Source organism: Aegilops tauschii, chromosome 4 (assembly GCF_002575655.3).
Source record: "Aegilops tauschii subsp. strangulata cultivar AL8/78 chromosome 4, Aet v6.0, whole genome shotgun sequence".
Classification (NCBI taxonomy): domain Eukaryota; kingdom Viridiplantae; phylum Streptophyta; class Magnoliopsida; order Poales; family Poaceae; genus Aegilops; species Aegilops tauschii.
Window position 1 is genome coordinate 253,347,489 of NC_053038.3, and position 72,089 is coordinate 253,419,577.

Below are 72,089 nucleotides of genomic sequence, written 5' to 3' on the forward strand. Positions count from 1 at the left end.
TTCGTCCAAGGCTTCATGCACTCATTATGGTGGCTTCAAAGTCCTGAAATCATCACTTGTAACTCCGTTCTTGTTCCCCTTGCGCATGCCATCATCTCCATGCTTGGTCTTGCTCCAATGTTCATCCCTCTTATCCATGCCAGACCCTTCATTTGTAAGCAAAACAAATGTATCCAATTTAGGTAGCATCATATTCTCATGAACATTAGAATCATTATCAAGAAATGAAAGTACCTGATAATTTAATTGGCGTGCGCGAGCTCTAGTAATTGGTCCAGTATATGTAGCAGTAGGGGTTGTGTGTGTGACAATGGTATTGATGTCCTCATCATTTTCCACTTGCGAGGAGCCATCCACTGGAACTAGAGCACCCATCATCTCTTGCCCTCCTGCGCCGATGGATCTTGAGTTATGTGATAAGCTCTTCCTTACCGAAGGAACAATTTGTGTCATATTCACAGTGGTTTGTTTCTATAATTGCTCTGACAAGTTGTTTTATGACTTGTTCACTCGATCAAAGGCTGCATTAAATCTCCATCTCCACTCAGGGTCGTAGGTAGGATACCCTCTATCATTCCTGAACCTTTCCTAATCCATCCCTTCTCCTCTTCTAGCGCCTCTCCCAGATCATGCATCACCATGTCCTGTTCCATTACTTCCTCCTGAGCCACGATCATCTCCCTTGTTTCTACATTGATCAGGCAATATAACCCCCCCCCACTCAAATGTATAATCGCTGTGTTCTCTAGTTCCACACTCTTCATACCAATGACCTGACCTACCGCAATTGTTGTGGAACGTCGGTAACTTCTCATACTTCACTTGATACCAATCTTTGTTCCCCGCCTTGGTGATCGAAACAAATCTTTCAATATTCTATTAACATCAAGGTTCACCTTGACACTAACAAAGGATCCCACATAACCGGGCGGGAGTTGATTTTGAGCTTCGGGGATCTTGCACATCTTCCTACACATGCCCTATAACCGGCTAGTTCATATAATGGTCTGGCAACTTCAAAAAACTCCGCCCATACAACAGTAGAAACACCGCCGAAGGACCAAGAAACCCTAGCCAAGACAGGATTAATGAAGCGGGAAATTCCCAAAAGATCAAAATAGCAACTAGATAAAACTATAATATTACAAAGGCACTTGTTTTCCATTTTGTAGAAGTTTAAAACTATATCTTCTCTTTATTATACAAAACTGGGTGAGATTAGGTTTCCGTTCTTTTTTTTGTCTTTTACTTTTCTATTACATTATTCCGACGAATAATTTTTTTAGTCTTGTGATATACTAGCTATAATAGCGCCTAAGGGCCCAAAAATATCTCAAATGGGAACTCTAGGATTCCATTCTTTTATCGCATTGGGATGTTTTGAATTCTTGAATAAGCCAAGAACAGTTGGATGCCAACAACGGTAGTAGATACAAAGATACAAGCAACATAAATAAGATGACGGGTACCGAAAATTGCATGCAAACACGCTTCTGATTTTAACTTCTATTCCTCCCCCTTGTGCACGTGCATTGGACTAAGCTGGAATCTGCAGGCATTCAATAAACAGGAGAAGACAAGGCAATACGGGATCTTGGTTAAATCAACAGTAATGCATATGAGAGCCACTTCAACATTTTCATTGTGGTCTTCTCCTCTCGACCCCCAAAGAAAAGAAAAGAAATAAAACTATTTACACGGGAAAGCTCCCAACAAGCAATAGAAGAGCAGGAAATATTTTTGGGTTTTCTTTTAATTACTACTACTATAGGCATGAAAAGTAAACTAGCTAGAATCTACAACTAATTTTTTTTGTTTTTCTTAAGGTTTTTCAAACACACAAGAAGAAAGCATAAAAAGGAAAATAAACTAGCATGGATAGTACAATGAAAAAGTATGAGCACCGACAACTAGCATGTGTGTGTGTGGACATAAATGTAATGTCGCTGGGAAATACGTACTCCCCCAAGCTTAGGCTTTTGGCCTAAGTTGGTCTATGGCCACGGCTGGCCTGGCGGATATCCAAATTTGTAGTTGGGGTTGTACTGAGATGCAGCGGCTATTGCATCGTGGGCTGCAGCTTGGAGGCGAGCTGTCTCACCCCTCATCTCGTACTCGTTCGCCTCCTCCCTGGTTATGACATACCTCCCCTTTGCCTGAAAGTCAAAGAAAGTAGGAGCAGGGAGAACGACGTGATAGGTGCGTCATCTGTCAAAGATTAGTCGGTACTGGAGGAACTGATCGTTCCTCTCAACAAACTGATGACAAACCATAGCCTCATAATCGAAATAAACAGGAGGCAACTCAATATCATACTCACGTATGGGTATATCAAGAAAATTAGCTAAACGGCTTGCATAAATTCCACCAAAGAAATCTCCATTAATTCTATTATTATGCAACCTACGTGTAACAATGGCTCCCAAATTATAATGTTTATCTCCTAATACAGCACTCCTGAGAACACTGAGGTCAGGGACACACATGTGGCATGCTTCATCCTTACCATTTATGCTCCTACCTATGAAGAGAGCAAAATAATGTATAGCAGGAAAATGAATGCTCCCTATGGTAGCTTGTGTTATATCTCTAGACTCCCCCACAGTTAAACTAGCAAGAAAATCTCTAAACTCAGATTTGCGAGGCTCACTAGTGCTACCCCATTGTGGAAGTTTACAAGCAGTGCTAAAATCCTCTAAGTCCATAGTATAAGAATTTTCATAGAGATCAAACAGGACAGTTTGAGAATTTCGTGATGATGAAAATTCAAACCTTCTCACAAAGGAATCAGTGAGATAGTGGTACTGACGGCACTTATCTTCCTCGAAGCTCACAAGATCAGCGTTACGCACATATGCGTCAAATTCCTCCTTGATTCCTGCTCGATTCATAAAGTCCTCTGACGGCCATTCACAAGCCCGCACTTGAGCTTCCCTCGGTGGTTCATCGTCCGCATCGCGTATTGCGAGCCTGGGTCCTTGCTTGCTTGAAGGACCACCTTGGTACATTTTCCTAAACATAATTCTTCCTCTGAAAAATTTCTGAAAATTTTAGTAACTTCAAATAAAAGTGAACCAAACTCAACAAAATTGATAACAACTACTCCCACAAGTGCCTAGAGACTATATCATGCATTAGAACTACTTGGAACCATATAAATTTGACATGCAAGCTCAAGAACATGGTCACCTAGGCAGCAAAAATTTGCAATGAATAAAGCACTAGAACAAAAACTAATTGGACCATTGGAGGAGTCACATACCGAAGAACAATCCCCCAAAGCAGTTTTGTGAGTGGAGCTTTGAGCAAGGAGATCAAAAATCACAGCAAAATGAGCTAGAACTCGTGCTTGAGCTGGTTGATGATTTTTTTTGGGAGGAAGAAGGAGTGTGTGGGTGCTGGAATAAGTGGAGGGGAGCCACCATGGGCCCACGAGGCAGGGGGCGCGCCCTGGACCCTCGTGGCCAGGTGCTAGCTCCCCCTGCTGTGTTCTCAGTGCTAGATATTCTCAAATATTCCAGAAAAAATCATATTTCAATTTCGGGGCATTTGGAGAACTTTTATTCTCATGGTATTTTTTTATTGCACGGATAATTCAGAAAACAGACAGAAAATATTATTTTTGCTTTATTTCAACTAAATAACAGAAAGTAAAAGGATGGTACAGAAGGTTGTGCTTTCTAACTTCATCCATCTCATGCTCATCAAAAGGAATCCACTAACAAGGTTGATCAAGTCTTGTCAACAAACTCATTTCGAACCGCATGAAACCGGAGAATTTTCGACTAGCACTAGGTTACCTCAACGGGGATATGCACATCCCCAACAATAAGAATATCATATCTCTTCTTGGCAGTAGGTAGAGGAAATTCAAAACCTCCAAAAATAATCGATGGAATTTTTCCAATAGAGTTTATACTATGAACTTGAGGTTGTTTCCTTGGAAAGTGTATCGTATGCTCATTGCCATTAACATGAAAAGTGACATTGCCTTTGTTGCAATCAATAACAGCCCCTGCAGTGTTCAAAAAGGGTCTTCCAAGAATAATAGACATACTATCGTCCTCGGGAATATCAAGAATAACAAAGTCTGTTAAAATAGTAACATTTGCAACCACAACAGGCATGTCCTCACAAATACCGACAGGTATAGTAGTTGATTTATCAGCCATTTGTAAAGATATTTTAGTAGGTGTCAACTTATTCAAATCAAGTCTACGATATAAAGAGAGAGGCATAACACTAACACCGGCTCCAAGATCACATAAAGCAGTTCTATCATAATTTCTTTTAATGGAGCATGGTATAGTGGGTACTCTTGGATCTCCCAACTTCTTTGGTATTCCACCCTTAAAAGTATAATTAGCAAGCATGGTGGAAATTTCAGCTTCTGGTATCTTTCTTTTATTTGTAACAATTTCTTTCATATACTTAGCATAAGGATTCATTTTGAGCATATCAGTCACGCATACGCAAGAAGATAGGTCTAATCATTTCAGCAAAGTGCTCAAAATCCTCATCGTCCTTTTTCTTGGATGGTTTAGGAGGAAAAGGCATGGGTTTCTGAACCCATGGCTCTCTTTCTTTACCATGCTTCCTAGCAACAAAGTCCCTCTTATCATAACGTTGATTCTTTGATTGTGGGTTATCAAGATCAACAGCAGGTTCAATTTCTACATCATTATCATTACTAGGTTGAGCATCAACATGAACATCATCATTAACAGTATCACTAGGTTCATGTTCATTTCCATATTGTGTTTCAGCATCAGAGATAGAAATATCATTGGGATTCTCATGTGTGTCAACAACAGGTTCACTAGAAGCATGCAAAGTCCTATCATTTTTCTTTTTCTTCCTCTTAGAAGGACTAGGTGCATCAACATTAGTTCTCTGAGAATCCTGCTCAATTCTCTTAGGGTGGCCCTCAGGATACAAAGGTTCCTGAGTCACTTTACCCCCTCTAGTTGCAACTCTAACAGCAAAGTCAATATTCTTACTATTCAATTCATTGAGCAAATCATTCTAAGCTTTAAGTACTTGTTCTACTTGAGTGGTAACCATAGAAGCATGTTTTCTAATGAGTTTAAGTTCACCTTTAACTCTAGACATATAATCACTCAAGTGTTCAATCATAAAAGCATTGCGTTTTAATTGTCTACCAAAATAAGCATTGAAGTCTTCTTGCTTAACCATAAAGTTATTAAACTCATCCAAACATTGGCTAGCAAACTTAGTAGGACGGATTTCAGCTTTATCATATCTATAGAGAGAATTTACCTTTACTACCTCTGTCGGGTTATCAAGACCATGTGTTTCTTCAACAGGCGGTAAATTAAGACCATGTATTTCTTCAGCAGGAGGTAAATTCTTAACATCTTCATCTTTAATACCTTTTTCTTTCATAGATTTCTTTGCCTCTTGCATATCTTCAGGACTGAGAAATAGAACACCCCTTTTCTTCGGAGTTGGCTTAGGAGTTGGTTCAGCAAGTGTCCAATTATTTTCATTGGTCAACATATTATTCAATAGAATTTCAGCTTGATCAACAGTTCTTTCCCTGAAAACACAACCAGCACAACTATCCAGGTGGTCTCTGGAAGCATCGGTTAGTCCATTATAAAAGATATCAAGTATTTCATTTTTCTTGAGAGGATGATCAGGCAAAGCATTAAGTAATTGGAGAAGCCTCCCCCAAGCTTGTGGGAGACTCTCTTCTTCAATTTGCACAAAATTATATATATCCCTTAAGGCAGCTTGTTTCTTATGAGCAGGGAAATATTTAGCAGAGAAGTAATAAATCATATCCTGGGGACTACGCACACAACCAGGATCAAGAGATTAAACCATATTTTAGCATCACCCTTTAATGAGAACGGAAATATTTTAAGGATATAATAGTAGCGAGTTTTCTCATCGTTAGTGAACAGGGTGGCTATATCATTTAACTTAGTAAGATGTGCCCCGACAATGTCAGATTCATAGCCATAGAAAGGATCAGATTCAACCAAAGTAACTATATCAGGATCAACAGAGAAATCATAATCCTTATCAGTAAAAAAGATAGGTGAAGTAGCATAACCAGGTTCATATTTCATTCTAGCATTAAGAGATTTTTCCTTCAGCTTAACTAATAATTTCTTAAGATCATTTCTATCATTGCAAGCAAGAAAGTCTCTAGCAGTTTCTTCATCCATAACATAACCCTCAGGCACAACAGGCAATTCATATCTAGGGGGAGAATCTTCATCATCACGTCCATTAATATTATCAGTTTCAATAATTTCATTCTCTCTAGCCCTAGCAAGTTGTTCATCAAGAAATTCACCAAGTGGCACAGTAGTATCAAGCATAGAAGTAGTTTCATCATAAGTATCATGCATAGCAGAAGTGGCATCATCAATAACATGCGACATATCAGAATTAATAGCAGAAGCAGGTTTAGGTGTCGCAAGCTTACTCGAAACAGAAGGTGAATCAAGTGCAGAGCTAGATGGCAGTTCCTTACCTCCCCTCGTAGTTGAGGGATAAATCTTGGTTTTCTCGTCTTTCAAGTTCTTCATAGTGACCAGCAGATATAAATCCCAAGTGACTCAAAGAATAGAGCTATGCTCCTCGGCAACAGCGCCAGAAAATAGTCTTGATAACCCACAAGTATAGGGGATCGCAACAGTTTTCGAGGGTAGAGTATCCAACCCAAATTTATTGATTTGACACAAGGGGAGCCAAAGAATATTCACAAGTATTAGCAGTTGAGTTGTCAATTCAACCACACCTGGATAACTTAATATCTGCAGCAAAGTATTTAGTAGCAAAGTAGTATGATAGTAGTGATAACGGTAGCAAAAGTAATATTTTTGGGTTTTGTAGTGATTGTAACAGTGGCAGCGGAAAAGTAAATAAGCGAAGAACAATATGTGAAAAGCTCGTAGGCATTGGATCGGTGATGGAGAATTATGCCGGATGTGATTATTCATGCAACAGTATAACATAGGGTGACACAGACCTAGCTCCAATTCATCAATGTAATGTAGGCATGTATTCCGAATATAGTCATACATGCTTATGGAAAAGAACTTGCATGACATCTTTTGTCCTACCCTCCCATGGCAGCGGGGTCCTAATGGAAACTAAGGGATATTAAGGCCTCCTTTTAATAGAGTACCAGACCAAAGCATTAACACATAGTGAATACATGAACTCCTCAAACTACGGTCATCACCGGGAGTGGTCCCGATTATTGTCACTTCGGGGTTGTCGGATCATAACACATAGTAGGTGACTATAGACTTGCAAGATAGGAACAAGAACTTGCATATATTCATGAAAACATAATAGGTTCAGATCTGAAATCATGGCACTCGGGCCGTAGTGACAAGCATTAACCATAGCAAAGTCATAGCAACATCAATCTCAGAACATAGTGGATACTAGGGATCAAACCCTAACAAAACTAACTCAATTACATGATAAATCTCATCCAACCCATCACCGTCCAGCAAGCCTACGATGGAATTACTCACGCACGGCGGTGAGCATCATGAAATTGGTGATGGAGGATGGTTGATGATGACGATGGCGACGGATTCCCCTCTCCGGAGCCCCGATCGAACTCCAGATCAGCCCTCCCGAGAGAGTTTAGGGCTTGGCGGTGGCTCTGTATCGTAAAACGCGATGAATCCTTCTCTCTGATTTTTTTTCTCCCCGAACATGAATATATAGAGTTGGAGTTGAGGTCGGTGGAGCTCCAGGGGGCCCACGAGGCAGGGGGCGCCCAGGGGGGCAGGCGCGCCTCCCACCCTCGTGGACAGGGTGTGGGCCCCCTGGCCTTGATTCTTTCACCAGTATTTTTCATTATTTCCAAAAATAATCTCCGTTGATTTTCAGGTCATTCCGAGAACTTTTGTTTCTGCACAAAAATAACACCATGGCAATTCTGCTGAAAGCAGCGTCAGTCCGGGTTAGTTCCATTCAAATCATGCAAGTTAGAGTCCAAAACAAGGGCAAAAGTGTTTGGAAAGTAGATACGTTGGAGATGTATCAACTCCCCCAAGCTTAAACCTTTGCTTGTCCTCAAGCAATTTAGTTGATAAACTGAAAGTGATAAAGAAAAACTTTTACAAACTCTGTTTGCTCTTGTTGTTGTAAATATGTAAAGCCAGCATTCAAGTTTTCAGCAAAGATTATGACTAACCATATTCACAATAACACTTAGGTCTCATGTTTACTCATATCAATTGCATAATCAACTAGCGAGCAATAATAATGAATCTCGAATGACAACACTTTCTCAAAACAATCATGATATGATATAACAAGATGGTATCTCGCTAGCCCTTTCTGAGACCGCAAAACATAAATGCAGAGCACCTTTAAAGATCAAGGGCTGACGACTGACTAAACATTGTAATTCATGGTAAAAGAGATCCAGTCATAGTCATACCCAATATAAATTAATAGTAATGGATGCAAATGACAGCGGTGCTCTCCAGGTGGTGCTTTTTAATAAGAGGGTGATGACTCAACATAAAAGTAAATAGATAGGCCCTTCGCAGAGGGAAGCAGGGATTTGTAGAGGTGCCAGAGCTCGGTTTTGAAATAGAGATAAATAATATTTTGAGTGGCATACTTTCATTGTCAACATAACAACTGAGAGATCTCGATATCTTCCATGCTACACACATTATAGGCGGTTCCCAAATAGAATGGTAAAGTTTATACTCCCCCTCCGCCAACAAACATCAATCCATGGCTTGCTCGAAACAACGGGTGCCTCCAACTAACAAGAGTCCCGGGGGAGTTTTGTTTGCAATTATTTTGATTTGATTTGCATAAAGCATGGGACTGGGCATCCCGGTGACCAGCCATTTTCTCGTGAGTGAGGAGCGGAGTCCACTCCTCTTGAGAATAACCCGCCTAGCATGGAAGATACAGACAGCCCTAGTTGATACATGAGCTATTCGAGCATACAAAGCAGAGTTTCATTTGAAGGTTTAGAGTTTGGCACATACAAATTTACTTGGAACGGCAGGTAGATACCGCATATAGGAAGGTATAGTGGACTCATATGGAATAACTTTGGGGTTTAAGGATACATTAGAGAGGCTACCAAGAATAAACAACTAGGTTGTCGGATCCCACACATACCAAGCATTTCAAAATCATACACACAATATGCTCGATACGTGCAAATACAACATGGCATCACAACAAAACTCTACGACTCAAAGTATTTACCCATAAGGCTCCGAAGAGTCATACATAGTAAGAATTACAAACATGGGTTACCAAACCCAACATATAGAACATACATACAACGGAAGCACAAACATGTCTGGGTACAAACATCTGAAATGGAAGAAGGCTTTAGAGCCTGACTATCTACATGACCCTCCCAAGGGTTCAAGATCGTAGCTGAGGTAACAAGCTAAACGTCGAAGTCCACGCGGAACTACTAGTGAGACTGGAGTCTCTCTGCAAAAACATAAATTAAGAAAACGTGAGTACAAATGTACCCAGCAAGACTTACATTAGAACTAGCTACATATGCATCAGTATCAACAAAGGGGTGGTGGAGTTTAACTGTAGCAAGCCAGCTATGACTCAGTGGCTATCCTGAACTACGACTGCTGGTAACTCTTTTGAGGTGGCGCACACGAGTCCGCATATTCACCATATCAATACACCACTATGGATCCGTTCCCGTCTCCCTACGAGAAGGCCATCCATAGCACTCATGCTTATCTTGCGCATTTTAGAGTATCCACTTTCACTTGTCTATGAATTGTATAAGCAACCCAGTAGTCATTTACCGCGGACGCAGCTATTCGAATAGATCATGTTAACCCTGCAGGGGTGTACTTCTTCACACACGCTCTCGCCACTTACCGCCATGTACACATCATGTCTCTCGGCAACCTTCAAGAGGGATCCTGGCGAGGGTGTCGGCCACGACCTGACTAACCACGCAAGACTCTAGTCCAGGTTTATCGCCTATTCGGGTTCCATTCGCAAGGGAGTCCGGCCGAGGTTTCCATCACGGCCCCAAACAATGTGAGCAGGGGTTCCCAAGCCCACCATTCGGGTGCCACTTCGTACACTGTGCCACTGCACCTAGTCTGTCCCAAGCCCACCTGTACCGGGTGCCACTTGGTAGACTACTAGCACTACCTACAAACACTAGAAACTAGTTGCAACTCCTGGACAGAGATTGAGGCGGTTAATAAGTTGAGAGGGGCACTTAAGCATTCCAATGCGTGGTAGTAACTGTCTTGGATCACAGACACAGAACTCAGTTACTGAGGACAGTTTCAATGAGACAACCCACCATGTACTCCTACATGGCCTCTCACCGCTACCTTTACCAAATCGTGTTCACACACTTAGCTCTCAACAGTAGGACATGTTCACCACGTTCCAATTCATCCCCGATGAATCAGACCTGAGTCAACTCTAAGCAGTAGCAGGCATGACAAGCAAGCATGGATGAGTAGGCACATCATGGCTCAAACAACTCCTACTCATGCTAGTGGGTTTCAACTATTTATTGTGGCAAAGACAGGTCATGCAGAGGAAAAGGGGTTCAACTACCACAGCATGTAACAGTTGAATCGTTGTTGTCCTAATGCAGTAAAAGAGAGCAGAGCGAGAGAGTGGGATTGTATCGAAATGCTCAAATGAGGTTTGCTTGCCTGGCACTTCTGAAGATGATATAGCTCTTCATCAGTGTCATCATCACATTGTCGGAACAACGTCTACTGAGAGGGGACAAACACCGGCAAACAAGAAAGTACACATTCAATGAAAATGCGACAATATGATGCATGATCATGGCATGGCAAAATGCTGTTATTTGAGCTAATGTAGCTAGCAACAAGTTAAATGAAGTTGGTTTGAACTCAAGGTTCAAATTCAAACTCCATATGTTGAAATTCAAATGCCATTTAATTGATTTGGCTTGATCAGCAGGTTTAACTTGCTTTAACATGAATGAAATCAGTACCACTAGATAGATTGGATTTTTCTGATCATTTTTTATATATAAATTATTTCATTTGGAGTATGGTTAAATTTCTATGATTTTTCGAAGTTTTGAACATTTTCTAAAATTTCCTGGATTATTTTTAATCAAGAAAATTGTTAACTACATCAGCATGACGCCGGTGTGACGTCAGCAAGTCAACAAGGGCGGGTCCAAGTCAAACCTGATAGTGGGCCTAGTATGTCAGTGTCTAACTAACTAACCAAAGTTAAGTAGCACTAATCTAGATTAGTTAGCGAGGTGGCCCCCACACATCAGTGACTCAGGGCGGTCAAACCCGGGTCAAACGGGGTCAAACCCACTGGCGACTTGACGCCGGCGAGGCCAGAGACGGCGGGGGGGCTCGGGATTGCTCCTCCGGCGTCCAAATGGACGGCGGAGAGCGGCTACGGGGACCTGGAGCTCGCGCGCATCCACTTGTGGCGGCGGCTGGAGATGGGGTGGCCGGAAACGGTGGCGGCGACCTCAACGGCGGCGGCCGTAGCTTGGGCAACCACGGTTTAGCTGCTGCGGCATGCAAACGGGCGGGTTCTCGCGCTAGGCATGCTCTACTAGACGCTATGAACACGTTGGACTCGCCGGGGTGACCAAATGGTCACCGGAGCTGCGCCGACGGCGAGCTCGGGCGGCGGCGTGCTACAGCGAGCAAGGGAGTGACGTCTTCGGCAAGCAAACGAAGTGGGGAAGAGGGGTGTTCGACGCAGGAGCTCACAGCGGTTGCAGCAGGCGTCGAAGCGGGCTCGGGGAAGCATCGGAGCAGGCGAAGCAGCGAGGCGGATCTCCGGTGGCCGACGGTGAAGAATACGGTGGTGCCAATGAAGCAGGGCCTCTGGGCGTCATGTAGCTCATTGGAGAGGACGAGGAAGATGCGGCGGAGCTTCTTGGAGGGTCGGCGAGGCGTGTGGTGGCCTGTGGTCGCGGTGGCAGTGAGCGGCGGCGATGAGCGCGCTCGGGCGCGCTGCGGGGAGAGAGCGGAGGAGGGGAGAGGAGGAGTGGCTAGGCCAGAGTGGTTGGGGGATGCGTGGCGTCTCCAGCCAGCCTCTAGCGTCGGCGGAAGCATGAGGTGGCTCGGGCGCGTGTCGGGGCGCGGCGACCATGCGCGCGGCGTCCGACTGGCGGGAGCTGGACGACGACTGGCAGCGCCAGGTGATGCGCTGGGCCATGCTGGGCTAGGCCAGATGAGCGCCAGGTGAAAACCCTCTCTCTCTTGTTTCTTTTCTGTTTTCTGTTTTCTTTTGTTTGTTTGATTTGATTTGAAGCATCAAATCATTTAGAAACTTTCTGTAAATTTTTATGTGAGCTCAGGAAACTAGTCCAAGGTCACATCCAAACTTACAAAAGTATTTGAACTTTATTTCTTATATAACAGAAATAAATCCAACTCAAATATATTACTGATTTAATTCAAAGGCCCAAAATAAATATCTCTGAGACTATAAAACTAATGGTTTGAATTTTACCTCTTGCCAATATTTTTATAGCTTAACAGGAACATTTTCTTGGGTTTATTTGAAGCAATTTTTAATGTTGATCATTTTTAGAAATGATTTCTGAGGCTTTCCACTTTCCCCAATTCAAATTTAAATGGAATTTAAACATGATGCATGGATGCCACTCACTGATACAACTAATTACAAGCAGAATTCTAGGGCTGTCACAACTCACCCCCACTAAACAAGAATCTCGTCCCGAGATTCAAGACGTGAGGTAAGAAGACAGAGGGGACACAAAGCTAACACGATCTTCTTGATCCAATTTCCCTTCTCAAAGATGTTGATTCATTGCCTCAATTGATCTTGACGTCTTTGCTTTTGAGACATTCATGCCATCACTATGGTGACAAAAGGAAACTCTACAGGGATCGATCTTCTTGGAGATTGAGCAACTCATGATCAACTCACGGAATGAGGCATAATAACATCTCTTGAGATGAGGCACAAAACACACATCAAGAGGAATGGAAAGAAAGTGATAACAAAGGTTCAATTTGATAGGCAACAATTCCATGCTTAGATAATATGGCGCATGATTTCAAGATAGCGATGAAATAATTTCCATGATTCCATAACGGGGCACCTTAGAGGATGTGACTCGTAGAATTATTCCCTTAAGTGGCAAAAATAATTAATTTTGATACATAGATCATTGAAACTCTCTAAACCAGCCTAAGGAAATCACAAACAATCGTGTGAAGGAGTTCAGAGAAATGGCATACTCAGTTTGGAAAGAAGACTAGAGTTATAAGACAACTCAGCAAACGGGAAGCACATTCCAGATGATGCCGAGGATATAACCCAGTGACTGAGCGTGCTCTCAAGAACTTGAGCATTTCCCTACTCATCAAGGTCTTACCAACATCCGTGTCGAGGATCCTGGCAACACATCATACTACCATGATGAATAGTGATGGATGATGCAGATGCAAAGGAAGACAACACTTTCTCAGATTTGTCCTTTGCAATGCCAAGGAACAAAACCTGGATGATCGATCGAGAGACATTTAGCACTCCGCTTCTAATGTTCTCCTTGATGTTCTAGCCACCATGGTTATGCTTAAAACATCAACATGGCCATCAAGTAAAGGTCGGACTTCAGGAGCACAAAAATCCATAAGGAACAACTTGTGGAATCAGTCATACCAAATCCTCATGGAGAAAATGGTCAAGTGGCTTAATCAAGAAGCTACAATAATAGATCTTTCGGCTAGGTGTGTTTGCCAACATCAACCTTGCCAGAACCTACATCATAGATCTTGGGAGAATTCCAACCATCATATCTGCCTGAGATTCAGATCTGGTTGGTAACAGGATATTTCAGACAGCATGTCTGAAAAGGAAAGGTTGCAACACAAATCGACGAGATGACGTTGCGAGATTCTCGGGAAATGAACTACGATAGAAAGCTCCAAACATGAGCTGGTTCTGCTACACACATGTGAACACGCTGTCCTGGAAAAGCATGACCACATAGTAGTCTTACAGCTAAAACACTACCGAGTTCTGGCTGGGAACCATAATTAATGATATCGAAGTCTCCACGCAGAAGTCTAAAGGATTAACACTTTAGAACAGACTCATTTATCTTGAACAAATCAATCAGTGGCTTGGCGTGCTAGGGATACATATAGAATGAAGGCTGCAAGTCTCCAAACCATAGAATACTTCGCACATATGCATGACTGAGTTGGGATGGTTCTGGGGAAAGCAAAAACAAGCCTTCTTGAATTCACGGCGGCAACTTGCACCGATTGCACATGAACTAGAGGAAGTCACTTCGTACACCAAAGAAATACTTCATGAACGGGACATGAAGGTAATGCTTACAAAAGTTTCCAACACTAGCTTAATGTTCAACATGAATCATGGAGGAGATAAAATGTCGTTGATGGGATCAACAACAAGTCACCAGGGTTTCCATACAAATGGTATTCCATAACGATGTGAACAAGGTGATAGCATTGGTCAGACCCAAAAGATATAATGGTGTATGCTCGAGGAAACAACCATGAGTAAGACAACATTATGAACATCGTTGGTTCTGATTTGATTTGAGGATAGCCCACACTCAAATCAAAGTTTGGACAAGACAATAGATCAAATACCTAATCACGAGGACCAATTGACGAAGATATTATGTTTCTTCAACACAGACACACACACAGAAGATATCCCTTAGAGATGAACTAAGTCGGACAAAATTTTATCTTCTAACTCTCCAAGTTGTTGTTTAGCTTAACCAACGAGCTCAGGGGTATCCAACACAGATTCTTGGAGATGGGGTGGTTACAAGAAACCAACTTGATCAGGAGCTCAACATAATTGTCAGGGGACAATCTGGCGATACTTCCGAGAAGATATTCGCAAAAATCACAAACCACCGATATATTACTAAGCTCGAGAACAATCTTGCTTTTCAGGGCAAGACGATATGATCACAAGAGCAAGGGATTGACACGATCCTAACTCTTTGATCGAAGAGTGCACTAGGGAAAATGGACTAGGTAGCACGATCAATCCTAGTATGGTTATTTAATAACCAACACGCCAGAAGTGAGATTATTGTCCATTAACTACCAAGCAACGAAGTTGCTAAGAGTATTGATTTCACACATCACAATTCAGTTGTCTTCCGGTTACAATAACACGGGAACCGAGGAATGAATAATGATGGCAAGAAGTATTCACTGTGTCAAGAATTCATAAGAGGTGGTGCAATTCTCATGACAATCCCGACATAAAGGAGGTGACACTCCAAGGTAGAACAGAAAAAAGCTGGATTGGCATTTTGATCTGCGGAATACAACTGCTTTGACCCAATCCTAGAAATGGATGAGGTACTGGAGTTTGTTTCTCCTAGCCATTCTAGAATAGAACGGCTTGACGGACCACAAGAATAATAGGCATCGATGAACACGATTGCACACATACTCTTGACTATCAACTGATAGATGATGGTCGGAATACAACTGAAAATGGACAACTCAAGGAGCATATAACTTTCTGAGTTGTGGATGCATAGATTAGTATGTCAAACCAAGTTCAACAGGTTTCTTCCGGACAATCCATGCAGAGAGGTAGGACTGGCAGAGTCACAATATAGAATGTGGAACTCATCGAGAGCACTCTTGTTGTGATCTTTTGGTTCAAGAACTTCTGCCATAAGCAGTTCATGGTATTTGGAAGAAATAAATACCACGGACCTCGAGGACTATCGCAAAGGTTACTGATATCCTAAAGGAACTAGCAAACACTACCAACATGAATGAGTAGGGTGAATCTTGGGTTCAAAAACCCAGGAATGGAATGCATACTAACTAAATAACATCACGGGATGCTTTCGAGAATGGTGGCCAAAATTATCACACTAGGGATACAACACAAAGAATGAATCTCTGGGTGATTCTCTAAGATATCCTAGTTTCCTAATAACTCCAGCATATATGTCGAGGCAACGGAGTACCTCTACTCGGCGATTAGTGTGGTTAATCTGCCCCAAAGGAACATCGGGAACAGAAAGAAGGGATTTGCAAATGCATCAGACTATTTAGAATCCTGGGAGACTCGGACAGCATAACGGCTGTAGATGCTCAAAGATTTGAGACATCCAGCAAAATGGTGGCATAACTGAAGGAAATATGCCCTAGAGGCAATAATAAAGTTGTTATTTATATTTCCTTATATCATGATAAATGTTTATTCATCATGCTAGAATTGTATTAACCGGAAACTTAGTACATGTGTGAATACATACACAAACGGAGTGTCACTAGTATGCCTCTACTTGACTAGCTCCTTGGATCATGAGATTCTTAAGATCAAGGTCTTCAATCAACTACAAGGCTAACTTTCAAAATCATCTCAGCTACTTGCCACCCATTGAAGTCCTCAAACGACCTATTTCCTCATCTGATGAGAAGGGCAAGGCTGCGATTATTGATGAAGGCACTCGTCCATTGGATGGACAGTTTCGCAAAGCTGCATCCTACTCCACCAATGATGACTCTGCTACTCATGACTCTACCGCTAATGCTTCAAAGCAAAATCCTTTAGGCACAGCTCCAAGGGTGATGACTGATCGTGAGCTTCTCCTCAGCCTTCATCAGAAGGTCGATTGCAACCATAAATGGGTCAAGCGTCAGCTTGGTTCAATTCTTCAGAACATAACCATCACTCAGAATTCAGTGAAGAAGAACCATTGCTTCCTCCATGAAGTTTTTGATCGCACCCGGGTTGTACTATCTCATCTCTACGGTGAAGAAGATCTCAAGCAGATGGGCTTCAAGCAGGACTTTGACTGGTCTCGGCCTCCTTCGAAGAAATTCAAGAAGTTCAAAGTTCCTCACTTGGTGGCTAGCTCTTATTCTTCATCGCGCGAGACTAATGAATATGAAGACTTGGACGACACTGCGGTAGGCCCTACTTCAACAACCGACCCCAACAACGCTGGCGCTCCTCCATTGACTTTGTGATGATATTCTTCAGGGGCGTTAGTCCTCATTTTTTGTCCCTTTTGGTCATTCAATGACAAAGGGGTAGAAATTTGAGTTAGTCTTCAAGCAGGTCTATACATGGGCGTTTTTTTGCTAAGTTACAACTCTCGTTCTTTTGAAAAAATTGTTGGATCGAGTTGTAATCTTAACTCCGATGGTGGTCTGATACTTTTGCTATGTTCTTCTGCATGCTATTTCCTCATATATGTTAATGCAAGCATGATGAATTACATCAGTCACCATATTTCATCATGCATTTCAAATTCTTCATATCATATGTTAAATGCGTGTATGAATTACAAGATATAGGGGGAGATCTCCATGATTCTACTCTTTAATGTGCATTGCTTCAAAAGAAAATTACTCACATATGCACATCTTCAGGGGGGGGGGGGTTCTTCTATATCTTGCAATCAAATTCCTCAATATCAGTATTCACACTTCATATGTGTAATCCCCATTGAAAACTTAACCTATATTGTCATCAGTCACCAAAAAGGGGGAGATTGTAAGTGCATGTAGTGCCCCTTAGTGATTTTGGTGTATTGAAGACTTATAGGTTAAGGGACTAATATGTTTGTGAGTGTACACAGGTCTATAAGTCTGAGGAGTTTGATATTTACAGAGAAAGTCGGCCCTAAAAATGAATGTCTTCAACTGAAGACTTTGGCTTTCTGAAGACTTTGAAAGTGAAGAAATTGGTGTGACCGTGAAGACTTGATATTCATGCGAGGAAAATGAAGCGTGAAGACTTTTGTTTTTGTAGTTTCATTTCTCTTTCTTGAGTCATAGGAAACACTGTACTGTTAAAGGGGGTCGAGGAAAAACTAAGGAAAAGTTTCCAAGTGATGCTCATCTCAAAATCCTACACCTGCCAATCCCTTCGAATGAAGCCATTGGAAATCTCATACAGTTCAATCAATTTCTTCAGTGAAGGAGACGAAGTTCTTCTGGTCTCTGAGGAATTTGTTCTGACTGAGGAGTTAGGAATTCGCCAGTGCGGATTGCCTACTAGTGAGGAACATGATAGCCCTAAGGAATTTGAGAGCTCAAATTTCCGACCGTTGTTGCGCTATGTGCCAGCTGTCCCATGTGCCAGCTGTCCCAAAATATCTTACCCACCTAACGGTCATATCATTGAAGGGCATTTATGTCTTATCATGTCGGGCTACTCCCTAGGCTATAAATAGCCGCCCCCTACAACCACTAGCTGGTTGGATGCTCCGAGAGAAACTAACACTTGTCATTGAGAGCATCCCATCCTCCGAGGACTTTGATCGAAAATCATCAAGTGAGGAAAACCCAAACCCAAACCCAAACACCTACAAACCCAAAGTGATTGAGCATCACTAAAGAGATTGTTCCTGTGTGGATCCGAGGCTTGTTACCTTTGAAGACTGTGCATCTTCCCGACGGTTAGGCGTCATGGTCTAGTGAATCCAAGAGGAAATTGTGGATCGCCGAGTGACCGAGTTTGTGAAGGTTTGGAAGTCACCTGAAGACTTACCACAAGTGATTGGGCAAGGTCTGTGTGACCTTAGCTAGAGGAGAATACGGTGAGGACTGTGTGTCCGGGACTGTGTGTCCGGGACTGTGTGTCCTCGGGTTTAAATACCTAGCCGCTCCAACCAGACGTACAACTGTCACAGCAGTTGGAACTAGTCTACCAAATCACTGTCTTCACCGAGCTAACTGGTTCTATTTCCTCAACCCTTTCATTTCCTCATTACTGTGATGTGTACTTGATCATTACTGTTTGAAGACTTTGACTGAAGACTTTCTCAATTTCCTCAGTTCAATTTCTTCAGTTAGTTTGTCTTCAGCCTGCTTATCCTGTGTTTACGCTTTCTGTATTCTGTGCTTGTTTTCATTTCATCATGATGATTGTGCTTCTGTTCTGTTATGCTTGCATCTGAGTACTTATTCCACTTCTAGTCGTTCGTGACTTAGGAATTTCCTCACCCTGAAATTCCTCAATGACGAATTTGTAAAAATCGCCTATTCACCCCCCCTCTAGTCGACTTAACGCACTTTCAAAACAATGTCATGCTTTGGATATACAACTAGAAGTTCATGCACACACAAACCAGAGGTCATGACAGATTCACCAGTGGAATTAACCATTCCACCTAGGATTTAGGAAGAGGGATTACCCTAGGGTTTGCCCAGTAGCTGCTTATCAAACCTGTCAGTCTCGGCTTGCTTCTCTCTGAATTCCTCCATGTATCAATTGGTTTTGGTGAGTACTGCATTTGACTGTGTTATTTGTTTCCTCAAAATGCCAACGTCATCTTGGAGCGCAGGTGCACGCTCCATTTATGCCATTAGTTATGATGTCCTCTAGAACATCAGCTCTTGGCAATTCATGATGCGCAATCATACTATCCACAGCTACACCATCATACCCTTTTTGTTTCTTTTTATTCGCATTTTCCTGTGGTGTAGCATTAGGATCCAAGGAGGTGTTGTCGTTAAATAAATCAACAAAGTTTGCTGATATAGGCAAAGGTGTCTCGTCTTTCGATGAGAAGGTGATTATCATTTTGAAGGATTAGACTTTCATGATCGGACTACGAACGTGCGAGGACGCCGCGCCTTAGCAATCACTAAACCAGCTCCGAGAGGTTATTGACCATGCCGGAGCATGACCAACCTGACCACGAAGGTCTATTTCCTGCAAGCAAACAAAGAACAAGCAAGAAACTAAGATTGCAATCTCGATATTGTGAATATAAGATGAAAGCTTTATTGATCAAGGTGGGGTTCTGTGACGCCTTGGTCTGGTCGTTGAACACAAACGAAGTATGCGAAGTTGCATCTATGGCGAACTTTTAATCTAAACAAAACCCAAAGTCTAAACGACGCCCTAAGGGCTGTATATATGGAGGAAGAGGGGGGAATTTTGTGGCCCTTGGAGGAGGGGTCCGAAACCAACCCTAACTCTTGTTTCCCCACACATACGGACTCTAAAAATAGCCCATACTTAAGTATTTCAAAATTACATGGGCCTGGCCCAATAATAAGGTGACGTGGCACCTAGAATAGCCTCTGGACGAAATTTATAAAGTGGCATCTTGTATATTTCGTCCAAGGCTTCATGCACTCATTATGGTGGCTTCAAAGTCCTGAAATCATCACTTGTAACTCCGTTCTTGTTCCCCTTGCGCATGCCATCATCTCCATGCTTGGTCTTGCTCTAGTGTTCATCCCTCTTATCCATGTCAGGCCCTTCATTTGTAAGCAAAACAAATGTATCCAATTTAGCCAGCATCATATTCTCATGAACATTAGAATCATTACCAACAAACGAAAGTACCTAATAATTTAATTGGCGTGCGCGAGATCTAGTAATTGGTCCAGTATATGTAGCAGTAGGGGCTATGGGTGTAACAATCGTATTGATGTCCTCCCCTTCTTGAAATGAAGTCGTCCAAAACGGAAGCTCATCTTCCTCAGCCAAATAAGGCTTCAAATCTGCAATGTTAAAAGTGGGACTAACCCCAAAATCTGCGGGCAGCTCAAGTTTATATGCATTATCATTTATTTTCTCTAACACCTTAAATGGACCATCAAACATGGCATTAGCTTTGATTTGCGCAAATCAAGAAATCTATCCTTACGCAAATGTAACCAAACAAGATCTCCAGGTGCAAAGACAACACGTTTTCTACCCTTATCTCCAGCAAGTTTATATTTAGCATTCATACGCTCAATGTTCTCCTTCGTTAACTCATGCATTTTTAAGATCGATTCAGCATGTGGTTTAGCATCAAAATTAACCTTCTCCGAAGATGGAGGAGGCAAATCAATAGGTGCACGAGGAAGGAAACCATACACAATTTCAAAAGGGCACATCTTAGTAGTAGAATGCAATGAACGATTATAAGCAAACTCAATCTGAGGCAACCATTCTTCCTAAATTTTCTTATTATTCTTCAAAACAGCCCTAAGCATAGTACACAATGTTCTATTGACTACTTCAGTTTGTCCATCGGTTTGGGGGTGACATGTAGTACTAAAAAGCAGTTTAGTCCCCAACTTAGCCCATAAACATCTCCAAAAGTGGTTAAGAAACTTAGTATCACGATCTGAAAAAAATAGTATTTGGCACACCATGCAAGCAAATAATTTCACGAAAGAACAAATCAGCAACATTAACAGCATCATCGCTTTTATGACATGGTGTGCCATTTTCGAGAACCTATCCATGACAACGAATATGCTATCCCTCCCCTTCTTTGTTCGAGGTAAACCTAAAACAAAGTCCATAGATATATCCTCCCAAGGAACACTAGGTACAGGCAAAGGCATATATAAGCCATGAGGATTGAGTCGTGACTTAGCTTTTTGACATGTAGTGCAGCGAGCAACAAAACGCTCAACATCCCGTCTCGTCTTTGGTTGAAAGAAATGTGTAGCAAGTATATCCTCCGTCTTCTTCATGCCAAAGTGTCCCATTAATCCTCCTCCATGCGCCTCCTGCAACAACAAAAGGCGAACGGAGCTAGCTAGAATGCATAGCATGTTAGCACGAAACACAAATCCATCGTTAACGACGAACTTGTTCCATGTTCTCCTTTCCTTACTATTCTGCAATACATCTTTAAATTCAGCATCATGCACATATTGATCTTTGATGGTCTCCAAACCAAATATTTCAAAGTCAAGTTGTGAAAGCATACTATAACGATGAGACAATGCATCAGCAATAACATTTTCTTTACCCTTCTTGTGTTTAATGACATAAGGGAAAGTCTCAATGAATTCAACCCATTTAGCATGTCTACGGTTCAGTTTTGCTTGACTTTTAATGTGTTTCAAAGATTCATGATCAGAATGTATAACAAATTCTTTGGGCCATAAATAATGTTGCCATGTTTCTAAGGTCCGAACAAGAGCATATAATTCTTTATCATAAGTAGAATAGTTTAGACTAGGCCCACTCAATTTTTCAGAAAAGTATGCAACAGGTTTGCCATCTTGTAATAACACACCTCCTAATCCAATCCCACTAGCATCACATTCAAGCTCAAAGGTCTTATTAAAATCAGGAAGTTGGAGTAAAGGAGCATGTGCCAACTTATCTTTCAATACCGTGAAGGCTTCTTCCTGTGCGGTATCCCAAATAAAAAGCACATCCTTCTTTGTAAGCTCATTGAGAGGTGCAGCAATGGTGCTGAAATCTCTCACAAAACGCCTATAGAAACCAGCGAGGCCAAGAAAACTCCTCACTTGTGTGACCATTTTTGGCTGCGACCAACTCTCAATAGCTTCAATCTTGGCTTTATCAACTTCAACTCCCTGTGGAGTAACAACATAGCCAAGAAAAGATACTCGGTCGGTGCCAAAGGTGCACTTCCCAAGGTTAGCAAACAAACGTGCATCGCATAAAGTAATAAAAACAACACGTAAATGTTCCAAATGTTCCTCCAAAGATCTGATATAAATCAGTATATCATCAAAATAGACTACCACAAATCGTCCAATGAAAGCACGTAAAACTTCGTTCATTAATCTCATGAAAGTACTAGGTGCATTAGTTAACCCAAAAAGCATGACTAACCACTCATATAATCCAAACTTAGTTTTAAATGTTGTTTTCCATTCATCCCCCAATTTCATACGAATTTGATGGTATCCACTGCGCAAATCAACTTTGGAGAATATTGTAGAGCCACTCAATTCATCAAGCATATCATCTAGCCTAGGAATAGGATGACGATAATGAATAGTAATATTATTAATGTCTCTACAATGAACACACATACGCGATGTACCATCCTTTTTCGGCACTAGAATAATAGGAACAACACAAGGACTAAGGGATTCGCGTATATAACCTTTGTCGAGCAGCTCCTGGACTTGATGCATAATCTCCTTCGTCTCCTCTGGATTGGTACGGTATGGTGCATGGTTGGTTAGCGATGCACCGGGAATTAAGTCAATCTGATGCTCAATCCCTCAAATAGGTGGTAATCCTGGTGGCATGTCTTGTGGAAAGACGTCAGCGAACTCCTGCAAAATGTTAGTAACAGTAGGAGGCAAAGAGGAAGGCACGTCCTCGAATGAAAATAATGCCTCTTTGCACACAAAAGCATAGCAAATAGATTTGCTAAAATCTAGCTCATCAATATCAGATTTGGTGGCAAGTAAACATGCACTTTTCAATTTAATTTCAGAAACAACACTAGATGGTTTACTATTAGGCTTAATTTGTTGCTCAAATTCTTTTGCCACAATCTAATTTTCACTCTTATTTTTCTCCTGTTTGTCTTTATTGGCTCTATTAATATCATCTTTCAAAATGGAATCATGAGACATAGGAAGCAAAGTAATATGTTTATCCTTATGAACAAAAGTATACTGATTGTTTCTACCATGGTGTATAGAATTTTTATCAAATTGTCATGGTCTACCAAGTACTCCCTCCATAAATTAATATAAGAGTGTTTAGATCACTAAAGTAGTGATCTAAATGCTCTTATATTAGTTTACAGAGGGAGTAATAAGGAACATGCTTGCATGGGTACCACATCACAATCAACATAATCAGCATATGTAGAGATACTAAAATGCACACGAACAGTACATGTTACCTTAACCTTGCCGCTGTTATTGAACCATTGGATATAGTAAGGATGTGGATGTGGTCTTGTGGTGAGAGATAGCTTCTCCACCATCTACATGCTAGCCAAGTTGTTGCAGCTCCCTCCATCTATGATGACACGAGCAGAACGTTCCTTCACAACTCCCTTTGTATGGAACAAATTATGTCTCTGATTTTTCTCAGCTTGTGTGACCTGCACACTCAAAACACGTTGAGCAACTAAACATTCATACATGTCAGCATCTTCAGGAGCCATATGTATTGCTCTCGTGTTCAGAATCATCTCCACCGTGTTCTTCGTGTGTAATAAGAGCCAAAGTCTCCTCATCATAGTCACTAGCAGACTCATACCCACCAACCTCAGTAGCAATCATCACACGCTAAGATTTGTATTCTCTTGCATAATGACCTCTTCCGTAACAACGACGACAAATATCACTTGTGTTCCCTCTTGATGCCATGGAAGAACAAGAGCTCTGTGCAGGCCCGGCAGGTGTGCTCTTGGCATATAGTGGTGGTTGTGCCTGCTTTCTTGTATCACGGCTGGAGGTGGCAGCTGATGGAGGCGCCGGTGCAGTAGAATGTGTGCAAGTAGAGGATGCACGCGGTGTCCATGATGAAGGTCGACCTGTAGAAAAGGTAGTTCGCGCCAATGCCTATCGATCTTGCACTTCACATTCAGCTTTACAAGCAAGATGGAATAAACGAGTGATATTGTTATACTCCTTATACTCTAGAATGGTCTGAATATCTCTATTTAATCCACCCATAAAACGTGCAAGCATAGCTTCATTACCCTCAACAATACCACATCTAATCATGCAAGTTTGTAATTCCTGATAATATTCTTCTACCGAATTTTTTCCTTGTCTTAAACACTGCAATTTTTGTAATAACTCACATTGATAATATGGTGGAACCCAACGAGTATGCATAGCAGCTTTCAAAGCAGCCCAAGTAGTTGGAATATTATTAGGATATGATCTACGATGTTCAGACCACCACACACAAGCAAAACTAGTGAATGCACAAAGAGCAGCTGCAACACGTCTCTCCTCGGGATATTGTAAACATGTAAAACGTTGTTCAGTTTCTAACTCCCAAGTAAGATATATATCAGGAACATATCTACCCTCAAATGGTGGAATATTCAGTTTTAGTTTAGGGAGATGGTCAGGCTCTCGTACCTGAGGAGGTGGTGGATCCCTACCATTGCGAGTATATACATGTGGACGACCTGCTGGTGGTGGTTGCATGTAGTTCTGATTTTGATCAACCTCATCCTCGTAATTGCCCGCGTAATCATCCTCCTTTGCAGCAGCAGCAGCAGCAAGAGCCATAGAAGCATCAACAGCAGTGGCAGCGGCACCAGAAGCTTGGCCAGGCTCAAGAGGAACACGGCTTGCTCGGCGGAGAGCTGTTTCGCGATGTGGAGGTGGTTGTTGTTGTTGCAATGGTGTAGCAGAGGCAGGAGGTGGAGGTAGACGCGCAAGCACTTCAGCGAACTTGGCATCAAACTTGGTGTCAATTTTCTTCTCAATGTCATCAATCCTTGCTAATGCCTTGGCAAAACTGGCCATCACGTCTTCCACCTTTTGACCCAACATTTCCTGGAATTTATCATGGAGCTCCTTGTTCGTCATGTTCTCCCAGTCCAGCTCATCCGCTTGTGATCCTGGCATGGTTAGCAGCAAGAGAAAAACACAAGAATGTGATCCTATAAATTGCTAGGAAGTGGCGGTGGTGTTGTGAAAAGTCACAAATCCGTCAAGAAAATCTCAAATTCTTACCAGTTCTTACCCAACAGCAGGTGGTGATTGGCAACCGTTGTAGTCAAAACTCTCAAAGCTTGGACAGAGCGATTACCAGGGAGAATCAAACGCACGACATAGACGTATGTGGAGCTGGGAAGGCTTATAATATGGTAGCAAAAGGGTCAGCAATAATCAATTCGGAGATGCAAAGTTGAATAAACGCTCAACGACGGTACTGTGTTGGTCCTAAGCTAGACCGTACTAGAGACGCGAGCCTAGAATACTAACAAAATCACGGCGCGACACGTAAACAACGGAAAAGCACACTCTGGAATTTTTTTCGCTCTTTTTTTGCGCTCTGTTTTTGTTTTGCGCTCCTTTTTTTGCGAAAAATCACTATAATGGCGAGTGTCTCAAAACTCTTCCCAAGTCAAAATAACAGGATAGGCACACAAAAATTGACTATTTTTTTCGAAAATCAGGGCAGCGGCGACGAAAAAGTGCGACAAAAAATCACTATGATGGCGAGTGTCTCAAAACGCTCCTTGGGACCTAAAAATAGGATAGGGAAAAATATTTTCGATCGTTAAAATTATTTTTTTGAAACCTACTCAGGCAAGGAAACACGAATCGGAAAATAGATGGGTCTCGAAAACAAACCTAATATGAAAAGAACTCGGATTGGTGGTGGATTTATGGTGGTGGTATATGGCAGCGGTGGTAGGATATGACAGCGGTGGTGGTATATGGCAGCGGTGGTAGGATATGGCAGCGGTGGTAAGATACGGCAGTAGTGGTGGTATATGGGAGCAACGATGAAGATGGTGCAGCACAGAACTCGAAACTCTAAAGGACTAGACGCTAAGACCAGCTACTAGATACGAGATGCAACCGCAAATTCAACAAAGCAAAAACCCTAAAAAGATTATGCAAAGGCTCAGATTGGTTCGGATATGATGAACTAACCCTAATTTTTTTGGCTTTTTTGTGGACCGTAGGTATGAAGAACAGACTCGATCTAAACTACTAAAAACTGTAAAATCTCACCGAGCAACCTGGAAATCTGATACCACTTGATATAGGCAAAGTTGTCCCGTCTTTCGATGAGATGGTGATTATTGTTTCGGAGGAGTAGACTTTCACGATCCGACTACGAATGTGCAGGGACGTCGCGCCTTAACAATCGCTAAACCAACTCCGAGAGGTTATTGACCACGCCGGAGCACGATCAACCTGACCATGAAGGTATATTTCCTGCAAGCAAACGAAGAACAAGCAAGAAACTAAGATTGCAATCTGGATATTGCGAATATAAGATGAAAGCTTTATTGATCAAGGTGGGGTTCTGTGACGCCTTGGTCTGATCGTTGAACACAAACGAAGTACGTGAAGTTGCAGCTATGGCGAACTTTTAATCTAAACAAAACACAAAGTCTAAACGATGCCCTAAGGGCTGTATATATGGAGGAAGAGGGGGGAATTTTGTGGCCCTTGGAGGAGGGGTCCGAAACCAACCCTAACTCTTGTTTCCCCACACATACGGGCTCTAAAAACAGCATATACTTAAGTATTTTGAAATTACATGGGCCTGACCCAATAATAAGGTGACGCCGCACCTAGAATAGCCTCTGGACAAAATTTATGAAGTGGCATCTTGTATATTTCGTCCAAGGCTTCATGCACTCATTATGGTGGCTTCAAAGTCCTAAAAACAGCCTATACTTAAGTATTTCGAAATTATATGGGCCTGGCCCAATAATAAGGTGACGCCGCACCTAGAATAGCCTCTGGACAAAATTTATGAAGTGGCATCTTGTATATTTCGTCCAAGGCTTCATGCACTCATTGTGGTGGCTTCAAAGTCCTCAAATCATCACTTGTAACTCCGTTCTTGTTCCCCTTGCGCATGCCATCATCTTCATGCTTGGTCTTGCTCCAGTGTTCATCCCTCTTATCCATGCCAGGCCCTTCATTTGTAAGCAAAACAAATGTATCCAATTTAGGCCATGAACATTAGAATCATTACCAAGAAATAAAAGTACCTGATAATTTAATTGGCGTGTGCGAGCTCTAGTAATTGGTCCAGTATATGTAGCAGTAGGGGTTGTGGGTGTAACAATGATATTGATGTCCTCATCATTTGCCACTTGCGAGGAGCCATCACTGGAACTAGAGCACCCATCATCTCTTGCCCTCCTGCGCCGACGGAACTTGAGTTATGTGATAAGCTCTTCCTTACCGAAGGAACAATTTGTGTCATATCCACAGTGGTTTGTTTCTCTAATTGCTCTGACAAGTTGTTTTATGACTTGTTCACTCGATCAAAGGCTGCATTAAATCGCCATCTTTTTTCACTCAGGGTCGGGACACGCTCTATCATTCCTAAACCTTTCCTAATCCATCCATTCTCCTCTTCTAGCGCCTCTCCCAGATCATGCATCACCATGTCATGTTCCATTACTTCCTCCTGAGCCACGATCATCTCCCTTGTTTCTGCATTGATCAGGCAATATAACACCCCCCCCCCCACTTAAATGTATAATCGTCGTGTTCTCTAGTTCCACATTCTTCATACCAATGACCTAACCTACCACAATTGTTGTGGAACGTCGGTAACTTCTCATACTTCACTTGATACCAATCTTTGTTCGCCTTGGTGATCTAAACAAATCTTTCAATATTTTATTAACATCAAGGTTCACCTTGACACTAACAAAGGATCCCATATAAGCGGGTGGGAGTTGATTTTGAACTTCGGGGATCTTGCACATCTTCCCCCACATGCCCTATCACCGGCTAGTTCATATAATTGTCTGGCAACTTCAAAAAACTCCGCCCATACAACAGTAGCAACACCGCCGAAGGACCAAGAAACCCTAGCCAAGACAGGATTAAAGCAGGAAATTCCCAAAAAAATCAAAATAGCAACTAGATAAATCTATAATATTACAAAGGCACTTGTTTTTCATTTTAGAGAAGTTTAAAAATATATCTTCTCTTTATGATACAAAAGTGGGTGAGATTAGGTTCCCGTTCTTCTTTTTTGTCTTTTACTTTTCTATTACATTATTCCGACAAATAATTTTTTAGTCTTTTGATATACTCCCTCCGTCTCAAAATTCTTGTCTTAAATTTGTCTAGATACGGATGTATCAAATACTAAAACGTGACTTGATACATCCGTATCTAGACAAATCTAAGACAAGAATTTTGAGACGGAGGGAGTACTAGCTACAGTAGCGCCCAAGGGCCCAAAAATATCTCAAATGGGAACTCTAGGATTCCATTCTTTTATCACATCAGGATTCCATTCTTTTATCGCATTGGGATGTTTTGAATTCTTGAATAAGCCAAGAACAGTTGGATGCCAACAGCAGTAGTAGATACAAAGATACAAGCAACATAAATAAGACTACGGGTACCGAAAATTGCATGCAAGCACGCTTCTGATTTTAACTTCTATTCCTCCCTCTGTAGTAAGGTATGAGTAACATGGTCATACAAATTACAAGGAGAAAACAATTCCATTCCCTATGAGCAGCCACACCAAACAAATATATATATATATACCACCACATCTCTGAAAAACTTGTTTTAAATACACCTCTTGACACATTACATAAATGAGGCTACAACAGCACACTCAAGACTCAAATAGCTACCTAATGTAACAACAAAACGTTGAGCCTGTATTAGAGAAGGAAAATGAATTTACACTACCACCAAATGATGAAGACGGAGGAAGAGTCTCTCTACCCAGGATATACAATGAACATATCCTACCTTGGACTGTTCCAAGGAGAAGGCGGCTTGTACTGAAAACCCTGAGAAGCAGATCCATGCCCTAAATCAAGACTATGGAGTTGTTCCATCAGCTGCGACCTCCGTTCTTTAAAGAAATCTAGCCTAGTTGTTAGTTCTACCAAAGTGGAGGATGCCACCATTGGCTGCCTCCCATATCCAACACCCTGTCATACAACAGATATGAATCATCTTACTTTAGTTGGTATATTTAACAATAATCAAGTGTTTGATTCCCTAACCTCGGCTAACTTGGGAACATTGACTACGACAGAAGTGTTCTCTGATGACATGCTTGTTGATGCCTCCATGCCTCGTGAATCACTTGAAGATGCGTCTAAGGAAAGCTTGCGGGTTAGTGGCCTTGAAGAACCAAAAGGTAGCACATGTTGTTTGATGTTCCTCCATTGAGATGCATCCACCGAGCTCTCCTGCCAAAAATAATACAGTATCAGTACATGTAGTGTCAGCTCTACATCAGGTTAACACAAAATATATTCATTTTCCTTCAGTCATGAATTTCGACGTCGATGCTCAAAGTGTCATCATGTAAAACAGGGATAACTAACATTAGAAAAACAGAGAGAACAGTATAGGAGTCAGCTAAAGCATAAAGCACACTGAAAGTAAACTATTGAAAATGCCTCAGCTACCAACCAGACCTAAGATGTAGCACCCTCTACATTCTCCGAATGCCTTCAAATATTTCTAGAGTTTCTAACACTAAAGAGTTCTCCCTCCATCCCAAAATAAGTGTCTCAACTTTGTACTAACTCTAGTACAAAGTTGTACTAAGGTAGAGACACTTATTTTGGGACGGAGGGAATATATAGGAAGGGGATTTGCCCAATACTTCAATGTGCCACCAGTTTCTGTAACCTTGATCCAGACCAACAGTTGGCCCACTTCTGCCAGCATACTGCAGACTTGTGGGAGTTGAGACTAAAATAGTACTGGCATGCAAGAAGTTCAACTGGTCCTCTAAATAACCAGACATGACAAGCAGTACTGTTCATTTCCATAACTAATAATTTATCTATAGAGCACACTGACACTGCTTTCAGTCATGCATGTGGAAATGTAGGTTGTTGAAACTGGAATTAAACGTTAAATCGGTTTCAGTATTATCAATGAGACCGTAAGTGTATGGGTGGGGGGATTCTAATCAAACCTCATTTCTGTGCTTCTCTTGATTGCAAAAGGCAAGGTTCATGTCAAATCCTGGTTGAACAAAGTTTCTGGTACGAATAAAATAGCGTCATAATATGATAAGTAAATTAGGAGAGCACAATATATCCAATTTATGTCTAGAAATATTGATATAATGGCCCCGATCAATTATTATTAAAGTCTATGAAGAAACCATGTTAAACAACTGCAGCATAATTCAGCATAACTGAATAAGATTTCACTTTGATGAAATAGAACAATTAACAAACACCCAGTGGGCTTCAAATCACAAAAAACCAAAAAGGTGTCATAACCACATCCAGCAACATCAATGGTGACAAAAAAGAAAGGAAGAAAGAAAGAATACAATACAATCGATAAGCTTACTGCTGTGAAAAATGGCCAGGATTACAGTGATACCGATCATTTGCATCAAGAGATGGGCCATATTGTTGTTGGCGTTGTTGATTGAGTAGGAGGTGAAGTTCAGCCACCTTCTGTTTTAACCTCGCAACGTCAGCTTCAGCGAGAGCAATCTCCTCAAGCTCAGCCCTTGTCTTGAGAAAAATAAGAAGGAAAATGAGACTCCATACAATGAGTCCAGCAAGTAGAGCAATGGTTGAAGGTACCTTTGAGTCCATAGCACGTGGACTTGAAAACTGTCCAGAAGACATGCTCAACCCAACCTCCAGTGCAGATCTAAGATCTCTCTCAGCTTGTAGCTGCTCTTGCAACCTGGACACCTGTAGATATAAACAGTTGTGAAAACTATCATCAGAAAATTCAACCACCATCTTGTGTATGGAACATGTTCAACAATAACTGCATAATAAAACTGAAAGCAGAAAGTAACATTTTGGCCCCTAAACGTTTGGACTGTTTATTCTATACAGTTACTCTGAAATTTGTGTGGGGCTACAGGCAATATATTATTTTGGTTCCTCGATTTTAGAAGTGCTTCTGGCTAGATCCTTCCATCAATAAATTTACCAAGCTTGTCTAGCCTCCGAGTAACTGACAATCTGTCTGTAGAGAGAAGAAGTCCCAAACGCAAGAGGCACCTGGTTAGCCAATTACCGCAAATCTTGGCTAGGGCTAGTGTATCTAAAATCAGAGCCAAGTAAAATGGCATCGTGCTATCTTTACGGAATCTAAACATTGATGATGACTCACTATGTAGAAAGCACACAAACTTCCACCAAAAAAATAACTGAAAGAAGGAAAAAAAGTTCTCAAGCGAACGAATGGGACATTAGGTTTAAAATATTCTTTCATTTAGCATTCTTCGTGCAGGTAAACGGCTCAATTGTCATGTGGAACAAAGTAGCAACCAATGAAGTTTAAGATAAACTGAAACCCAACGATTGGCAACGGAAGATGGCTCTTTCCCTAACATTGAATATATGATGCGGCTACCGAGCAAAATTAACAAGGCAAGGGAATGCAGCATACATCCTGTTCCAGGGCCAAACGGCGCTCATGTAGTGCTTGCTTTCTTCTTTCTAAACTCGCCTGTAGAACTGCATTACCCCGAGCCTGAGAGACACTTTCCATTAGATTACTGGAAGACGATAAATAAAAGTGAACCAGTTAATGTGAAGTTTTCCCCTACCTCTTTGGCAATTCTGTTCTGCAAATCATTCTTCGCAATTTCAAGCCTTTGAATCGCAAGCCTGAAAGGTTTGTTTTCATAGAAAAACTGACCTTGATAAATTGCACATGCATCAGCAGCAAAATAGTCAGGAAGCTAACAGAAGTTTTAAAACTATACACTACCGTCTAATTTGTAACATCCGTTGTCAAACAACAAATATTCAATGCAACAACATTATTAACTAAGGCCGAAACTACAGATGTACATATAGCTAAAGTTTTAGGGGTTGGGGCCACATTTGAAACTTAAAATTGAAAATACAGGCAACTTCATCTACATTTACATTTCAAAACTATTTTCATCACTATTTATATCCCCTGCTTTCATCTACATTTCCATTTCAAAACTATTTCCATCACTACTTATATCCACTGCTTTCATAACCTTTTCACAAAAAAGTTAAATTTAAACAAGTTGGCCCAGATTTTCTTTCGGTAATACTAAAATCTGATGTCAGATTGTCAGATTTTTAACCATGGCAAATCATGGTAATTATAGTTGTCGCAATGATGACAATTTCCTTTAGCAAGCAATGGCAAATCCTGCCCCGGTCTCAAATGTAAGTGCTTTCTGGCTAATATAGATAGCCGCCTAAAAAGCACACAGGAAAATCAAAGAAATGGAAAAAACTTCGATTGGGAGGGCGATCCTCCCCACCCTACGGAGTTGTACAAAGTCAGCAACCGTTTTGGGGCGCAAGCATAGGCAACACAGGACTGATGACGGAATCTCCCTTAACGGAAGAAATAGAAGCTCGAGAAGGAATACCACTAAAAACCTAGTTCGCTCTCAAATAAAAATCTAGTTCACTCTGTAAAAACATAAGACTGCTGTTAGTGGAAAAGAGCATACTCTTCTTCACCAGATGAGTCGACTGATTCTGAATGCTGACTCTTTCTTGCCTGCATAAATGATGCATAAAAATCAGAATGCTGAATGATGATATGAAGAGAACCATAATTCAACACGCCAGAGAAGTTGGCACAACAATGCATTATTCCTACTCGGCTGCCCCACGAAAGGAAGAAAATATAAATAGATTTATTGCTTACACTATTACGCCCCCAAAAGTTACTACGCTTCACATGTGAGTGAGATCCATTAGTTTTGTTCGAGTGTCTGTCTGCAGAATATTCCGAACTGATACTAGGTAAAGTAATTCCAGGATCCAAAGAAGAAAGGATCTCTCCCATAGACAATGGAGTTTCATGACCGGATGTTGGGTTGGAAGGATTCTTTTCACTCAGAGGCATTTCCATATTTTTTGAACCATTTTCAGATGAATGAATTTTTGGAACTTTGCTTAAATCTGTCTCTTCTTCCAATCCTTTATCATCAACAGAGCAATCAGCGTCTGAATCATCAGCATGAACCTGTTGTTCAATCAGAAGCAGTATAATAAGAATCGAAGCAACAGCATCATTGCAGTTACGACACTGATCCTAAAATCAAATCACGCATGCATATATATGTGCATGCGTGTCTAGCAATAATCACGGTATAACCCTAGAAATAAGCACAAATTATACGCTTATAAAGCAGGGAGCATAACAAAACCTTGTAATCATATAAGTCGCTCCCAGCATATCCACTGCTCTCACTCAATTTTCCACTAAGTATACGCTCTGCACCATTGTCATCGTCCATTTCTTGATCTACATCATTTTCTGCATCATGAAATCCATTATCTTTTGTGTCCATATTTACATCATCAGTTGATGCTTCACTGCCACTGTCTTCAATCTGAGACCCAGGTGATAGGGAAGACCTGACAAGATGGTCATCCTGCAAAGAAATTAAATATGAGCATCCAATTGGCTGAACATACGAGTTATCTATGTGTGTAAATGAAACAGAACGTCCAAGGGACAGAAAGAGGCAAAGTGTTCCAGCGGCTGCCTCACATATAGTCATGGCCACAATGCACGTAGAAATAACTCATATGGGCAGTAACTTTTCAATATAATCAACAGATTATATGCAAAAAAGAAATAATGCCTGGAGGCTAGGAACAATTATCATGAAGGAAATGAAGCCACCTAAAGATTTGGACAAAAAAATTGAAGTATCAGAGAATCTTACATCAAATATAATCTCATATTCCTCCATGAGAGTTGCAACAATGCCCTGAGCGCTGTTTGCAGCATTTGCAGCAGCAAGAAGCTGGACAGAATCATCACCATCCACATCAAATACTTCATCCATCTCACACTCCCCAGCCAAAAGCGGACGCAACAAGAGAGGGGCCATACAGGCAGCAACTGCTGATGCGGTCATCCGATTCTCCATGGTATGAGAAGCAACAATGTACATCATTTTCAAGATTCTGCAAACAAGAATCTCCATAAGGAAACTTTTCTTTTGTCATGGTAAGTGTTAGTCTAATTAATCAAATGTCAAACAACACACTGGTAAAGACCATTGAGATATTGTTAGTCCAAACTAAAATGGTGAAGAAGAAATAAAAACTGTACAGTTAGAGGGCAATAAAAATAGTCCACATTAGTAGTTCTTATTAGTGTGCAAGTTAATGAGAACATGCTCACGTTGATCGGCAGCAAGCATGATTTCACACATAATAAATACCATAAACTGGCAGAATAAAAGCTATGAGAAGAACGTGAGTCTAACCTCTGTAACAAGCGCCGATTAGGCTCAGGAAATGTCTCAGATATAGCTGAATGCATAGCATTTATCCGAGCTTCCTTAGTCTCCAAGCCTATGAAAGTAAAACAGAATATATAGACAATTAACCAATGAACACAGCAAACTGTTTTGAGTTATGCAAACCTATATATAACAACAACAAAGCCTTTAGTACCAAACAAGTTGGGGTAGGCTAGAGGTGAAACCCATAAGATCTCGCGACCAACTCATTACTCATGACTCTGGCACATGGATAGCAAGCTTCCACGCACCCCTGTCCATAGCTAGTTCTTTGGTGATACTCCAATCCTTCATGTCTCTCTTAACGGACTCCTCCCATGTCAAATTCGGTTTACCCCGACCTCTCTTGACATTCTCCACACGCTTTAGCCGTCCGCTATGCACTGGAACTTCTGGAGGCCTGCGCTGAATATGCCCAAACCATCTCAGACGATGTTGGACAAGCTTCCCTTCAATTGGTGCTACCCCAACTCTATCTCGTATATCATCATTCCGGACTCGATCCTTCCTCGTGTGGCCACACATCCATCTCAACATACGCATCTCTGCCACACCTAACTGTTGAACATGTCGCCTTTTAGTCGGCCAACACTCAGTGCCATACAACATTGCGGGTCGAACCACCATCCTGTAGAACTTGCCTTTTAGCTTTTGTGGCACTCTCTTATCACAGAGAATGCCAGAAGCTTGGCGCCACTTCATCCATCCGGCTTTGATTCGATGGTTCACATCTTCATCAATACCCCCATCCTCTTGCAGCATTGACCTCAAATATTGAAAGGTGTCCTTCTGAGGCATCACCTACCCATCAAGGTTGTCAACGTTCTGGGGACCAGGGTTCCCAGACTTGCCTGCCTGCGGCCCACGGTGTGGCTCCATCGACGGCCTGGTACGGCCCATCTACGAGACCATCAAGACATGACCCTCGCGAGGGGCCAAGCCTCGAGGCGGGCGACACCAAGACCTCCGGAGGGGGCGGCCACCCCAGGCGGCCTCCTGAGGAGCGGAGATTTCTATGCAGGTGCCCAACCTCATGAGCTTGCGGTGACGCAAGCCATGACGACCAAGGCCAGGCGGGCGCCAGCAGGCGCAGACGAGGCAGATTCCTCTTTGGTGCTAAGGAGGCAAGCGCGGGCATGGGTTCTCGAGGAATCAGGCAAAGGTTTTCATTCCAGTGCAACAAGAGCAAGACCGTCAGGACGGATGTCATCACCGAGCCCACCGCAGCGTCACGACCAGAAGCTTTGCAGCCGAAGACCGCCTTTCGTCAAGATAAGATGTACTACTTGTCCCCTTTCAATTGGCCACTGTGGGATCCCTTCCCGCCTACGTTTTGGGGGAAGAGGACCGAGGCCACTATAAGTATAGGTAAGCCACCCCCATAGCAAAGGATCCGAACCTGGTCAACTCATTCCCCCACCAAAGCAAACCTCTCGAGGTTGTTCATCCCTTGTACTAGTTCATCCTCAGCCCCTCGAGAGGCAAATCCACCACAAAGCAGGAGTAGGGTCTTACACCGCAAGGTGGCCCGAACTGGGGTAAAACTACTGTATCCATCTTCTTCCTTGTTCATCGAGCTAGGCCGTGGGAGTGACGAGCTGGTTGGCTGGAGAGGTCGAGTTCTTCACACACGCCCCAGAGTTCGAACCTTTCTTGGGTATGCGGAACCCTGAATCCGACATTTGGCGCGCAAGGTAGGGGGCGTGTCGAAACTCGGCCTCTTCATCAACCACGTTCTGTCCTCGCTCCGTCGCACCCATGGCGGAGGCTCCCCGGGCTTGTGCTGAGCGTTGGGCCACTCGCACCACCCAGGTGGCGCCCCTCGGCCGCGGAGCTCATCATCACCCCATGCTTCCCGGGGCTAACGATGTTGTCGGCATCACCGGCCGTTGGCGGCAGGGTCCGCCACCTCCCCCTCCCACGCGGCGCCGCAACCGTGCCGCCGCACGGTCCTCCGACCACGCCGCGGCGTCGTCCTTACATGCTCGCCGGGGGCTGGTGAACATGCGGGCAGCGCACCTCGTGGCGCAGGAGTTGTTGAGATGTCGGCTGGCAGAAGGCACCCACGACGCCTTGCTTGGCCGGGTCACTGAGCTGCTCGATGCCGCCTGCGAGGGCGCAGAGCCCTTCCGTATCCTGCCTACGTCATGGACGCCGCCGGGGCCTCACGTCTGCTCCCGCTGCGTCTGCTCGCCCTTCCAAAGGGAGTCCGAAGGATCTCACGGTGGCGACCCCACACGCGACGCCGCCCGCTCGACTCAAGATGCGTTCCCCCGAAACATGACCGGGGTAGGCGACCCCTCCAGGAGCCACAACGAAGGACCGCCCCTTGTTCGGCACGATCGGACACCAGAAATGGCGGGCAACGGAGCGGAGAGACTGGGGGCCGGCTTCAGGATGGTGGCCCCTGGTGCCTCTGTGCCACCGCCGATGGGCTCGTTATACGAACAAAGGGAAGGCCTGCGCACGTTCCCTTCGGTGACCTAGACGCCGGGATCGCCGAGGCCACGCGGGACCGGGGCTCTTTACGGGCCAACCCAACGCCCCGACGACACCTTCAACAGCAACGGCCACCGTTACAACCAATATCTTTGAAACATGCCGCGCTAACCTTGGATCACAGGTAAATCGTGCCACGACAGCGCACCTCCGGGCGCTGGCCCCGCCCCGGGCTGGCTGGGCGCGCCAAGAGGTCACGCGAGGACGCACTCCGTGCGCAGCAGAGGGGCCCGGTGCCAGGGCTCCCCCCGCGTCACGAGGCGTGTGGCGCCGCCACCGCGGCGGCGCGTGCTATCCGGACGTGGGTCCTCCCTCGGGGAAGGTGCCGGAGAGCCCTCCCCCGGCCGAGGGCCCGCAGCCACCTCACCACCGCCCGCGTAGCCCCTTGCCCCTTAGTCCCGTCCTGGTTTTCGAACGCCCCAACGGTGGCCGGGGTATGCACGGGGCGGGGTCCTCGCCCAAGGGGCAAGAAGCGCCCCTCAAGTCTTCGCTCATGACACTCTCATGTAATAATGAGTGGGGCTGTACACGCCCCGGAGTCTCCTGAGCGCTGCCCCTGAGCCTCACGGGGGCTCCCACCCACGTCTCAGTGGAAGCCCCATGCTCCGCGCTGGCGGACGACACGGTCCCCCAATGGCTATGCCCATGCCCAGTGGAGGCCCCATGCTCCGCGCTGGCGGGAAGACTAGAAGACTAGCATAGGTGCCAGACGCGGCTGTTTTCCTTGCTTTCTCTTGTAGCCGAATCTGCTATTTCTTGGAACAAACTTTGCAGTTTCTGCTTTGTTGTTTAAAAAAAGGGGGGGGGGGCGTTCCTGGTTTTTCATTCTCCTAGCTGTTTTTCCTTCGCTTGGTTTCCGTTTTTGTGAAAGATGGCGGGCTCCCGTGGTTCGCTCCATCGCACCCCGCGAGCGGGGGCTGGGCATGGTGCGCACGCCGATGCTAAAGACGCCCTGAGGGCCCAGGCAACAGCAGTCGTGGCTTTGCCCGCGCACACACCTCTCTGGCTCCTCGGGCGACGCTCTCGAGCAAACCGGTAGGAGCGCATCGCCCGGGACCCTCAGCAGGCGACCCCTCCTGGGCCTTGAACCAGGCACCACGACCAGGCACGGCAACGGCGGTCACCCCTACTCTGGGTTAGGAGCGTGCGAAAAGTAAAAGAGGGACAACAACAGGGAGTGCCAATATCACTTAATATATCGCAGGAAAAATTCTTCCAAAAAAAATACTTCCGCATCCCCGCGGGGTCACATTCAAAGTTCTGACAGGAAGGCAGGGAAACACAAGTTTAGCGAGGTGCGCCTCGTCATCGCCTCCGCTGCCATCATCGTCTCGTCATCGTCTTCGCTACCATCATCATCTTCAGCAGCTCCGCCCTCTTCGGCCGCGGGCGCGACCACGTCATCGGCAGGGGCGAGTTCCGCGATCAGGTCGTCCACGTGATCGTCCACCCAGCTCACCAGGACGTCTTGGATTGCCCCAGGCACGGGGGCTATCACGGCATCAAAATCAAAGTCAGGGTTGGAGCAAAGGTGGCTGAAGACGCACGAGAACACGCGCCCAACAAGGTCGCGGCTCTTCTCCATGACGAGTTGGCGCACCCTCGCGGCCCCGCCCTAGAGGCAAGTCACGACCTGGGTGAAGAAGCTGAGGTAGCCGGCGTCGTCGGCTTCGAGCGGGCGGAAGACGTTCTCGTCGCAGATGTCGCTCAAGGCCCAGTTGGCCCTGAGCACAAAGGCCTAACATCAAGGAGCGCTCGCGCTGTAGTGTTCGGTTGCAGCCCGCCTCGTCCAAGGCTTTCTCCACGAGGGACGTAACACCTTCAACCTGCTGATGAAGGAAGGACAGCTCGGCCTCAACGGTAGCCCGAGCAGCCTCAGCGGCTTTCTCGCGCCGCAGTTAGCTTCTCCTTGAGGGCGTCGGCCTTGCCCTGCAGCTCGTCGCGCAGCTGCTTGAAACGAGCCTCCTGGAGCTCTAGCTTCTGGCGATATTCCTCGACAAGGGTCTCGCGGATCCCCGCCACCTTCTGGTCGACCTCTCGCTGGACCCTCGCCACCCGAGAAGCAAGGGCATCCTCGGCTGTGGCCACTTGGTGCTCCATCACCTCCAGCCGCTCGCGCTCCATGCTTAGCTCCACCGCCTCCAGCGCCAGCGTGTCGTCAGGCGTGTAGGGCCTCGCCTCGCTCATGGGCGGCCCGGTCGTCGGAGCGGCGAGCGCGGCCATGCGCGCCCAGACTCGCTGCTCAAGGATGGCGTTGGAAGCTTGGAGCTCCCTCTAGCGCACCTCCGCCGCGTCACGCTGGCGGTTTGCGGCTCGGGCCTCCACCAAGGCGCGATCGCGAGCCTACCTCGCCGCGGCCAGGGGCCCCTCCGCCTCCATTCGGGCCTGCTCGCGCTGCAGACGACCGAAATTGATGGCGACTTGCAGCTGGCGCCAGGCGCAGGCGCTCCGCCTCGAGGCGGCCGTCGACGTCACCGAGCTCCACCCCGAGGCGCCCCAGCGCGCTCGCTGACTCTAGAAGGTCATGACAGACGGCACTGCGCCCGCGTGCAATCTCCAACGCCCAGCCTGGGCTTTCCCCCGCGCCCCGGCCAGCCCGAGAGGCGTGCGAGGCCTCGCCCGCCTCAGGCAGGGGCCCGGGGGTTGGGGCTCCCTCGCCCGCTCCTACGGCCCGAGATGGGGCCCGACGCGAACTCGCCCCGTTGCTTGAAGACGGCGTCGTCCCGCAGGGCGCTCGGCTACCGGCGAGGATCAGCGGGGGAACCCTCGGCACAGCATCCGTGCCCCAGAGGCCGCCCCAGAAGAAGGATGTCGGGAGTACGATTCTGCGGCCCCCCGAGGGTGACCCTGGCTCGTCTGCAGGCTCGTGAGGCCTAAGGTCGCGATGGGGCCGATGCCCTCCGGAGACGCGCTTGGGACACGCTCGCCCCCGCAACGTGAGAGATCCTAAGGGGCAGAAGTCAGAAGAGAACGCAGCATGCAAGAGTCAAGGGAAGGGCAAGGTACTTGCTCATCCATGACTATCCACTTCCTCCTTTTCAGGGTCCATGGGACAAGGTCGAGGCGGCCCCGAGCCCCTTCCTCTTGCGGGATACCCCAAGGCCCGGAAGGGACGCGCTGCAGGCCGGCGCGCAGCCCTACACGACGGGGACAGCAGCTGCGTCCGCGGCCTGGGCTCCTCCCCTACCGCCTGTGGGGCTAGAGGCGGACACCTCAGGAGCACATGGTGGCGCCTGCTCCCCAGCGGCCACCTCAGGAGCACGTGGTGGCGCCTGCTCCCCAGCGGCCACCTCAGGAGCACATGGTGGCGCCTACTCCCCAGCGGCCACCCCAGGAGCACATGGTGGCACTTGTTCCCCAGCAGCCGCTCCGGGAGCGCTTGGCGGTGCCCCTTCCCCCGTGGCCACCTCAGGAGCGCGCACCACAGGGCCTCCGAGCACGGGAGTCAACAAGAGGGGGTTCTCGCGAGGCCCCCCGTGGCCCTCGAGGAGCAGCCCCCACTCGTCGAAGCATGGCATCTTCTCGGCGAAAGCCCTCCTGTTCAGGCAGTTGTACAAAGTGCGTCCCTCCGGAGGAAGCGCGGCAGGCTCCTCACCAGTCAGGAGTTGCAGCACCCTGCGCAACGTGTTGGAGGGGAGAGAAGGCACCTGGATCCTCATGGGGTCGTCAGGGCCGGTGAAGGCCCACACTGGGCGAGTATGGCGCAGGAGCGGAGCGATGCGCCGCCGGACGAATACCCTCACCAACATCGCCATCGTCACCCCCGCCGCCTCCTTCAGCTTGGCCAGCCTGGACAAGATGCGCGCGAGCCACGGGTCAGCAAGCTCCACGTGACCCCGGCCAGAGCTCGGCTCCGCCGGCGCCAATGGGATGAGGAGCGGGGGACTGCGCGCGGTGGCGTCCACATACACCCACTGCTTCCGGAACCCCCTCGCATCCGGGCGGAGCGCGAAGTCGATGTCGGAGCCTGCGATTGCCCCCACCACCTGAAGCAACAAGCACCACGAGCGTTGCCCGCTGTCGACCAAGTGGAGCGAGAAGAAATAGCGGAGCAAGACCATGAACGGGGCAATGCCCACGAAGGCCTCGCACAAGAAAGCGAAAGCTGGGAGGAGGATGATGGATCCAGGATCCAGATGCAGCGCATGGGTCTGGTAGTGCGAGAGCACGGCGTTGAAGAAGCCGGAGAACGGAGGCAGCAGGCCGGCAAAAAGAGCGTGGAGATGAAGAGGGATTTCGATGGCCTCTATATCAGCTAAGGTCCAAGGAGGCAAGCCAGCCCTTCGTTGCCTTCCACTCGTTGGAATCGACAACAATGGCGTGCCGGACCTTGTCCAGCCCCTCCCGGCCGATCACCGTGGACCGATCCAGAGCTGGTTCCGGCCCCGGCGAGGGCTCCGCGGCCGCAGGGGTCTTGCCCTTCTTCTTCCTGAAGAGCCACAGCGGCGGGGTGGATTGGAGCTGGCGCGGAATCTGGCAAAGAAGACGCAAGTTCGCGAGGAGAAGCAGAAGGCAGGCGTGCAGCGGGGCAATGATGGCTGGGCTGCGTGCGCCAGGCAGTTGTCAAGTCGGGGAGTTGTCGTGGCCGCGTCGGAAAGTGGAGACGCCCACGTCCCATCAGGTGCCACGCGTCAGCCTGGTCCGCAAGCGACTGGGGCCCGCGGCGCTTCGCCCTTGCCCTTTGGCTTCACCTCGAAGCCAAGTCAGAGCGCACCTTGGGCCCAGGGGCTACTGTTAGCATTCTGGGAACCAGGGTATCCAGACTTGCCTGCCTGCGGCCCATGGCGTGGCTCCATCGACAGCCTGGTACGGCCCATACAACACCATCAAGACAAGACCCTCGCGAGGGGCCAAGCCTCGCGAGGCGGGCGACATCAAGACCTCCGGAGGGAGCGGCCTCTCCTGGTTGCCTCCGGAGGGAGCGGAGATTTCTATGCAGGTGCCCAACCTCACTATGTCGGCGTTCTGGGGACCAGGGTACCCAGACTTCCCTGCCTGCGGCCCACGGCGTGGCTCCATCGACGGCCTCGTACGGATCATCTACGAGACCATCAAGACAAGACCCTCGAGAGGCAGGCGACACCAAGACCTTCGGAGGAGGCGGCCACCCCATGCGGCCTCCTGAGGAGCGGAGATTTCTATGCAGGTGCCCAACCTCATGAGGTTGCGGTGACACAAACCATGAAGACCAAGGCCAGGCGGGCGCCAGCAGGCGCAGACAAGGCAGTTTCCTCTTTGGTGCTAAGGAGGCAAGCGCAGGCATGGGTTCCCGAGGAATCAGGCAAAGGTTTCCATTCCAGTGCAACAAGAGCAAGACCGTCAGGACAGATGTCATCACCGAGCCCACCGCAGCGTCACGACCAGAAGCTTTGCAGGCGAAGACCACCTTTCGTCAGGATAAGATGTACTACTTGTCCCCTTTCAAATTGGCCACTGTGGGATCCCTTCCCGCCTACGTTTTGGGGGAAGAAGACCGAGGCCACTATAAGTATAGGTTAGCCACCACCATAGCAAAGGATCCGAACCTGGTCGACTCATTCCCCCACCAGAGCAGACCTCGCGAAGTTGTTCATCCCTTGTACTAGTTTATCCTCAGCCCCTCGAGAGGCAAATCCACCACAAAGCAAGAGTAGGGTCTCACACCGCAAGGTGGCCCGAACCTGGGTAAAACTACCGTGTCCATCTTCTTCCTTGTTCATCGAGCTAGGCCGTGGGGGTGACGAGCTGGTTGGCTGGAGAGGTCGAGTTCTTCGCACACGCCCCAGAGTTCGAACCTTTCTTGGGTCTGCGAAGCCTTGAATCCGACAAAGGCTAACCTCCTCCTTCTCACACCTAGTAGTACTGAAACCACACATCATGTACATGGTTTTAGTTCTACTAAGCCTAAACCCTTTCGATTCCAAGGTTTGTCTCCATAACTCTAACTTCCTATTTACCCCCGTCCGACTATCGTCAACTAGCACCACATCATCCACACCATGGGATATCTCCTTGTATATCCCTTGTGACCTCATCCACCACCAAGACAAAAAGATAAGGGCTCAAAGCTGACCCCTGATGCAGTCCTATCTTAATCAAGGAAGTCATCAATGGCGACATCACTTGTTCAAACACTTATCACAACATTATCATACATGTCCTTAATGAGGGTAATGTACTTTGGTGGGACTGTGTGTTTCTCCAAGGCCCACCACATGACATTCCGCGGTATCTTATCATATGCCTTCTCGAAGTCAATGAACACCATATGCAAGTCCTCCTTTTGCTCCATGTATCTCTCCATGAGTTGTCGTACCAAGAAAATGGCTTCCATGGTCGACCTCCCAGGCATGAAACCAAACTGATTTTTGGTCACGCTTGTCATTAAACCCATTAAGCATGGCGAGATTGGCGGCAAACTAGCTATGCCACATGGCGCAATCTGGTTGGTCGCGGTGAAAAAGCTTTTGGAATATTTTTTTTAGATAGAGGTGAGGATTTTTTTTTGAAATGTTTTTTAGATGGTGGTCAGAAACCCGTATTTTTTTAAAATGAAGGGTTATGCAAAGTGGCGCTTGCCGCTAGGCTACGGTGGTAAAAAAATTCCTTTTTCATTTCTTGTTTAGATGGAGGTGAGAATATTTTTTTTGAGATGTTTTATTTAAGATAGAGGCGAGGACCACATGTTTTTCTTAAATGGAAACATGCGCACAACTTCATCTAGCGACGCCACAGGGTGGCACCCCAACCACTAGTTCTTAAGCGGTGCTCAATGACTCTCCCATAGCTTCATTGTATAGCTCATCAACTTAATTCCACGGTAATTAGTGCAACTCTGAACATCCCCCTTGTTCTTGAAGATTGGTACTAATATACTCTGTCTCCATTCATTTGGCATCTTGTTTGCCCGAAAAATGAGGTTGAAAAGCTTGGTTAGCCATACTATCGCTATGTCCCGAGGCCTTTCCACACCTTTCGTCCTTTCTAAAGCCTCCTTAACCTCAGACTCCTGGATTCGCCACACAAAACGGATGCTGGTCTCATCAAGGGAGTCGTCCAGTTCAATGGTAGAACTCTCATTCTCCCCATTGAACAGCTTGTCGAAGTACTCCCACCATCTATGCTTAATCTCCTCGTCCTTCATCCTTCACCAAGAGTTGATCTGCTCCGTCCTTGAAGCATTTAACTTGGCCAATATCCCTCGTCTTCTTCTCTCGAATCTTGGCCATCTTATAGATGTCCCTTTCGCCTTCTTTCATGCCTAACCGTTGGTAGAGGTAGGGGTGGGCATAAAAACCGATGAACCGAACACCGAACCGAAACCGCAACCGAAAAAACCGAATTTTCGATTTTTATCAATGGTGCATAAAAATTCGGTTTCTACACTCGCTAACCGAATTAAGTTCGGTAGGTTCGGTATTATTTTCGGTTAACCGTAATAGAAACCGAACAGTGCAGACGTATGGCAACCTACGTCGCTAAGGTGCATGCACCGCGTGCGGCTGGAGGCCACATGCGTGCAAGCCCTACAACCAACATGCATGCAAGGCCCAAAGGAAGCTCAACCACCCGCATGAGTTTGTGGGCTTCTTTTTCTATTTTGTTGAGTTGACTTAGTGGGCTTCTTGGTATATACGGAGCGACCGGCTGGCAACATAACCATGTTTAATCCCACCTCGTTTGTTTAAGGAGAAGTAGGCAGCAAATCATCTATATAAGAGGCCATGCGTGGGTGGTGTAAGGCACAAGCGCAAAGTGCACTACTCATGTCCCGGTGCATCGGTATATACCGAAACCAAACCGAATTTTTTGGTTAGCCGAAATATCGGTTACCTATTTTGCACTGCCATTTTTAGTTTCAATTTAGCAAACCGAATTTAATAAAAAACCAAACTGTGAAAACCGAATTTTCGGTTTCTACCGAATGCCCAGGCCTAGGTAGAGGTCCTCATACGCCCGACCCCTTGCTTCACTGACAGCTCGCTTTGCGGCCTTCTTAATCATCTTGTACTTCTCTATGTTGTCTGCACTATCCAGGTATAGGCGTCTGAAACAATCTTTCTTCTCTTTAATCACCTTCTGGACATCATCATTCCACCACCAGGTATCCTTATCTTCGCTTCTCCTTTCCCTGGACACTCCAAACTCCTCCGAGGCCACCTTACAAATGCAAGTCGCCATCTTCATCCACACATTGTCCGCACCCCCTCCTTCCTCCCAAGGGCCCTCCTTAATGATCCTCTCCTTGAGCGCCTGAGCTACCTCCCCCTTGAGCTTCCACCACTTCTTTCTAGCGACTTTGGCACGCTTATCCCGCTGAACACGACTCCGAAAGCGGAAGTCGGCAACCACCAGCTTATGCTGAGGTACAACACACTCTCTAGGTATCACCTTACAGTCTAGGCACGCACGCCTATCTTCTCTTCTGGAGAGGATGAAATCAATCTGGCTAGAGTGTTGCCACTATTAAAAGTCACCAGATGTGATTCTCTCTTTCTAAAGAGGGTGTTAGCTACAATCATGTCGTAGGCTAGAGCAAAGCTTAAGGCATCTTCTCCTTGATTCCTGATGCCATAGCCAAAGCCCCCATGCACCCCTTCAAAACCTGTGTTGGATGTACCCACATGGCCATTGAGATCTCCTTCTATGAAGAGCTTCTCGCCAATCGGTACACTCCTAACCATGTCTTCCAGGCCTTCCCAGAATTCCCTCTTGGTGTTCTCATTGTGGCCTACTTGAGGGGCATACGCGCTGATAACATTGAGAACTAAGTCCCCAACTACCAGCTTGACCAGGATAATCCGGTCCCCACGTCTCTTGACGTCTACCACCCCATACTTGAGGCTCTTGTTGATCAAGATGCCTACGCCATTTCTGTTTGCAGCCGTCCCCATGTACCACAGCTTGAAGCCGGCATCCTCCACCTCCTTCGCCTTCTGTCCCCTCCACTTGGTTTCTTGGACGCAAAGGATATCAACACCTCTCCTCACCGCTGCATCAACTAGCTCCCGAAGCTTCCCTATCAGAGACCCTATTGTGACACCCCGAGACCGATGCTCCAGATGCCTTCCACCTATTTCGTTGTTGACCGTGTGTTTCATTTGTTTGTTGCATTCATCGTCGCATCATTCGCATTGCATCGGCACTCATGTCGTCATCCTTTTCAAAAACTTGCATCCATCTGTAGTTGTCGGGTCTCCCAGTTCTCTTCCGTTGACCGTTCTGACACCAACCACACTCGCATGCGCCCGTCGCACCTCCGAAATATTATTTTATAAGTGGGATAAGAATGTTCTCAAAATGGGTTGGAATTTGACGTGCAGTCTTGTTATATTGTCGATAGACCGCTTGCCAAATTTTATCGCATTCGGAGTCCGTTTGATACCCCAACGGATAACTATAGCGGGATTATAGTTCCGGAAACCGTGCCGGGCTGCATTACTTCCCTCTCATCTCAGCCTAGCCCACCTACACTACCCCTCTCGCCGGAACCGTCCAATCAAGATCGAACGGCCCGAAAACACCCCTAAACCCCCCTCCTAACCTGTCCTTGCTATAAATAGCAGCCTCCCCCCTTCCATTTTTGTCTAAACCTAGCCCTAACCCTATCCCCAACCTTCAGCCGCCACCCCCACCTCGCATTCCGTGCCCGGACACCTCCACTCCGCCACTTGGCATCGTCTCAGCGGGCAGCCGCCGGCCGCGCCGCAGCTCTCAGCCACTCTGCTGCTACCACGTTGCCTCCCCACTCTACCATGTCACCGCAGGCCCGCTCAGCCCATCTGGAGCCCGCCGCAGGCCGAACCCGGGCCCTAGTCGCCCGCGCGCCAGCGTCGTACGCCGCCCGACCCCGATCCGCACCGACCCCACCGCCTCACGCCTCGCCTCCATCCCCGTCGGCCACCGGAGTCCGCCACCGCCACCGGCGCCCAGGCCAGCTCCTCCGCCCGCCTCCCTTCTCCTCATATCCCGCTTCCCTCTCACACCTCCCTCTCTCTCCCTTCGGCAGGGATCCATGGCGTCGCCCTGGAGCTCGCAGTCGAGCTAGTCCGGTGCGCCTTCGCCGGATCTGGTGGATCTCGCCTCGTCATGACCTCCCCCGCGCCCGTTCCGGCCATCCCTCCGCCCCGGCCTCGACCCCTGAACCAAACGGCCCAGGACATCCTGCACCGTGCCATCCCGATCATCACCATCCCGTTTTCGCGCTGGTATATTTTCACTAAGTCCCAGATTTCAACAGCATGTTTGCATTTTGTGCAGCTTATATCTCTGTGCATCTTTGTCGTATGAGCATGATTTATATATGAAAGTTGTTGTACTCTTCGTGCTCTACATGATGGTGGCTGTTGCATGCATGATTAGAGTTCATCTTCATGTCATAATCTCTGTTGCAAAAGTGCATCCTGATGTTATGTGCAGAAAACTGTTAAAACTTGTCAACTTGTCTTGACAGTTGCCACTAATCCATTGCTCATATGCATATGATGCCTTGATGTGATTTGCTCTATGTGATGTGTACTTCGATGCCATGCCCTTGGTTGCCATGTAAAGTTGTTGTAGCATATCTCTTTCTTGCTCTCAAATTGGCATCATGATAAAACTGTCAATCTATTAATAGAATGTTCCATTTTGCAAAAATCATAGTAACTAATCTATGCATCATATGAGTTTGTGCCAATGGAGTAAGTTGGAGATTGCCATGTCTACTACATGCCCATGTCAATTTCATAAATGTTAGAATTGCTATGTTTGCCGTTATGTGCATCCCAAGTAGGCATCATGCCGTTTTGGCAGATTGTTATTTAAACTTGCCTTGTGTGTATGTGTTGAACCGTTGCTCCGTTTTGATCATGTCCTATATGAAACTTTCTTAGATTTGCATGTAGTTTCTTAATGTTATGTTGCATCCATGTTTTAGTGTTTATGATTGTGTTTTGCTTGAATTTGCATCAATGCCATGGTAAACTTGTTTAGCTCATCTCTTAGACCGTATCTCCGAATTAAATGAACTTTATATGTAACTTGACTAGAAAAATGTGTAGATCATCGTGGTGCGTGTTAACTTGTTGTTTAACAAGTTTAACCTTGTGTTTTAATCAGATCAGTACCAAATTCGAAATTTGCATATGGTGACTTTCCTGAATTGTTATGTGTTGTTTCCGGCCCCATTTAAATTGCCTAAATAGGTAGTTTTATTGTGCATCACCTCTTGCCATGTTAACCAACATTTAATCTTGTCATGCATCATACTTGATTGTGCATCATGCCATGCTTATGCTTGTTTGTTTAATGTGTTGTTTGCTTCTTTCCGGTTGTGCTTCGTCTCAATAGTTTCGGTTCCGTTGCGATTGTTAGGATGCGTTCGACTACGTTGGTTCATCTACTTCATGGTTTCGGTCTTCTTCCGAGCAGGATTTCACGCAAAATGACCATTACCTTGGATATCACTACTATTTCTGCTTTGCTAGTTGTCTCGATGCTATCGCTATGTCGCGCTACCTACCACTTGTTTGTCAACCCTCCCAAATTGCCATGATAACCTTTTCCACCATCCCAGCAAACCGTTATTTGGCTATGTTACCGCTTTGCTCAGCCCCTCTTATAGCGTTGCTAGTTGTAGGTTGTTCCATGTTGGGAAATGGATATCACAATATCTCTTATTTAATTAATGCATCTATATACTTGGTAAAGGGCGGAAGGTTCGGCCTTTTGCCTGGTGTTTTGTTCCACTCTTGCCGCCCTAGTTTCCGTCATACCGGTGTTATGTTCCTTGACGAGCGCTCCTAACACATGTGGGTGTATGGGAACCCCCTGACCAATCACTTAGGAAAGAACTCTACCAGCAAGGCCCAACATTGGTTTTTAAAATTTGCCAACATAATAATACTGATAATAATAATTTGACGCATAGGGAGTTAGCACTACCCGAGGAATCTTAATTCAACATAATACAGGTGGGCCAGTGTTGATGATCTTGGTCCAAAACGGGTAGCCTGCGGGGCCACCACAGGGAAACTCGAGGACAGGTTTTACTCGTAGCTTGTCCCATCCGGTCATGCCCTGAGAACGAGATACGCGGGTCCTATCGGGATTTGTCGGCACATCAGGCGGTCTTGCTGGTTTATTTTTTACCTTTAACGAGAGGCAGGTCCACGGAATTCCTTATTGTAAGCATCGTGTTCTTCATGGTGTGAGGATGTTTTATCGGATGCACGTGATAATTTATAATGGACCACTTGGAGCACCCCTGCAGGGTTAAATCTTCTCGGAAGTCGTGCCCGCGGTTATGTGGCGACTTGAAAATTTATAATATCTGGTTATAGAGAACTTGACACTAAACCCGAATTAAAATACACCAACCACGTGCGTAACCGTGATTGTCTTTTTTCGAGGAATTTTGGGAAGAGAACACGGTGGGGTTATGTTTGACTCGTAAGTAGTTCAGGATCACTTCTTGATCATTATTAGTTTGCGATCGTTATGCGTAGTTGCTCTTCTTACTCTTGTACTCGTAAGTTAGCCACCATGCAATGCTTAGTGCCTGCTACAACCTCATCACTTATCCATTCCATACCCATTAAGCATTGCTACTCTTGATACCCATGGTAATGGGATTGCCGAGTTCTCGTGGCTCACAGATTGCTACAACCACAGATGCAGATACAGGTAATGCAATGTCGTGAGAGCGATGCTTGCTTGCTTTGGAGTTCTTCTGCTTCTTCTTCTTCGATCGAGGGATAGGTTACTGGTCGGCAGCCTGAGCTAGTAGGGTGGATGTCGTTTTTGTTTTTCGTTTAATTTCATCCATAGTCCGATATTGCTCTTCTGTATGATGTTTGATGTATTCATGTGACAATTGTATGCCTTTGCATGTATCCCCATTTGTGTTGTATATGGTACGATGTAATGATATCCACCTCGCAAAAGCGTCTTCAATATGCGGCTCTATCCTTGGTGGGACCTTCGAGTTCCTCTCGGATAGGATCACATATTGGGCGTGACACCTATGTTCCAGCTAACTAAGCGAATCCTCCTAGGCTCGGCTAGCTTCCTTACCCTTCGCACTCGTCGAGTCAAATGCGAAGACCCTTGCTCATTTTTCACTACATCCGGGCGCCGATGTAGCACGCCACTAAGGATGCGACGACCCGATCCTCGCTCACTTGCCACCGTATCCGGATCAAGATACGACGCACCACCAGGAAGGGTGGCGGCCCGGCCCTTGCCCATTTGACACCACACCCGGGTTCCGATGTGGCGCGTCGCTGAGAGGGTTACGCCCCAACGAAAATCTTTTGGGTTTCATCTCCATAAGAGTGGCTGAGTTTTTACATTGGCTCGTCAAGCCTACCACAACCCTCCTTTACCCAGGCTTGGGACCGGCTCCGTATACATAAAAGGGGAGCCTTGCCGCAGCGGTGAAGTTGTTGCCATGTGACAGTCACGGGTTCGAGTCCTCGAAACAGCCTCGTGCAGTAATTTGTATTGAAATCTCTAAAAGACTTAATTTACAAACGGAGGGAGTATTTGTTTAAATTGGGGCTATATAGATAATCAAATTACATACATGGCAACATGATGCTACTATAGACAGACCGAGGCCATACTAGGGAACATGCTAGGCAACAGATAGAAGCCCACGCAATCTTGGAGCAACATGATTCTCAATTTTTTGGGCGCCAGTTTTACATCATCTGTTACGGCAGAAAAAAAAATTGGTGCCCAAAAACCTTGTCTCCTGCCCTAAAATCATTTCCATGTACCAACTTTTACATCATCTGTTGGAGATGCACTTTGGCGATATATGCTGCCATGGCAGCCATTTCGGTAGTGCACGTATAGGTGACTGATTCTCCAGGATCAGCTAACCCACTCCCTCACTTTCCCCTCTTTCTCTTGGCTAGTTAGGGATTCTGTTAGCTGATCTGTGAGCTGTTGTATAAATTACCCTGATGTAAAGGAATAAAAGTGCACCGCACACAAAACTCTCTATCAAATCTTACAGCTCTATATATAAGGCATGGCATATCATCACTTTCATGAAGCAATAAATAAACAAGATTTTCTGGTCTCTCCCTCTCACTTCTCCAGTAGGCTCCAGAGCCCCTCCACAACGGCAACAAAAAGCCCTACCAATGGATAGATGAAGGCGAGGGTATAGAGCCTTACTGTCAATATTCAGAGCCGTAACTAGGCCTGGCCATAACAACTGCACGATTCACATGGGAACTCACCTCACTTCCTCTTCATTTACAGGCTTTATCAAATGTAAAGGACAGAACCAAAATTGGAGGTAAGCATGTGCTTCTGTATGAATGGGTGCACACAAAGGATTTAGTTTTGTATCCTATGCAATCTGTACTACTTGTAAAATTGTAACTTGACAGTGTTCCTATATCATGTGGAACAATAAACATATGGGAGTGAATGTGGCACATATGCTTGTATTTTATGTACTTTGCATACACTATTACAAGATAAATGATACCCGCACAAGAAATTCCATTCCAAAGCACGGACGGTTAAATTTCACATACTAAGGAGATTTATTTAACATCAAATGTGTACTCCCAGATCAACAAATCAAATCAAATAGATAAAGACAGCATTGTCATGTTGCTGGCAGCAGAGGGGATGGTGCTAAGCACATATATCAATGAATTATCACTACTAATTTTAACTTCAAGGTGGAGGTGGTTATTTCAAACTGTAGAAAAAATTGTGATATTCAATGCCAACATTTCGTACATGACATTCCACAAAACAGTGCACGAACATTTAAGAATAAACTTAACAGAGAACTTACGAAAAGCTTCCAATAAAGCTGTACAACAAGAAGCAGGTACTGGCGAAGATGGTAGCTCACGAAGAACATGCTGCCGAGATGTTTCCACGAGTGCAGTTAGTAGAAGAAAAAAAATCCATGCTTTTGGGAGCATCATAATTATTCTAATAACTAGAATGACTAAATGAGTGAGATACCTTCACACAGTCACCAACAATATGTGCATCCTCGCCTGGTGCAAACTCGGTTCTTCCTGGTATGAAATAGAAACAGTCACAAAATTTGGATTGTACACTCTTGATTGGCAGAAGGAAACCAAGACAGAGTAGTTCAAAGTTAGATAAAGATATTGACATAAACCTTGTTCATATTCACATAGCCTCCTATCAACCTCCTCCACATCGGCAGCCTGGCGCAAAATTCCTTCCACCCTTATCCCTGTAACAACAGATTTATGTCACAAGTGGAATGACATGTTATAAAGATAACTTCATTAGCAACATCTAGAGTTTCCAGGTTCTAGATTTGGTTCTTATTAGTTAGCATAACTTGTGTGCCCACCATGTTTCTCAAGATAACGCAGAGCTTTTTCTAGAAAAGAAGGGCTGCCATCGATATCTTCGAGCGCAAGCAGAATTGGCCTGCCAACAACTAGTGACTTGACTGGCCTTTTCTCTCGCCCTGCAAACAATTGGGCACGGTATGATTTAACTGGAAAAAGGGTCTAAAGCTCTGGAGATATATGCAGCAGCACAATGGGACCAACAATTTGGAGCCGTTGTTTCATATGCATCACAAGTGTCATTGCGAAATATCCCATTGTGCCCCATCACAAGAGCTGCATTTGGAGCCTGTGCAAGAGCTTCTTCTAATGCTGCTTTCCACTCAAATAAATCTTCAGAAGTTTCTGCCTGTATGAAGCAAAAGCATAATTCAAAATATAGATGGAACATGATGATGCATTATTTTTATACTATTATCACTCATTTTTTTCTCAACAGCTAATAATTAAGTTGGTAGGTCGTACCTTAAGGGTGAAGGCACGACCATCACGACCATCTGGGAAAAGGACAGTCAACAATTTTTTGTCTTCTCTGACTACCACACTGCACAAGAAATATACTCTGATATAGTATTAATGCCCCACACAACATCCATAAAAGAAAAGGTGTTAATAGAATGAGATAAATACCTGCCAGAATTGTTTAAATCAATCCCACCCAGAGTAGCACTCACTTCACCACTTCTCTGGGGCAAGGTATTCTGCAACACCACAAAAGGAACCTGTCAAGTGAGAAGAAAAGGTGTGCGCACAACAATAACAAAGTGTGCGCACAGAAGGCCTAAATTCAACTGCTGAGATACAGAGAGCAGAATAGCCACCAAAAAGTTCAATGAAACTCCCATTTGGTATACCACTATGGAAAACAAATTGCTTGACACGGCTACGGACCATGCATTATCATTCACCAGTAATCGCATTTATTATCATGCAACTTATGTACAGAACCACTGAATCCAAAATAACATGAGAGAAATCTTATATTCAACCTAAGGATGTTGTCATATTGAGTAACCAATCTGACATCAGCACCTAGACATTGAATACTCATGCATGACAACAGTTTAGTATGCATGCAGAAGATGCAACGAATACTGGAACCAAATGGACCAATCAAATTAATTGTCCAAGGGAAGAAGGCAATGGAGAGGGAACATATCCAAGAGTCCAAGTAGGGCGCGTTTTAACCTACTGTCAACATGAAGAGTCATGTCATATCTATTACCAAGTAATTTTGTTGTATGTGAGCCCATGTTCCACTGTGGCCCGGGCCCATTCTCTGACCTAGAAGAGGAACCAGACGTTGTCTGTTCACAAGCGCTGCTTCACACCAGATCGAGCACCTGCCTGGGTACGTCTCTCTCACATTCCACATGGTATCAGGGCGCGGGGCGTGAGACGACAGCCGGTGAGGCGGCGGGATCCGGCGAGGAGACAGTGAATCTGGACGAGCAGCCCGCGAGGAGGCGGAGCTGCGTGCGGGCTCGTGCCGCGACTGCGCGAAAAGGCAGCGCAGACGGCGGCTGGCATCGACAGCAGGGAAGGGGACGAGCTGGTCCATCGCGGGATTCTTCTGGTCATTCTGTTCTTCCTTCTTCTGCTCCAGGGGCTGGCTCTTGAGGTTGAAGAGGAAAGAGGTGGTAGAAGGGGACGAGCTGCTGGTGCTGCACTAGGGGAGGCTGCTGGTGTTGCGCAAGGGGAGGTGCGGCTCGGGTGTGGCTCAGCCACGTTCTGAGACAAAGACAACGCAGTGCTGAGCTGCGGCTGGCTGCTGAGCTCTGGGTGCTTGGCAGAGGAAGCTGCTGGGTGTAGTGGCGCTGTAGGCACCGGGCTGCTGCTGAGTGTTGTGCTGCTGCTATTGTTGGAAGTTTTTTTTTCTGCTGCTGATTGGAGAAGAAGAGGGGGAGGCAATCATGGGGGCTGAACTTACTGCTGCTATAGAGAAACTTGCGCAGCTCATGACTGCAAAAGCTGCCGAGGGGTTACCTCCTGCAAGTGGCGCCATTGTTGAGCCCCAAAGCCTGAGCTCATGCCCAATGATGTCAAGTTGAATAGTGTGGGCAGCTACCTGAGCTTGTCGAGGCAGGCCTTGTTGATCTTGAAGACAAATGGCCTGACAGGAAATGTTCTTGGAATAGTTGAAGAACCGGCTGACAAGGAGAGCTCAGAATGGAAGAAGTGGAGTGTCACTAACTCCCTGGTACTGGCATGGATGTTGAACTCCCTGATTCCAACCATTGCAGTGTGTGTTGAAATACTTCTGTTGTGTGGAGCATGCTGTCCACGAGGTATAGCGGTAAGGATGCCGGTAAGGGAAACCTCATGCTCATGTCTCAAATTGAAGACAAGATCTATGTTGTTCGTCAAGGTGACAGCAGTGTGCTGTGTATGTGAATGAGCTGCAACACCTTTGGGTAGATCTGGATCAGTGTGATCCCCTTAAGCTTCCACGTGCAAAGTCCATGGAGATTGCCAGGAAGTGGGTTGAGAGCGCAGGTGTGTGATGCCGTTTTTAAAAGGCATAGATCAAGCTTTTGAGAGTAGACATGCTGCGCTGCTACATCAGCCGACACTTGGGTCCCTTAATAGGCCATTGTTGCGATGTCCCAAGAAGAGGTACGGCTGCAGTCAAGAAGAGGAGATGGAAATGAATCTGCTTACAGAGTGGCTGACCAGCGAGGTTTTGGGGAGTGTGATAATTGTGGTCAAACAGGGCATATCAGCCTTTTTTGCACTGGACCAGAAGAGGCAGAGTACAATGGTGGCAGTAGCGGCCGAGGTGGTCGGAATGGGAGTCGTGGTCGCAATGGGAGTGGCGGTTCTTGGAATGCTCCTCACTGGAATGCTCCCAAAGCAAATGTAGCTGCTTCGGCTGAAGGGAAGCAGCCTGTAGGAGGACAGGAGACTGCTACCAGCTATGCCAACTTTGTCGATACAAATGAAGGTAACATTGAACACACATCAATAGCAGCCCATAAAATAAACTTTGAATGAGTGCTGGACCTGGAGCACCACAGTTGCTGGAGACTTTAATGGGTTGTAATCTTATGTTCCACACTCTCTCGCACATCAGAAAAACATTCACACAGCAGATGGCACAGCCCAGCCCATCACGGGTGTAGGGACAGTCAGTTGCACACCGAGCATTGAATTATCATCAATGTTGCATGTGCCAGCTTTTCCTGTGAACTTAGTGTCCTTGAGTGCTTTGGTTCACCACAGTGATTGCCAAGTAATTCTTGACAAAGTTGGGTTCTTGATCCAGGAGAGATCAACGGCCAGGTGTTTTGGAACTGGAACGAGGCATCGGGGGTTGTGTGGTACATGGACCGCAACATGACGGACCAGGAGGGAATGCACATGCTAGCTGCAGTTGTTGAGGATAAGGAGACTGGAGCCTTAATGCATCACTATAGGATGGGACATGTGTCTTTTGATAAAATGTCTCAATATTTCCTGATGTAATGAGTAGTGTGGACAAGAGCAAGCTGCACTGTTATGCGTGTGAGTTTGCTAAACATACCAGAACATCCGGCATCACCGCACCCGAGCCAAAACGTCGGATATCCGACCCGTACCGGACGTCCGGTCCCTCGCGAGACACCGGACGACCGGTAATCTTTGGACGTCTGGAACTGCCTGTGCGCAGCCACTCGGGTTTTGACCCATGTATCCCCCTCTCTCTCCCTATACTATATATACCCCTTCAGTTAGACGAATTAGGGTTAGCAAAGTATATTGAGATATTCTAGAGAGCTTTGCTCATCTACCCCTCCTCTTGGAGATCAAGACCTCTTAGGAGAAGATCCCCAGGTGGATATCAAGACCTCCTTTGTGGAGAAGACTATCAAGACCTCATCTCCTTTGGATTTGGGAAGAACCTTACCTTTGTGCTATTTTCCCTTGATTGTTCATGTTATGCTTGAGGATCTCATGTATGTTATTCTAGTGGATGTGTGATTTGGATTTTGCTTGAGTGATTCCTTTTGTTGTTCTTGTTGATTTCACCTTTTCCTCCTCCAAGTGTGAAAAGATCATCAAATTAGGGTTACACCCTACATCACCCAGGCCCATTCTTTGACGTACAAGAGGATCTGATCACGAGGCTGCTTCACACCAGATCGAGCAGCTGCGTGGGTACGTCTCTCTCATGTTCCACAAATTTAAGGGTTAAAGGCATTTTACTTCATGATGTGTTATAGTTGAGGAGTTAAGCTTTTGGAGGAAAATTTCAAACATATGGTCATCATGATAGTAATAATCGTATCTTGAGCCTTAAGACGTATAAATGTAAAGTATTGCATCTCACAAATGAAAAGGAAACTTATGAGAATAGAGGTTCTAACAGGATCACTCTTGAAGAAAACTAATGATGTTCGTGTGAGGATGAACCAGCGTTTTTTCCATGATTTCCATCCAAGTCCTGAAAAGCAAATATGTAAGTATTCTCTTTCCCGTTAGGAAAAAAGTCATGGTGCCCAAAAACTGTATCAGATAACCATAACCAGCCACGTGAAATTGAACCCAAATACCATAGTGTGTGATATCAGACCATGATTCAGATATGCAAAGGATTAATATGGTTCACTGATTTGGTGGCCAAATTTCTGTACACGAGACAAGCTAACAAACTTGACAGTGATGATGGAACTATGTACATGACCACATTATTTCTGTTCCTCGTATATGTTAGTGATAAGAAACATATCTTATCATCAAGAAAAACTTCTCTTTAGATAACTCTTAAATTTTTTAAGTTCGTGAATTTAAAGGTGATTTCCTCCTTCGAGAACTACCCAACATTCATGTGCGCCTACTTAGCTACAGAACCTGAGCAACCGATTAACAATAATGGAAGAGTCGTATTAAAAGTGCCAGTCCATATCTGCACAGGTCCCTCTGATAATCACAAGAAAAAGAAAGAAGTATGGATGCCAATGTTGCTTTAAAGGCTTAACACGACAATACTAGAACACATGGAAACATTTTTGCTTCTTAATTTTTCTTATCCATGTCGCTAAACTGGGCGGAACAGCTAGTTAGAGAGGGGAAGTCAAAGAGTGTACCTTTGGATGATATGAAGAGATGTCCACTCTTGAAAACCTGATTAGAATGATGTTATGACATCAGAAATGTAGATGGGCAGAGTATAGTAAAAGTGAACTAATAAACTGCGACATGGAGTTCTCAATCAAGCATTGGACAGCATATAGTAAAATATTACGGAGTATATGGTAAAAGTAAAGTAAGGAACTGCTATGTGGAGTTTTCAATGAAGCAATTCTATAGACCAACATTCAGAATTCATAGCATGACCAAAGAACAAAATTAAATGGAATAAAAACGTATATTTGATATATCATCGTAATTTTACAGTTAATTATTGTTATCCCACATCTAGCACTAGCAGAAGTATAGTGCTTCTTGCTGGATGGCACTAAACAGATGCAAAATTTACAAAGAAATATTTATCACATAGTTGTGAGTAAACCACCACTGTGAATACAGCATGCTTTTGTTACTAAGAGTTACATTGAGTAATACTGAATTCTGAACTTCCCGATAAAGATGGAATGAACCATCTGCTATCTAGACTGGCACTCATATTTTCTTCCATCATGCTTCAGTAAGAGTTTGGAGTAAGTGAAGCTTCTCAGTTTAAATGATACAAGGCTAATATGCATATATAGTATGCCGTAATGTAATAGGCGTCGGCAGTATCGCGCAAACGCCGTTTGGCACTTCCATGATATCCACATGCTTTGCAGCCACAAACTCATAAAACCATGCAGAATTCCCACATTTTGCACGCCTGGAAGTTGAAACACTAAACCTCCAACTCATGTAGTGCCTTGTTATAACCACTGTATTCCTTATTCCTTCCTTGACAACCCCTCTTAGTCATTTCTGCACTATTTTACCGTACAGCAAATATCCCCCCCCCCCCCCCCGCCCCCTAAGTCATCTGTTCACACTGTCCCAATTCAACCATCGTCAATTGTACGGACATAGCATTTGCATCGAGGAACTAGCAAAAATCTCCTCAGGTAGTCCATGTCCTAACATGATCCGTGTTACACCCCAATGGCAAGCTCGCCCTCTGGATCCAAATCTAAGCTGCATTGCCAATTATACCCACTAATATCATCATTAGCCAGGAATTCAATGCTCTTGGACCAAAGAAGGCATAAAATCTCCCCGTCGCCTCCAACGCAATCCAACCAAGGCCAGGCCAAACCTATTAATAGCAGCGAAGCAAACACTCGTGCTAACAAAGAGCGCTCAGAGCAGCGTACGGTCCAAGAGCTTCCAGGAACACGGAACCGAAATGCTTGCCCATCAGCGTCGGATGCCAAACCCACACGAAATCCCAAACCCAGCCAATCCACTACCCCCGCCACGCAAGCAACCAATAGCCACGCGGCGGTAAGCACGGGACGACGCACCGTGTTGCCGCTTGAGGCCGGCACCGCCACCGCGCCGCCGCGCTGGACGTAGCGGTCGAACGCCCCACCTGGCGCCGGCGGGGACGACATCCCCTCGTCCTCCTCCTCGCCGATGCCTCAGATCGGCCGCATCCGAGCACCGGTCTCCTCGCCGCCCTACGCTACAGCAGCAGCAATAAGCGCGCCATTGGATCCGGGCGCCGATCTGCTGCGCGTCCCACAGACAGCAGAAACGTAGGGGTGGTGGTGGCGTTGGTTAGGGTTTGGGTTTTGGTGGTGGTCGCTCGCTCTCTTTGCTTCGCTTTTTGTTTATGGAGGGTTTGTGTGTGTGGACCTTTCCGTCTTCCTGCGACTGCCGGACTGGGCTGGCTGGGTGGCCGCTTTGGAGCTGCAGGGGCGGCAGACCTTGGCGGATGCTACGCCTAAGCCCGCTGATAAGAGCCAAACTTAAGCCGCCTCCTTAGCCACTCGATCGGGCCATCAGGAAGCGACATCAGCCGTGGGATCCATCGAGTCAGCCCACTCAGCTTTTCCCTTCGCGTTTCTTTTGGCGGCTGCAAACAGCGCGTACACTTCGCCTCGGAGAGAAAAAGCAGCAGCCCCAGTTCGCAGCGCCATGGCACCCCCTGTCAGCTCGAGCGCCCGACGGCGATGCTGCAAAACAGCAGGTGCCGCAAACGGAGTTGTTTCGTTGAAGTAGCTGGTCAGTTGCAGACCGACGGCGAGCCTCAGACGATCACCGCAGCGCGAAAAAAACTCGAGCCCTAGGTGACGCTCCATTGCAGCCGCGACAGAGCTCCAACGACTCCGGCAGCGCTCCATTGCAGCTCCGGTGAAGCTCCATTGCAGCGTCGGCGAGCTCCAACGACCCCGGCGGTGCTCCATTGCAGCCCCGACATGCTCCATTGCAGCGACGGCAGAGCTCCAACGACCCCGGCGGTGCTCCATTGCAGCCCTCGGCACGCTCCATTGAAGCTCCGGCGAAGCTCCATTGCAACCTTCCCGGAGCTCCAACGGCCCCGCGGCGCTTCACTGCAGATCCGGCGGCACCCGACGATGCTTCATTGCAACCTCGTCGGAGCTCCAACGACACCCGTGGCGCTTCACTGTAGCTCCGGCGGCGCCCGGAAGCGCTCGGAGGCGTTTCATTGCAACCTCGCCGGAGCTCTATTGCAACTCTGACGAAGCTCCATTGCAGCCTGACGTAGCTCCAACGCAGTACGACGGTTCCCGGCGATGTTTCGTTGCAGCACCGACGGGTCCCCGGCGATGCTCCATTGGAGCACCACGCAGCCCCGGGTGGCAGCACGGGAGTTGCTGGAAAAAACCGGCGAGCCACCGCGTCGCTCGCTTGAAGCATGGACAGAGCGTCGTCGGCCCCCTATTGCGACACTGCCACGACCCCCGGGTCCGGCCGGCTGCACACTCATCTGCAGCATCGACACCCCGCTGCCCTACCTCACCGGCAGTTGCATCTCGCACAAGGGCGCGTCCGCTCTTGCAGCGGCCAGTGGCTGGCCTTGCAGCAGTTAGGACGACATGTTAGCGGTGTGCTTGGAGCAGGTGACGGCAAGCTCACCGCGGTGGCCGTGTGATGATGGAGCAGGTGACGGCAAGCTCACATGGGCGATGGTGGCTGTATGCTTGGGTTGAGAAAAAAGAGAGCCCGAGTGGATAAGATGGGATGGATGGTTCGTGATGTTTCCTGGAGGGAAAGGACAGAGACAGGCGTGTTGGCCACAGGGGCACGTGGCAGCTAGAGGAGGAGGTTTGCGCGAGGGAGAAATAAGTTGGATGAATTTAAACGTTTTCCATTTTTTTACGTACAAAAAAGGTACTAGTAGCCAGTACTAGACTACTAGTACATGGCATGGCAGTGTGTCTCCATTCTAAGAAATTATAAACAAGTCAGTAGCATACGACAGTGGGCGTATGTGTAGCCCGAGGAAGAAAGAGCAGACAAAACGAGCAACGTGTTGGCTGGTTTCGCGGCGGCAGGTGCGCTCAGGAAAAAAGGGACGTTGCAGTGGGCTCCCGCCTGGACACGTGGTTGGCAGGGGAGGCGGCTGATGCCTACGCGTTATTAGCCGGTGGAAAGCGAGCGTTTTCTGCTGACCTTCATTACGCACGCTATTGCGCCTGGAAGTTTGGTTGCTGGTACCCTGGGTCACGCGCCTAGGTGAAAGTGTTTGCCTGGTATTGGCCTGGGATTTTGATTTTTCTAAAAAAGCTTGTCTATGTCACATCTAGATATAGGATATTATCTTACATTTAAGTATGATGTCAGGGCCACTTATTTTTTTCGTTGTTTCTCTTGTTTGTTTGATTTTAATTTGTCAAAGCCCGAAACTAAAACTAGCTCGCCCCGAGTCCTCCTGGTGTTCCGCTTAGAGAAAATCTGGTCGGTAGCTCGGCTAGAGAAAATCTAGTAGTTAGCTACCTACCCACACAAAAAAACTGATCGCTACTCGCTAGTGCTAACATCGATTTGTTAGCTTTGGCGTCTGATCGTTATACATTTACAAACACGTCTCTTGTTGCTAGCTTCTAGGCTACCAATGATTTCTTTTGCCTCTTGGTTTTTTGCGCTTTTCACTATTATATTTTATAATTAATTTTCAATAAGGAACAAAGTTTGATCAAAACATATTTCCAAGAACATGTTCCCAAATTTACATAAAAAATTCAAATTATAAAAAATGTTAATGAATACTTAAAATGTTCTAATGTACGGTGAACAAATTAATATTTAATGATCATTTTCTGAATACACACTAAATATTTTCCTATATACATTGAACATGTTTTTAATATATAGTGAACTTCTTTTTTATACATGATGAATTAAAAAGTAAAAAAAATATATACATTGAACTAAAAGCGAACAGGAAAAAACAAAATAATGAGAAAACCAAATAGCGAAAATAGATAAATAAGAAGAGAGCAAAAAATGAACACATTTTGAATTTTTTTATTTGGTAAACACGAACAATTTTAGAAAAAATGAACACATTTATTGAATTTGTGAATATATGAAAAAGGAAAAAGAATTAGAAAAACAAAAAAATGAGATCAACTTCTGAAAATAGAAAAATTAAAAGGAGAGGAAAAGCAATGAATAAAAAAAAGGAATTAACTTATGAAAACATGAAGAAAACAAAACAAAAAAACCGTATCCTAGCTACCTAGGTCAGCTCATCTACGGTTTGTTCGCTGTCGAGGATGGACTTGCAACTGGGACAAACAAAAATCGGACCCCCAGTGGCAAGTCGAGGATGGACTCGCAATTGAAAGTAAAGAAAGGTCGGGTCCTAGTTGCAAGTCGAGCTTAGATTTGCAACTGGGACAAAAAAGGTTGGACCCCAGTTGCGAGTCGAGGGTGAATATGCAACTATGAGAAGGAAAGGTCGAGCCTCAGCTGCCAGTCGATAGTCGACTTGCAGAGACAACAAATAGGTTGGGCTTCAGTTGCGAATTGAGGATGGACTAGCAATTGGGACTAAAAAAACTCGGCCCTCAGTTACGAGTCAAGGGTGGACTTGCAACTCGGACAAAAGATTGGGCCCTAGTTGCGAGTCGATGGTGCATTTGCAACTCGGGGAAAAAAGGTTGGGCCCCAGTTGCAACTCGAGGGTTGACTTGCAACTTGGACAAAGAAAGTCTGATCCCATTTGTGAGTCGAGAGTGGACTTGCAACTATGACAAAAAATGATGGGCCCCAATTACGAATCGAGGGTTAACTTCCAACTAGGACAAAAACAGGTTGGACTTCGGTTGCGTCTCAAGGGTGGACTTGCAATTAAAACAAAAATATGTCGAGGCTCAGTTGCGTGTAGAGACTGGAATTGATAACGGGAAAGAAAGGTCAGGCCCCGGTTGCGAATCGAGGGTGGACTTGCAACTCGGAAAAAAGGTCAGACCCTTAGTTGCGAGTTAAGGATGGACTTACATCTGGGACAAAAAAGTCAGATCCCGGTTACAAATAGAGGGTTGACTTGCAATTGGGACTAAGAAAAACTAGGGCCCAATTGCGAGTCGAGGGTGGACATGCAACTCGGACAAAAAAGGTTGTGCCCTAGTTGCGACTCGAGGATGGACTTGCAACTTGGACAAAATAAAAGCCTGGCCCCATTTGTGAGTCAAGAGTGGCCTTGAAACTAGGACAAAAAAGGTTGGGCTCCAGTTACGACTCGAGGGTGGACTTCCAACTAGAACAAAAAAGGTCGAACCCCCAGTTGCAGTCGAGGGTGGACTTGCAATGAGGAAAAAATGCCGGGGTCCAGTTGCGAGTCGAGAGTGTAACTGCAACTGGTAAAAAAGTCCGGGCCCTGTTGCAACTCGAGGATGGACTTGCAACTGGGACAAAAGAAGGTCGGGCCCCCAGATGCAAGTTGAGAGTGGACTTGCAACTGGGACAAAAAAGTTAGGTTCCAGTTACGAGTCACGGGGGGGGGGGGGGGTTGTAACTGAGACAAAAAAGGTCAGGCTCCAGTTGCGAGTCGAGGGTGGACTTGCAACTAAAAAAAGGGTTGGGCCCCAGTTGCAAGTCAATGGTGGACTTGCAACTGGGACAAAAAACATCGAGTCCTCGTTGTAAGTCGAGGGCAGACTTGCAAATGGGACAAGAAAAGGTCGGGCCATCTTGGTAGTCGAGGGCGGGCTTGCAACTGGGAAAAAAGTCGGGTCTCAGTTGTGAGTCGAGGGTGGACATACAATTAGGACAAAAATGATCAGAGCCTAGTTGCGAGTCTAGAGCAAACAAAAGTGAAGCCAAACAGGCCTAGGCCAACAACAGGATACGTAATACATGAACAATAACAAAGCAAGGCGGGAGATAGAGCGCTTGCACAAAAATTACGGAAACTAAACTGATCGGCGAATTTAAGATTGATTTATAAAATTTTAAAAATCATGGATTTAAAAATACCAAAAAAGGAGAAAATAAAAAACAAAAGTTTACAAACCAAAAGAAAAAAAAGGGAAAAAAGTAAGAAGCCTTATTTCAAAAGACCGAACGAAAACTACAAGTCGGTACCCTAGCGCCCTATAACTCATGGAGCGTACCTATACCTTGCCTTGCTTCTTCTCCCTGTTTTTCCTTTTCTTTTGAGAATGCCTCTCCCCGCTCTCAATTACGTCACTTCAAAAAAATCACAGTGACAACCCAACCCACAAAAAATGCATAAAAGAAACTGGATATTTTCGCCATTGAGCCAGACCAGACAAAGACAACACAACTGAGCAACAAACACGACTGCATGGGTCATATACGAGTGCGAGTGACAGTTGCAACAATCTCATAGCAAAGTTTTATCCTACGGTGATGGACTTAGATGTGAGGTAACTATTTCACATCAATATGTGAAATAGCAAACCCGATATAGATATGTTTCTGATGCATTAAAAAATAAGTGTATATCAAAAAAAGTTGACATGTTAACAAAAGCCCGATGAAAATCGACAAAGAAACAAGAAAAATGCATAAAACCAACAAAAACAAAAAAGACAAACAAAGAAAAATCGCTCAGGATGGGAAAAAATAAAACAACAAACAAACTCGTGCATTTCTACCCTGCACCAAGGATAGAAAACAATAACGCTGGCAAAAGGATACATGCATCGACGCGAATCCAACAGGCCAAGAGGACACATGCATCGACGTGAAAACAATTCCCTATAACAGCCCATAAAGTCCCGTGCGGGGACAACAGGCCAACAAAAGGAAAAAAAAGCCCGGCCGCGCGCACATGCATCGACGCGAATCCAAGATCGTGAAAAAAAAAAACAACCTGCCCCATACCGCATGGTCGTGGAAACACGCTGTTGCGCCCGACAACGAACACCGACGAGTGCGCCAGGAGACATCAACTCGCGTGAAAATTAAAGACAAATCAGATAAACGGTTCTGCAATTAGATGTGAGATAAGTATATTGCATCTAGATGTAAAATAGCAATTCTGTTTCTAAAATTGACAAAGCAATATAGAAGCTCTCTGTAAAGTATTCAATTAGTCCCAGGCTAGTGTTAGCCTGAGCCCAGACAACGAAAAGAAGAAGCCTGGCAGACTAATCATCTGCATGGGTAGTTCAGGCCAGGCGTACTCCGGTTTTTTTAGGCACCAACCATACAAAGCTCAGGGAGATCTAGGGAAGTTTCAGGCCAGTATGTGGGTCAGTTCTTTCGGCCTTATAAAATCTTGAGAATCAGAGCATTTCTTAGACTTGTAAAAAAATCCTAAATGATAAGTGCCACACGATGTGGCACGATGCAACATGGTTCAAACGCCTGCATTATTATTCATTTTGCCACGTCAAAACAGATGACATCAGTAGGAATCTTTTTGATTTCAGCCTTAAAAATGTTTTATCTCCTAAATAAAAAATCTGATTAAAAATCCATTTTCACCATTAATTCCGTCTCAACAAGATCTTCAAAATTAGATCCCATGTTAATATGTTTCGACAAAAAAATTAGCCAAAGTTGACATGATGTGTACACTAAAGTTGCCATGACATGTATCATCTAGTTTTTTATTCTAGATTTAAAGCTACCGTTGTATTTCAACTACTTTTTACAACAATTTTTATTAAGTGACCATGGAAATTTTTAGTAATTAACCACGACAAATTTAATTCATGGATCATGGCATTTTTTAGTAATTCAATATGGCAAATTTAGTTTATAGATCATGGCAATTTTAGTTTATAGATAATGGCAGTTTTAGTATTTTGCTCATGGCAATTCTAGTATTTTTTATCATGAAATTATTTTTTGTATGGACCATGGCAAATTTTAGTGCATGTATCATGACAAATTTAGGTAAATCACCATGGTAATTTTATTTTATGGTTCATGACAAATTTAAGTCGTTGATCATGCATTTTTAAATTAATTGACGACATATTTCTTTTTAATTATGAACCATGTCTATTTCATGGATCATGGCAAATTTTAGTAATTCAACATGGCAAGTTTAGTTTCTTAATTTCTTTTTTTATAATATGTCAAAATTTACTTTAAATGTAGAAGAAAAGGTAGTTGAAACATATTATGGCAACTTCAATGTAAACACCATGGCAATTTATGTGCAATAGACATGACAACTTTTAACAAAAAAGTCGTCGAAACAAATCGATATGATATCTAGTTTCGAAGATCTCGTCATGACGGATTTAATGGTGAAAACGGATGTTCAACCGAATTTTTAATTTAAGATATAAAATATTTTAAAAATTGGAAATTCAAAAAGATTTAAACATGCATGCATGCGGTGACGTGGCAATCTGTTTGCTATAGAGATGTCGGAGTAAATGGCCACGGGTAGCCTAACCGACTACCCATGGTTCTTAAAAAATTATCAGGCCGATTGAGCCTCCAAGCGTTCAAAGCATTGGGCCAACTTCCCCTGGCCGACTACCGCAGGGGCCGGCTCTCCAAAGGCGACCCGGCCCCGGTAACCTCCACCAAGATGGTTGCGAGATGGGCGACTCCAGGAAGTCGGCGCCAAGAGGACCGACTTCCAAGAGCCAGCCATGAAGCGCGCCGACTCCACGAAGCCGGCCAAGACCGCACCCACCAAAACTACACCCACATAACGGTGACAAGACGGGGTGTGGCCACAGTGCGGCCCACTACCCCCGAAGCCTGAGGCAGGCATGGCCACAGGACGCCGTACGGGTCAGCCATCTCCCGTCCGGCTCGGCACTGTAGCCATGCCGGCCTCAACGTCATCCACGACCAACGCCAGTACGGCCCACGGGCGGCGGGCCCCTTTAGCCAGAGAGAGAGGCGAAGGCGGCCCGGCCTCCCCCAGTCGGCCAAGGGTGTAGCCGGCCCCCAGAAGCCGGCTACCCCCCTCCCTCGAAGCATGTGCCACATTAAGGAGACAAGACGGAGTAAGGCTACAGTGAGAGCCCTTCAGGCGGCACACTGTAGCCACGCTTACCTCGACGGAGTCCTCGTCATCAGGGGCGAGCCTACAGTAAGCAGCCGCCGACAAGACCCTAGGCAGTGGGGCCGGCCTGTCGACCAAGAGGCCGGCAGCCGGCGGGACCCACCAGTCGGCGGGCCCCAACGGCCGGCGGAGAAGCCGGCGAGCGCAGGCACTGACGACTGGGACCCGCGCCCAGCCGGATTACAATTGTACCCCCGGGGTAGGCCTATATAAACCCCCCGGGGCACCCATGCAAAGGGTTGGCTTCTTAGAGTTACACACACACCATAGAGAGAGGGAAGCAAGAGCTAGCCTTGCTCTCCTTCCCCCTTGAACCCAACAGCTCAAGGAGCATTTGTAGCTACACTTTTTGATCTAGTGATCATGTGGAGACCCCGCAGAGCAGGATTAGGGGTGTTATCTCCACGGAGAGCCCCGAACCTGGGTAAGATTCGCCGGCGTGCATGTCTTCGCCTCATCCCGTTTCCAGGCACCGGCGACGTCTTACTGGCACCCACCATGATAAGCCACCCGTTGGCATATGTCGCACCTACCACCCGACATTTGGAGCCCACCGTGGGGCCAGGTGCACCGTCGTCCGGAGACCTGTTCTGGACGGGAACCCTCTTCCTCCCCCGCGAGCGCAGCCAGCCTGCTGCGCCCGATGGCGTTTGCCTTGACGCGCTGCAAGGCGTCGACGACGCGTGCGCGGCGAGCTGCCTCGTCGATCTGTTCGGCGAGACTCGCATCTCCGACGAGCCCCCGTCCGACGGGGCACGGACTACCCCGAGAGCCGCCTCGTCAGCCTCCTCGACCAGCTTCACGTCTCTAGCGAGCCTGCCGCAGATGTGGAGTCGGTCGGCTCCACCGACCTGATGCTCGTCGATTCCGACACGGCATCGCTCGACGCCTACCCCTCCGACGTGGTGGTCTTCAACGATCCTCTCCCTCGAGCTGACAGTGGCAGCAACGCTGTCACCGAAGTGTTGGTCATCAGTCACGTCGCCGACTCGGGCGAGAACGCCCACGACGCCCTGCGAGCGGCGATGCACGACCTATCCGTCCCCATCCCGGCCGACGCCGACGCCGAGACCCTGGAGGCACGCCGCCTCGCCCTCGTCGCGGAAGGCCAGAAGATAGCCTCCATGAGACGCCTCACCGAGGCCCACCAGCGCGAAGTCGACCGCGCCGCCTTCGGTACGCCGCCACCTAGCGGGTCGAGCCGAGCCGGCTTCGTCCAGAAGCGCGGCGCAGCTATCGCCAGCGTGCTGGGGGCAGATCGCCCCGTCTACGCCACCCCGCTCGAGAATCTGCGAGCCGCTCAGGCGGCCGCTGAAGAGCTAAATGGGCTGGGAGCCGACGAGCTCCCCTACATGACAAGGCGGATCCAGCGGCTGATCGACGCGGCTGCAGAACGGCATGAAGCCGGCGCCCGCGCCGATAGTCATCCCCCGCGCCGAGAGCACGCCGCGACGTCCCGCTCGCCGACTGCGAGCGGCGACCGCCAGAGGAAAGACAAGGAGCCGGCTGCTAGCCGCAGCCGGACTCGTATCACCATCGATCGCGACGCGGAAGGCCGCCCTCAAGCGGTGGAGCGCCAAGGAAATCCGCCTCCCCCCCGCCTCGAAGGGAGAGACGTCTCACCCCGCCGCCCGTCACGCACCCGACTCTTGGTGACCGACTAGGCCGCCGAGAAGGAGTCGGCAAGAACGACGCCCGCCACCGGATGGACCGCCTTGCTCGATCCCCGCTGCCCGTCACGTACCCGACTCTTGGTGACCGACTAGGCCGCCGAGAAGGAGTCGGCAAGAACGACGCCCGCCACCGGATGGACCGCCTTGCTCGATCCCTGGCGCTAGAAGAAGAAGACGATGTCGGCCCGCCATGCTTTGGCCCCCGCATCCGCGACGAGCCCTTCCCCAAAGGGTTCTCGCTCCCCAGAGACACGCCCAAGTACAACGGCTCTGTGAAGCCGGAAGATTGGCTCATCGACTACTCCACTGCTGTCAGCATAGCCAACGGCAATCGGCGCGTGGCCGTGAAGTACGTCCCCCTCATGCTGCAAGGCACGGCGCGCACCTGGCTCAACAGCCTCAAGCCCTACAGCATCAACAGCTGGCTGGACTTCACGGAAGTCTTCGTCCGCAACTTCACCAGCACGTACAAGCAGCCTCCCAAGCCTCGCCAGCTGTCCCTGTGCGTCCAAGGGCCCAATGAGTCGACCCGCGACTACCTCACGCGGTGGGCCGAGCTCCGCAACTCCTGCGAGGGGGTGCACGAGGTTCAGGCCATCGAGTACTTCACCGCCGGGTGCCGAGAGGGCACCCTCCTCAAGCACCGACTCCTCTGCGACGAGCCGGCTACCCTCGACGAACTGCTGATCATCGCGGACAAGTACGCCACGGCCGACTCCTCGATGAAGACCGAGCTCCGAGTGGATGCTTCTGGGAAGGTGCTCGCTCCGGCTCCCAAGACGCCGGCTGGCGACTCCAACCGGCGCCCCTACCAGAACGATCACAAGCGCAAGGCCCCCACGCCGACTTCCACCAGTCGGCAGGTGGCCGCAGTTGAAGATGAGCAGCCCGAAGAGCGGCCCGCTCCCAAGAAGAAGGGTGGCAGGCCGGCTTGGCAGCCGGCTTTCTCTTACGAGCAGACTCTCGACGCCCCCTGCAAGTTCCACAGCGGCGCGAAGCCGTCCAACCACACGACCCGAAAATGCCACTGGCTCACGCGAATCTCCAAGGGCGAAGGGTTGGTGCCGCCTCCGCCTCCCGGCCCGCCGCCTCCAGCCCCTCAGCAGCCGGCGGCTCGGCCGGCAGTCGGAGCCATTCAAGACGAGTTCCCTGAAGAGCACGCCGCCTACGTCGTCTTCACCAGCCAAGCCGAAGACAAGCGTAGTCGGCGCCGTCAGCATCAAGAGGTCGACGCAGTCGCCTCTAGCGCCCCCGAGTTCATGCACTGGTCAGAGAAGCCAATCAACTGGAGCCAGGCCGACCACCCAGAGGTGATGCCATCCCCTGGCTCCTATGCACTAGTCTTGGATGTCACCCTCGCGATGGAGAGGCGAGCCGCCCGATTCTCCCGTGTCCTGATAGATGGCGGAAGCAGTATCAATATACTGTACCGCGATACCATGGAGAAGCTGAACATCAAGGCGAAGCAGCTTATGCCAAGCCGAACCGTGTTCCATGGTATCATCCCCGGCTTGTCTTGCTCCCTAATCGGCAAGATTAAGATGGATGTTCTCTTCGGAGACAAAGATCATTTTCGCCGAGAAGCGATCTGGTTCGAGGTAGTGGATCTGGAGAGCCCCTACGATGCTTTGCTCGGCCGACCTGCTCTGGCCAAGTTCATGGCTGTGCCCTACTACGCCTACCTGAAGATGAAGATGCCGAGCTCGAAGGGGATCATCACGGTAGCCGGCGACTACAAGAAGTCCATCGAGTGCGCCATGGCCAGTAGCCGGCTGGACGAGTCCCTCGTAGTAGCAGAAGAGAAGAAGATGCTGGAGCGGGTTGTGGCCATGGTCGGCAAGCAGCCGGCCCTGTCCCCCAACCCCAAAGATTGTGATGCGCAGGGCTCCTTCCAGCCGGCCAAAGAGACAAAGAAGATACCTCTGGACCCGGAGAAGAAAGGTTTGCTGTCATTGGGGCAAACCTGGACAGTAAATAGGAAGGCGAGCTCGTCGACTTCCTCCGTGAGAATCGAGATATCTTCGCATGGTCCCCAAAGGACATGCCGGACATCCCGAAGGATTTCGCCGAGCACAAATTGCACGTCCGAGCCGACGCGAAGCCGGTCAAGCAGCCCCTTCGCCGACTATCCGAAGAGAAGCGAAGAATCGTAGGAGAAGAGATAGCCCGGCTCCTTGCCGCCGGCTTTATTATGGAAGTGTTTTTTCCAGAGTGGCTTGCCAACCCAGTTCTGGTATTGAAGAAGAATAACAAGTGGCGCATGTGTATAGACTACACCAGCCTGAACAAGGCCTGCCCCAAGGATCCGTTTGCTTTGCCACGGATTGACCAAGTGATAGACTCCACAGCCGGATGCGAGCTGTTGAGTTTTTTGGATGCCTACTCAGGGTACCATCAAATCAAGTTGGACCCAGCAGACCGACTGAAGTCTGCCTTCATCACACCATTCGGAGCTTTCTGTTACCTGACTATGACATTCGGTTTGAGGAATGCCGGTGCCACTTTTCAGCGTTGCATGCAGAAATGCCTCCTCAAGCAACTCGGCAGAAATGCCCACGTTTATGTAGACGACATTGTGGTGAAGACAGAGAAGCGCGGCACCCTGCTGGAAGATCTCAAAGAAACATTCGCCAACTTGCGCCGATTCCAAATCTAGCTCAACCCCGAGAAATGCGTGTTCGGAGTACCAGCCGGCCAGCTACTAGGCTTCCTGGTCTCCGAACGCGGCATTGAGTGCAACCCTGTGAAGATCAAGGCCATCGAGAGGATGGAGATTCCCACCAAATTGCGAGATGTGCAGAAGTTCACCGGGTGCCTGGCCTCCCTAAATCGCTTCATCAGCCGACTAGGGGAGAAGGCTCTCCCCCTGTACCGACTCATGAAGAAGTCCACTCACTTCGAGTGGAATGACCAAGCCGACCAAGCCTTCCATGAGTTGAAGAAGATGCTGACCACTCCGCCTGTCCTGGCAGCGCCGACTGAGAAGGAGCCCATGCTCCTCTACATTGCCGCGACTAGCCGAGTAGTCAGTACAGTTGTTGTGGTCCAGCGCCCGGAAGAAGGCCGAGCCCAGCTAGTCCAGAGGCCGGTGTATTACCTAAGCAAAGTGCTATCCAGCTCAAAGCAGAACTACCCGCACTACCAGAAGATGTGCTATGGGGTGTACTTCGCCGCCAAGAAGCTGAAGCCCTACTTCCAAGAGCATCCCATCACGGTCGTGTGCACCACCCCGCTCGCCGAGATCATAGGCAGCCGGGATGCATCCGGCCGGGTGGCTAAATGGGCCATTGCATTGGCACCATACACGATCTTCTACCAACCCCGCACCGCCATCAAGTCCCAAGCATTGGCCGACTTCCTCGCCGACTGGGCTGAGACCCAGTACCTACCGCCGGCTCCCGACTCTACCCATTGGCGGATGCACTTCGACGGGTCCAAGATGCACACCGACTTGGGAGCCGTCATCGTCCTCACCTCTCCCAAAGGCGACAAACTCAGATACACGCT

The 72,089-nt window shown here is 46.7% G+C and overlaps 1 protein-coding gene across 6 annotated transcripts; it reads right to left on the reverse strand.

Annotated features, from left to right (window-relative positions):
- Positions 1-28,896: 28,896 nt before the first annotated feature.
- LOC109786374 (rho GTPase-activating protein 7) lies at positions 28,897-59,533 on the reverse strand. 6 transcript variants are annotated; one of them, XM_073496525.1, is made up of 22 exons: positions 58,955-59,533; positions 57,575-57,611; positions 56,855-56,931; positions 53,139-53,209; positions 52,974-53,052; positions 52,713-52,857; positions 52,508-52,627; positions 52,307-52,384; positions 52,144-52,199; positions 51,968-52,037; positions 34,648-34,735; positions 34,099-34,342; positions 33,574-33,801; positions 33,069-33,389; positions 32,869-32,918; positions 31,975-32,035; positions 31,815-31,898; positions 30,992-31,105; positions 30,783-30,919; positions 30,364-30,430; positions 29,435-29,623; positions 28,897-29,359 (listed from the first exon to the last, which is right to left on the reverse strand). In XM_073496525.1, exons 1-22 carry the CDS (start codon positions 59,042-59,044, stop codon positions 29,171-29,173), a joined length of 2,595 nt encoding a protein of 864 aa, XP_073352626.1. In that variant the 5' UTR covers positions 59,045-59,533; the 3' UTR covers positions 28,897-29,170. The 6 variants fall into 6 exon arrangements, 4 of the variants coding, with proteins under 4 accessions (XP_073352626.1, XP_020200534.1, XP_020200535.1 ...); XM_020344945.4 differs by having other exon boundaries at positions 30,750-30,919; XM_020344946.4 differs by having other exon boundaries at positions 52,974-53,070; positions 58,955-59,387.
- Positions 59,534-72,089: the final 12,556 nt, after the last annotated feature.

Coding starts and splice junctions, on each gene's coding strand:
- LOC109786374 (XM_020344944.4), bottom strand. CDS start 59,044: ATGTCGTCCCCGCCGGCGCCAGGTGGGGCGTTCGACCGCTACGTCCAG. Junction 52,200..52,306: donor GCTATGTGAATATGAACAAG/GTTTATGTCAAT, acceptor ATTTCATACCAG/GAAGAACCGAGTTTGCACCA. Junction 33,802..34,098: donor AATATGAGATTATATTTGAT/GTAAGATTCTCT, acceptor ATTTCTTTGCAG/GATGACCATCTTGTCAGGTC.